Source organism: Triticum urartu, chromosome 2A (assembly GCF_056163025.1).
Source record: "Triticum urartu cultivar PI428250 chromosome 2A, HENAU_Tu73, whole genome shotgun sequence".
In the NCBI taxonomy this organism is placed as follows: Eukaryota; Viridiplantae; Streptophyta; class Magnoliopsida; order Poales; family Poaceae; genus Triticum; species Triticum urartu.
In genome coordinates this window covers 443,035,344-443,107,432 of record NC_141874.1, presented here as the reverse complement: position 1 = coordinate 443,107,432, position 72,089 = coordinate 443,035,344, and the positions used below count along the sequence as shown (strand labels likewise).

The 72,089-nt window shown below is 44.8% G+C and overlaps 2 protein-coding genes and 1 pseudogene across 3 annotated transcripts; 2 read left to right on the top strand and 1 right to left on the bottom strand.

Annotated features, from left to right (window-relative positions):
• The first annotated feature begins 16,381 nt into the window (after window positions 1–16,381).
• LOC125538137 (U3 containing 90S pre-ribosomal complex subunit) lies at window positions 16,382–20,472 on the top strand. The gene is made up of 6 exons (XM_048701438.2): window positions 16,382–16,788; window positions 16,919–17,114; window positions 17,312–17,384; window positions 18,395–18,444; window positions 19,843–19,956; window positions 20,053–20,472. Exons 1-6 carry the CDS (start codon window positions 16,488–16,490, stop codon window positions 20,177–20,179), a joined length of 861 nt encoding a protein of 286 aa, XP_048557395.1. The 5' UTR covers window positions 16,382–16,487; the 3' UTR covers window positions 20,180–20,472.
• A 1,269-nt stretch (window positions 20,473–21,741) lies between these two features.
• On the bottom strand, window positions 21,742–35,097 carry LOC125538136 (U11/U12 small nuclear ribonucleoprotein). 2 transcript variants are annotated; one of them, XM_048701435.2, is made up of 5 exons: window positions 33,967–35,097; window positions 33,593–33,707; window positions 32,686–32,793; window positions 24,868–25,538; window positions 21,742–24,783 (listed from the first exon to the last, which is right to left on the bottom strand). In XM_048701435.2, exons 1-4 carry the CDS (start codon window positions 34,989–34,991, stop codon window positions 24,912–24,914), a joined length of 1,875 nt encoding a protein of 624 aa, XP_048557392.2. In that variant the 5' UTR covers window positions 34,992–35,097; the 3' UTR covers window positions 21,742–24,783; window positions 24,868–24,911. The 2 variants fall into 2 exon arrangements, with proteins under 2 accessions (XP_048557392.2, XP_048557393.2); XM_048701436.2 differs by having other exon boundaries at window positions 21,759–22,756; window positions 33,967–35,096.
• A 12,317-nt stretch (window positions 35,098–47,414) lies between these two features.
• On the top strand, window positions 47,415–48,058 carry LOC147985403 (uncharacterized; annotated as a pseudogene).
• Window positions 48,059–72,089: the final 24,031 nt, after the last annotated feature.

Here is a 72,089-nt window from a genome sequence, read left to right as displayed (position 1 = left end):
ACCAGTTGCATCTCTATTGTTCAGAATTTCTGACAATGGTGCGTCGCTGACGACTGTAATGGAGTGATCAGAGAAATAATGTGCAACCTTCTTTGTGGTCATGTAAATCCCATAAACAAGCTTCTGATAATGTGGATATCTTTGCTTGGATGGAGTTAAAACTTCAGAAACATAGTATACTGGGCACTGAACTTTATAGGCTTTTCCTTCTTCTTCCCGCTCGACCGTGAGTACTGTACTGACAACTTGTCCAGTGGCTACAATGTAAAGCAGTAAAGGCTCTTTGCTGATTGAGGTAGCAAGCATCGGCTGGGTGGAAAGCAGGGCTTTGAGATCTGCAAATGCTGCATCAGATTCAGGAGTCCACTCGAACTTGTCAGATTTCTTCATCGGTCGGTAAAGAGGCAATGCCTTTTCACCGAGGCGAGAAATGAATCAACTCAAGGCAGCCAAACAACCGGTAAGCTTCTGGACATCATGCACGCGCACAGGGCACTTCATCCGGAGTATGGCACCAACTTTCTCTGGGTTCGAATCGATCCCTCGTTCAGAAACAAGGAAGCCGAATAACTTTCCGCCAGGAACTCCGACTGTGCACTTTGATGGGTTAAGCTTGATATCATATCTTCTCAGGTTGGCAAAGGTTTCAGCAAGGTCAATCAGCAGGTCGAAACCTTTACGCGACTTGACCACAATGTCATCCATGTATGCTTCCACATTCCGACTGATTTGAGTGAGCAGACACTTCTGAATCATCCTCATGAATGTAGCTCCAGCATTCTTGAGACCGAACGGCATGGTGACATAACAAAAACACCCGAATGGTGTGATGAAAGCTGTTTTTATCTCATCGATTCCATACAATCGGATCTGATGGTACCCAGAATAGGCGTCTAGAAAAGACAAACGCTCACACCCCGCAGTTGAGTCGACAATCTGGTCGATGCGGGGGAGAGGAAAATGATCTTTCGGGCAGGCCCGATTGATATGCTTGAAGTCAATGCACATGCAAAGTGAGTCGTCCTTCTTGGGGACCATAACAACATTGGCGAGCCACTCAGAGTGGTAAATCTCTCGGATGAACTCAGCTGCCAGGAGCCGAGCCACTTCCTCACCAATTGCTTTTGTTCTCTGTACGGCGGACCGTCGAAGATGTTCTTTGACTGGTTTTACTTTCGGGTCGACTCGCAAACGATGCTCAGCCAGTCCCCTGGGTACACCCGGCATGTTAGAAGGTTTCCATGCAAAGATGTCCCAGTTCTCACGGAGGAACTGGATGAGCACTTCTTCCTATTTGCTGTCGAGTGAAGTTGAGATATGAGTAGGAGCAGCATTAGGATCGGTCGGGTGAATATGAATCGGCTTGGTTTCACCGGATGACTGAAATGCAGAATCCGTGGCAGGCTTCTTGGAGCGTAGCAAATCACTCGAATCCGCGTTTCTCTCGTATTCTTGCATTTCGACTGCTGCCATTTGTGCATCGATGATTTTTGAGCCCTTCTGGAAGCACTCTTCTGCTTTCTGCCGATTGCTAGTGATAGTGATCACTCCTCTGGGATCAGGCATTTTCAATTTGAGGTACACGTAACATGGTCGAGCCATGAAACATGCATAAGCAGGCCTGCCCAGAATGGCATGATAAGCACTCTTGAAATCCACTACTTCAAATGTCAACTTTTCTTTGCGGTAATTCCTAGAATCATCGAAAACCACATCAAGGGCGATCTGGCCGAGTGATTCAGCCTTCTTGCCGGGTATAACACCATGAAAACTCATATTGCTTTCGCTGAGCTTGGACATCGGAATCCCCATTCCCTTCAAGGTTTCAGCATAAAGGATATTTAGGCCGCTACCACCATCCATCAGCACTTTAGTTAGTCGAGTGCCTTCGACAACTGGGCCGACCACCAACGCTTGCCTCCCAGGGGTGGCTATACGTGCTAGATGGTCAGATTGGTCGAATGTGATGGCAGTCTGGGACCACTTCAAATAACTTGGTGTTGTCAGAGCAACCATGTTCACTTCTCTGTTGATAACTTTCAATCGACTTTTGCTCTCAACATCAGAAAAAATCATCAGAGTGGAGTTGGCGTTGGGAAAACCATCATCATCCTCTTCCTTATCCTCATCCTTGTCCAACTCTTTTTCCTTCTCCTTGGGTTGTTTCTCTCAGAACTACTGGATCAGGAGTCGACACTTCCAGTGGTGTGCTTAGGATAAATCAGATTACCCTCTTCATCTTTCTTGGTGTGAATGTGACATGCCAAATCCAACACATCATTTCTGTCTTGATCTTTCACTTTCTTGGGATTCCAGGGCCCTTTGGGCTTCCCCTTGAACTTTCCTTGAGCCACAACTAAAGACTCACCAGGAGCAGCTGGCTCGGCCTTACGCTTCTGTTTCCGATTGGAAGTACCTCCATCGGTGTCCTGGGCGACTGTTTTGTGCTTGCCACTCCGGAGTCGGTCTTCTTCTTCGTCGTTAGCGTATTTGGTGGCAACCTCCATCATCCGAGTCAGGGACATATCTCCTATCCAACCGAATTTCAGATTCAACTCCCTATACTTAACGCCTTCCTTGAAGGCACAAACTGCTTGGTGATCTGACACGTTCTCCACTGTATGGTGTAACGTGATCCATCTCTGGATATAGTCTCTCAGGGTTTCATTCGGTTTTTGCACACAACTCTGCAATTCAGTCAACCCTGCTGGTCGCTTGCAAGTACTTTCAAAAGTCCTAACAAACACTCGGGCGAGTTCCTCCCAACTGAATATACTGCCAGGTGCCAACTGGTTCAGCCATGCCTTGGCCGAGACTTCCAACATCAGGGGGAGGTGCTTCATGGTGACTTCATCATTGCCACCACCAATTTGTACAGCTACTCGATAGTCCTCAAGCCAAGTGTCAGACTTAGACTCACCCGTAAACTTGCTGACTCCAGTCGCCAACCTGAAATTGGGAGGAATCACTATGGCCCTGATGGCTCTGTTGAAACACTCGGGACCTGAAACGTGCACTCTGCTGCCATTCGGATAATCTCTGTCATGGCCTTCTCTGTGTGCTCTATTCCTGTCAACCAGACCTTGAATGAGGATAGATCTCGCATCAAATCCTGGCTCCCTTGGGTCGACTGGTATTATTCGCTTGCCGTTGTGAGGGCGTCTCTCATCATGCCGTCGGGGCACATATGACCCACTCCTCAGAGGAGGCGTGGGCACTCGACGTCAGTCGTTGTGGCCGAGTCGGTGATCATATTGCTCATGGTTTCTGTACTGATCTTGCCTGTGCCCACGTCCCTCACGCCGCGGGGGCGATCTTGGGTTGTGGGCCGACGGCACTGTATCCGCCACCACAGACCTGCTATGAATCCTATTCCACGACTGGGAAACTGCTGTGTTTTGCTCCCCAGCTGCTCGGAGCAAGGCCCGGATCTGCATCAAACCTCTGCCTGCCTCCGACTGGGATGGTTGGATTGACTCTGCTATTCGGGCTGCACCTGTGAGATTTTGAATCGGGGTGCAGTATACCTAAGTTTGAGGCGGAAAAAGCTGCCGTCGACTGGATTCAGGGATCCGCTGCTGAGCACGCTTGTTGAGTGCATGCTGCAGGTTCTCCAGTCGAGTGCGCTCAGCCAAGTTGGCTAGGCATGCTTCCTCCAAGGCCTAGGCCTCGGGGGTTTCTCCAATGATAGGAGTGTGAAGTGCATCCATATTGCGGCGGCAAAGCTCTTCCCTCCGCTGCGAAGAAAGGGGCTCAGGGCGGCACTCCTTGTGGGCGCGCGACGGATCGCCGCCGCCATCACCACCGTCGTTACGGGGGAAGCCAGGAGGACTGGGTGGTCCATTGACCATCAAGAATTCTGCAGCGGGATCGCTGCTGTCGCACTCGGATGCAGTCTCGACGGAGCCAGTAGAACAGGACGTAGAGAGTTTCGTCGGGCTCGATTGCCGTGACTTGTGAGGTGGCCGACTAGCGGGCCACCGCGTGTCTCACCCATCACTGGAGCCGCGACCGACCGGAACGCTTGTGCCGGCGAGCGGCGGGGGATGAGGACACCGTAGGAAACGACCGATACTGGGTCGACGGTTGCCGGAGGAGGATACCGTGGACGCACGCGTGAAAGTGCGTCGCCCCGCGGACGGGGAGCGCATCGACGTTGAGTGGGGCTTCCTGGAGCCAGGCGGAGTCGTCAGTGATGAACACGAGCGCGTCGAGACGGATCTCGCGGCCCTCAACCAGTCCGCTGGCGGAAACCATGATGATGAGAATCGGAAAAATCGCAACTCCACCAAAAAGTCGCTAAGACACCTGCCCCAAGGTGGGTGCCAACTGTCGTGGATCTAAGACTGACAGTAGAATGGGGGGTAGGTATGAGGAGGCAAGATCTTAGCTATGGCGAAGTTGTACACACGAGTTTTACGAGTTCAGGCCCTTCGCGAAGGAAGTAACAGCCCTACGTCTCGGTGCCCGGAGGCGGTCGACTGGATTATGTATGTGTGTGTGTTTTACAGGGGGTGCGAACCCTTGTGCCAGTGGAGGGGTTGGCTTATATAGAGTGTGCCTAGACCCCAGCCAGCCCACGTTACAAGGGTTTTAAGGTACATCAAGAGGGGGCGTTACTGGTAACGCTAGCAATTAAGTGACATAAATGCCTATTAAGCCTATGAAGTAAACATCCGACCGTTGTCGTGAAGAGTGTCTTTAGATCTTCTGTCCGTCGTGTGGTCAAGTGACTTTAAGTCTTCTGAGTGGAATGCCTCGTAGTCGAGTGGATGATGCTATCCCTTGAATGCTTCTGGTTTTAGGATGGTGCCCTATGGGAGGGTGTCTAGGTCAGGCCTATGACCCTACCCTAGGTACATAGCTTCATCAGCCCCCCCCCAAGTGGAGTCCGAATAGGAAGGGGAGGGGCGCGTCCCCCCTTTCCCTCTTCCCCTCCTCTCCTTCCCCCTTTCCCCCTCCGTAGAAAGGAAAGAGGGGGGTCAAATCCTACTTGGACCAGGAGTCCAAGTAGGACTCCCCCCTTGGCGCACCCCCTCTAGGGTCGGCCTCCTCTTCCCCCTCCTTTATATACGTGGGAGGGGGCACCCCAAAGGCAAACCAAGTCTTCTCTTAGCCATGTGCGGTGCCCCCCTCCATAGTTACACACCTCGGTCATATTGTTGTAGTGCTTAGGCGAAGCCCTGTGCCGGTAACTTTATCATCACTGTCAACACACTGTCGTGCTGACGAAACTCTCCTTCGTCCTCAACTGGATCAAGAGCTCAAGGGACGTCATCGTGCTGAACGTGTGCTGAACACGGAGGTGCCGTATGTTTGGTGCTAGGATCGGTTGGATCGCGAAGACGTTCGACTACATCAACCGCGTTACTAAACGCTTCCGCTTTCGATCTACGAGGGTACGTGGACACACTCGCCCCCTCTCGTTGCTATGCATCTTCTAGATAGATCTTGCGTGATCGTAGGAAATTTTTTGAAATTGCATGCTACGTTCCCCAACAGTAAACTCTTTGGGTAATGATCATATGGCGATGTGAACTATGGGTGTTAATAACATGGCAATGTGAAACTAGATTATTGACTCTAGTGCAAGTGGGAGACTGAAGGAAATATGCACAGAGGTAATAATAAAGTTGTTATTTTATATTCCTTGTTCATGATAAAGGTTTATTATTCATGCTAGAATTGTATTGATCGGAAACTTAAATACATATGTGAATACATAAACAAACACCGTGTCCCTAGTGAGCCTCTACTAGACTATCTCGTTGATCAAAGATGGTTAAGGTTTCTTAACCATGGAGATGAGTTGTCATTTTATAGCGGGATCACATCATTAGGAGAATGATGTGATGGACAAGACCCATCCATTAGCTTAGCATAATGATCGTTCAGTTTTATTGCTATTGCTTTCTTCATGTCAAATACATATTCCTTCGATTATGAGATTATGCAACTCCCGGATACCGGAGGAATGCCTTATGTGCTATCAAACGTCACACCGTAACTGGGTGATCATAAAGATGCTCTACAGGTATCTCCGAAGGTGTTTGTTGGTGATGCGTCTCCAACGTATCTATAATTTTTGATTGTTCCATGCTATTATATTATCTGTTTTGGATGTTAATGGGCTTTATTTTACACTTTTATATTATTTTTGGGACTAACCTATTAACCTAGAGCCCAGTGCCAGTTTCTATTTTTTTCCTTGTTTTTGAGTTTTACAGAAAAGGAATACCAAACGAAGTCTAATTCACGTGCCAATTTTTTACGAAATTTTATGGACCAAAAGAAGACCCCGGAGTGAAAGAGTTGGGCCAGAGGAGTCCCGGGCCGTCCACGAGGGTGGGGGCGCGCCCACCTCCACCACCCCCCAGGCGCGTGGGTCTGCCTCGTGGACGACTCGGGCACCTCCTTGACGTGAGGCCGATGCCAAAAATTCCTATAAATACAGAAACCTCCAGAAAATAACCTAGATCGGGAGTTCCGCTGCCAGAAGCCTCCGTAGCCACCGAAAACCAATCTAGACTCGTTCCGGCACCCTGCCGGAGGGGGGAATCCCTCTCCGGTGGCCATCTTCATCATCCCGGCGCTCTCCATGATGAGGAGGGAGTAGTCCACCCTCGGGGCTGAGGGTATGTACCAGTAGCTATGTGTTTGATCTCTCTCTATCGTGTTCTTGATTCGGAACAATCTTGATGTATCACGAGCTTTGCTATTATAGTTGGATCTTATGATGTTTCTCCCCCTCTACTCTCTTGTGATGAATTGAGTTTTCCCTTTGAAGTTGTCTTATCGGATTGAGTCTTTAAGGATTTGAGAACACTTGATGTATGTCTTGCATGTGCTTATCTGTGGTGACAATGGGATATCACGTGATCCACTTGATGTATGTTTTGGTGATCAACTTGCGAGTTCCGTGACCTCATGAACTTATGCATAGGGGTTGGCACACGTTTTCGTCTTGACTCTCCGGTAGAAACTTTGGGGCACTCTTTGAAGTTTTTTGTGTTGGTTGAATAGATGAATCTGAGATTGTGTGATGCATATCGTATAATCATACCCATGGATAATTGAGGTGACATTGGAGTATCTAGGTGACATTAGGTTTTTGGTTGATTTGTATCTTAAGGTGTTATTCTAGTACGAACTCTAGGATAGATTGAACGGAAACAATAGCTTCGTGTTATTTTACTACGGACTCTTGAATAGATCGATCAGAAAGGATAACTTTGAGGTAGTTTCGTACCCTACCATAATCTCTTCGTTTGTTCTCCGCTATTAGTGACTTTGGAGTGACTCTTTGTTGCATGTTGAGGGATAGTTATATGATCCAATTATGTTATTATTGTTGAGAGAACTTGCACTAGTGAAAGTATGAACCCTAGGCCTTGTTTCCTAGCATTGCAATACTGTTTGTGCTCACTTTTATCATTAGTTGCCTTGCTGTTTTTATATTTTCAGATTACAAAAACCTATATCTACCATCCATATTGCACTTGTATCACCATCTCTTCGCCGAACTAGTGCACCTATACAATTTACCATTGTATTGGGTGTGTTGGGGACACAAGAGACTCTTTGTTATTTGGTTGCAGGGTTGCTTGAGAGAGACCATCTTCATCCTATGCCTCCCACGGATTTATAAGCCTTAGGTCATCCACTTGAGGGAAATTTGCTACTGTCCTACAAACCTCTGCATTTGGGGGCCCAACAACGTCTACCAGAAGAAGGTTGTGTAGTAGACATCAAGATCTTTTCTGGCACCATTGTCGGGGAGGTTAGCGCTTGAAGGTATATCTTTAGATCTTGTAATCGAATCTTTTAGTTTCTTATTTTCTCACAGTCTAGTTTATAAAAGAAAACTACAAAAAAATGGAACTGAGGGTACCTCATATGCTTCATCTTTTTAATATCTTTCATGAAAATAAGGATTCCGATAATTGTGCCAAAATGCTAGAAGAAGAATGTATTAAAATGTTTGGCACTAAATCTTTAGATGATGAGCATGATTGCAATATCGTTAGTATGAATTCTTTGAATATCCATGATGCTAATGATATGCAAAGCCACAAGCTTGGGGATGCTATGTTTGATGAAGATGATATTTTTTGTCCCCCAAGTTTTGATGAGCAAATTTATTTTGATGATAGCATACCTCCTATTTATGATGATTATATTGATGAAAGTGAGTTTGGAAGAGTTTCAACTTTAGGAAGTAATGATCCCACTATTTTGGAGGGTGTTGAATCTTATTGTGATAATTATGAAAGTGGGTTTGGAGAGGTCATGACTCTAGTTAATGTTAATCCCACTATTTTGGAAGAGTGTCAACTTTGCATGCTTGTAGATCATGAAAAGAATGCTTTATATCATGGTTATATTGTTGAATTCATTCATGATGCTACTGAAAATTATTATCAGGGAGTAATATATGCTTGTAGGAATTGTAACGATATCAAGTTTCCTCTCTACATGTTGAAAATCTTGAAGATTTGCTTGTTTTGCCTTCCTATGCCAGTTGATTATTGTTCCCATAAGTTGTTTGCTCACAAAATCCCTATGCATAGGAAGTGGGTTAGACTTAAATGTGCTAGTAATATTCTTCATGATGCCCTCTTTATGTTTCAATTCTTATCCTTTATGTGAGCATCATTGAAATCATCATGCCTACCTAGGGGCGTTAAACGATAGCGCTTGTTGGGAGGCAACCCAATTTAATTTTTGTTCCTTGCTTTTTGGTTCTGTTTAGTAATAAATAATTCATTTAACCTATGCTTAGATGTGGTTTTATGCTTTTAATTAGTGTTTGTGCCAAGTAGAACCTTTGGGAAGACTTGGGTGAAGTCTTTGCGATCTTGCTGTAAAAAACAGAAACTTTAGCGCTCACGAGATTAGCTGCCATTTTTTACTGGAGAGTGCGATTAAGTTGATTCTTTTTGAATATGATTAATATACAAATTACTCACGTCCACCAATTTATTTCATAATTTTATGAGTTCCATAAGTATACGTTTGATACAGATTACTACAGACTGTTCTGTTTTTGACAGATTCTGTTTTCTATGTGTTGTTTGCTTATTTTGATGAATCTATGAGTAGTATCGGAGGGTATGAACCATAGAGAAGTTGGAATACAGTAGATATTACACCAGTATAAATAAATAATGAGTTAACAACAGTACCTAAGTGGTTATTTATTTTCTTATACTAACGGAACTTACGAGTTTTCTGTTAAGTTTTGTGTTGTGAAGTTTTCAAGTTTTGGGTAAAGATTCGATGGACTATGAAATAAGGAGTGGCAAGAGCCTAAGCTTGGGGATGCCCAAGGAACCCCAAGGTAATATTTAACGACAACCAAGAGCCTAAGCTTGGGGATGCCCCGAAAGGCATCCCCTCTTTCGTCTTCGTTCATTGGTAACTTTACTTGGAGCTATATTTTTATTCATCACATGATATGTGTTTTGCTTGGAGAGTCATTTTATTTTCTTTTGTTTTGATTGCTGTTTGAAGATATGAAATTATTAAATGTTAGAGAGTCTTCACATAGTTGCATAATTATTCAACTACTCATTGATCTTCACTTATATCTTTCGGAGTAGTTTGTCATTTGCTCTAGTGCTTCACTTATATCTTTTTAGAGCACGGCGGTGGTTTTATTTTGAAGAAATATATGAACTCTCATGATTCACTTATATTATTTTGAGAGTCTTTAGAACAGCATGGTAGTTTGCTTTGGTTATGAAACTAGTCCTAATATGATGGGCATCCAAGAGGGATATAATTAAAACTTTCATATAAAGTGCATTGAATACTATGAGAAGTTTGATACTTGATGATTGTTTTGAGATATGAAGATGGTGATATTAGAGTCATGCTAGTTGAGTAGTTGTGAATTTGAGAGATACTTGTGTTAAAGTTTGTGATTCCCGTAGCATGCACGTATGGTGAACCGTTATGTGATGAAGTCGGAGCATGATTTATTTATTGATTGCCTTCCTTATGAGTGGCGGTCGGGGACGAGAAATGGTCTTTTCCTACCAATCTACCCCCCTAGGAGCATGCGCGTAGTACTTTGTTTCGATAACTAATAGATTTTTGCAATAAGTATGTGAGTTCTTTATGACTAATGTTGAGTCCATGGATTATACGCACTCTCACCCTCCCACCATTGCTAGCCTCTCTTGTGTCGCGCAACTTCCGCCGGTACCATAAACCCACCATTTACCTTCCTCAAAACAGCCACCATACCTACCTATTATGGCATTTCCATAGCCATTCCGAGATATATTGCCATGCAACTTTCCACCGTTCTGTTTGTTATGACACGCTCCATCACTGTCATATTGCTTTGCATGATCATGTAGTTGACATCGTATTTGTGGCAAAGCCATCGTTCATAATTCTTTCATACATGTCACTCATGAGTCATTGCACATCCCGGTACACCGTCGGAGGCATTCATATAGAGTCATATTTTGTTCTAAGTATCGAGTTGTAATTCTTGAGTTGTAAGTAAATAAAAGTGTGATGGTCATCATTATTAGAGCATTGTCCCATGTGAGGAAAGGATGATGGAGACTATGATTCCCCCACAAGTCGGGATGAGACTCCAGACAAAAAATAAAAAAAGAGAAAAAAGTGGCCATAAAAAAGAGAAGGCCCAAAAAACAAAAAAACAAAAAAATGAGAGAAAAAGAGAGAAGGGGCAATGCTACTATCCTTTTACCACACTTGTGCTTCAAAGTAGCACCATGATCTTCATGATAGAGAGTCTCTTATTTTGTCACTTTCATATACTAGTGGGAATTTTCCATTCTAGAACTTGGCTTGTATATTCCAATGATGGGCTTCCTCAAATGCCCTAGGTCTTCGTGAGCAAGCAAGTTGGATGCACACCCACTTAGTTTCTTTGATGATCTTCCATATATTTATAGCTCTAGTGCATCCATTGCATGGCAATCCCTACTCCTTGCATTGACATCAATCGGTGGGCATCTCCATAGCCCATTGATTAGCCGCGTCAATGTGAGACTTTCTCCCTTTTTGTCTTCTCACACAACCTCAATCATCATATTCTATTCCACCCATAGTGCTATGTCCATGGCTCGCACTCATATTGCGTAAAAGTTGAAAGAGTTTGAAAAGGCTATGTATGAAACAACTGCTTGGCTTGTCATCGAGGTTGTGCATGATGAGAGCATTTTGTGTGAAAAAAATGAAGCATGGCCAAACTATATGATTTTGTAGGGATACATTTTCTTTGGCTATGTTATTTTGATAAGACATAATTGCTTGATTAGCATGCTTGGAGTATTACTATTTTTATGTCAACAATAAACTTTTATCTTGAATCTTTCAGATCTAAACATTCATGCCACAATAGAGAAAAATACATTGAAGCACATGCTAGAAATCATTCCACATCAAAAAATTTGTTTTTATCATTTACCTACTCGAGGATGAGCAGGAATTAAGCTTGGGGATGCTTGATACGTCTCCAATGTATCTATAATTTTTGATTATTCTATGCTATTATATTATATGTTTTGGATGTTAATGGGCTTTATTTTACACTTTTATATTATTTTTGGGACTAACCTATTAACCTAGAGCCCAGTGCCAGTTTCTGTTTTTTCCTTGTTTTTTGAGTTTTACAGAAAAGGAATACCAAACGGAGTCCAATTGACGTGCCAATTTTTGACGATTTTTTATGGACCAAAAGAAGACCCCGGAGTGAAAGAGTTGGGCCGGAGGAGTCCCGAGCCGTCCACGAGGGTGGGGGGCGCGCCCACCCCCCAGGCGTGTGGGTCTGCCTCGTGGACGACTCGGGCACCTCCTTGACGTGAGGCCGACGCCAAAAATTCCTATAAATACAGAAACCTCCAGAAAATAACCTAGATCGGGAGTTCCGCCGCCAGAAGCCTCCGTAGCCACCGAAAACCAATCTAGACCCGTTCCGGCACCCTGTCGGAGGGGGGAATCCCTCTCCGGTGGCCATCTTCATCATCCCGGTGCTCTCCATGATGAGGAGGGAGTAGTCCACCCTCGGGGCTGAGGGTATGTACCAGTAGCTATGTGTTTGATCTCTCTCTCTCTTGTTCTTGATTCGGAACGATCTTGATGTATCCGTGAGCTTTGTTATTATAGTTGGATCTTATGATGTTTCTCCCCCTCTACTCTCTTGTGATGAATTGAGTTTTCCCTTTGAAGTTATCTTATCGGATTGAGTCTTTAAGGATTTGAGAACACTTGATGTATGTCTTGCATGTGCTTATCTGTGGTGACAATGGGATATCACGTGATCCACTTGATGTATGTTTTGGTGATCAACTTGCGAGTTCCGTGACCTCGTGAACTTATGCATAGGGGTTGGCACACGTTTTCGTCTTGACTCTCCGGTAGAAACTTTGAGGCACTCTTTGAAGTTCTTTGTGTTGGTTGAATAGATGAATCTGAGATTGTGTGATGCATATCGTATAATCATACCCACGGATACTTGAGGTGACATTGGAGTATCTAGGTGACATTAGGGTTTTGGTTGATTTGTGTCTTAAGATGTTATTCTAGTACGAACTCTAGGATAGATTGAACGGAAAGAATAGCTTCATGTTATTTTACTACGGACTCTTGAATAGATCGATTAGAAAGGATAACTTTGAGGTGGTTTCGTACCCTACCATAATCTCTTCGTTTGTTCTCCGCTATTACTGACTTTGGAGTGACTCTTTGTTGCATGTTGAGGGATAGTTATATGATCCAATTATGTTATTATTGTTGAGAGAACTTGCACTAGTGAAAATATGAACCCTAGGCCTTGTTTCCTAGCATTGCAATACCGTTTGTGCTCACTTTTATCATTAGTTACCTTGCTGTTTTTATATTTTTATATTTCAAAAACCTATATCTACCATCCATATTGCACTTGTATCACCATCTCTTCGCCGAATTAGTGCACCTATACAATTTACCATTGTATTGGGTGTGTTGGGGACACAGGAGACTCTTTGTTATTTGGTTGCAGGGTTGCTTGAGAGAGACCATCTTCATCCTACGCCTCCCACAGATTGATAAACCTTAGGTCATCCACTTGAGGGAAATTTGCTACTGTCCTACAAACCTCTGCACTTGGAGGCCCAACAATGTCTACAAGAAGAAGGTTGTGTAGTAGACATCAGTTGGGTTGGCATAGATCGAGATTAGGATTTGTCACTCCAAGTATCGGAGAGGTATCTCTGGGCCCTCTCAGTAATACACATCATAAGCTTGCAAGCAAATGACTAAGGAGTTGATCAGTAGGTGATGTATTACGGAACGAGTAAAGATACTTACCGGTAACGAGATTGAACTAGGTATGAAGATACCGACGGTCGAATCTCGGGCAAGTAACATACGAATGGACAAAGGGAATTACGTATGTTGTCATAACGGTTCGATCGATAAAGATCTTCGTAGAATATGTAGGAGTCAATATGGGCATCCAGGTTTCGCTATTGGTTATTGACCGGAGAGGTGTCTCGGTCATGTCTACACAGTTCTTGAACCCGTAGGGTCCGCACACTTAACATTCGATGACGATATTGTATTATATGAGTTATGTGATTTGGTGACCGAATTTTGTTCGGAGTCCTGAATGAGATCACAGACATGACGAGGAGTCTCGAAATGGTCGAGAGGTAAATATTGATATATAGGACGATAGTATTCGGACAACGAAAGTGTTCCGGAATGTATCGGGTATTTATCGGAGTACTGGGGGGTTACTGGACCCCCCTCCCCCCGGGGGGGGGAATATATGGGCCATATGGGCCATGAGAGGGGAGCACACCAGCAAACAAGGGGTGGCGCACCCACCCACCCCCCATGGCAGGTGGCCGAATAGGAGAAGGAGAAGAGGGGGTTCGGCTCCCCCTTCCTGCTCTTCTTCCCCCTTCCTTTCTTCTCCGACGGAAAAAGGAAAGGGGCGCCACTTGGGGAAACCCCAAGTAGGATTTGGATCCTACTTGGGGCACCCCCTAGCTGCCTCTCCTCCCCTCCCACCTATATATATGTGGGGAGGGGGCGCCTAGAACACACAACATCAATTGTTGGCCGTGTGCGGCGCCCCCTCCACAGTTTACACCCTTGGTCATATTCTCACGGTGCTTAGGCGAAGTCGTGCTGACGGAACTCATCTACTTCGTCGACGTCTTGCTGGATCAAGAAGACGAGGGACATCATCGAGTGGACGTGTGCAGAATTTGGAGGTGCCGTACGTTCGGTGCTTGATCGGTCGGAGTTAGAAGAAGTTCGACTACATCAACCGCGTTGTTAAACGCTTCCGATTTCGGCCTACGAGGGTACGTAGACACAGTCTCCCCATCGTTGCTATGCATCTCCATGGATAGATCATTGCGTGTGCGTAGATTTTTTTGTTTTTCCATGCAACGTTTCCTAACAGTTCGTGGGATCGTTCATCGATGGTTCGAGGGACTCCAAGTACGATCTACACCGTCATGTTCTTTTTCCGCTTCAACTCGGTGACGGTAACGATCGTGATCTCGACCCCTAATGCATCTTCATATTGATCTTGGGTGTGCGTAGGTGTGATTTTTGTTTTCTACTATGTTTCCCAACATCGATGACCTCCAAGTTATGTGAGTTAATAACAAGATGGTTGCAACCTGCCCTTTGAACAATTTATAGACCATATCTAAGTTCCAAAGCTTCAACCATCAGGACATCCGTGCACCAATAAATTCTCCAGTTCCCCCTGCAATGAATTTTTCTCTATCGTCCCTCGAAGCAACACCGGTCATGCCTCTAAGTACGTCATGATCAAAAGAGGCATCCACATCCACATTAAGTTTTACAAAACCCCTCGGAGGTTGGACCCAACCCTCTCTTTTCATAGTAGCCTTTGGTGATATAGCAATAACATAGTTTAACGTAATAGCATGAATCCCCATAGAGATATGGTTAGCATCTTGGGTTTTCTCTTTATGGACCAATTTTCGCCTCTCCCACCATAAGTACCAAGTTGTAATTGCAATCATCTCACGACATTCGGAATACCCAAGATAGTCAGCTCCCGTTCAGGCATAGAAAGTAAAAAAATCAAGAACCGCCTCACCAGCATAATCAACTTCGCAAGCTCTTTTAATGACCTGATCTAGTCTTAGCACTCTCCAAACCTCCTTTACTTTTTGACATTGAAATAACATATGCTTTGTATCTTCTGATCCAAAGGGACAAGCAGGACAATTGGGGGTAACTTTTATGTGTCTATTCGCCAAAGTAACTCTACACGGAAGAGTGCCATGCAGCGTGTACTAAATGATTTTTTACCTTCGAGGGGCAAGATAGCTTTCAAACCCCACTCCAAATAGGATTAATAGTTACATATCTCATATCATCATTTCTTCTTAGTTTTCTCCTGTGTTGGCGTACTCATTGCACAACATAGGCTGATCAAACAGAAAATGTTCCATTCTTTGAATAGTTCCAAACGACAAAGTCCAACATGTCATGTTGGGGCAATGAAATTGCAAGGACCCTATGTGCGTCAACTGCACAACATTTGTGTAACTAGATTTTCGTCCCAATTATTAGTAACAAGATCAAGATCAATTAAATCAGATACCATCAAATTACTCTCTCTAGGTGTGATTACTTAATTTGCACAATTCGGGATCAAGCATCTTCCCAAATATCAATATTGCGACCATTTCCAACACATCATATATAACCATGATTTAGACAATTAACCCCCGCCATAATACTTTGCCAAGTAAAGAGGAACCCTTCTTTAGCTTTGCATTCAATAAATTGCCATTTGAGTGGCAACAACTTTATTTAACTAAGAATCTGTTCGAGAATACAAATGATGTCCTGTAAAACTTGAAGCTATACATGACGACCAAATGGTGAAGTAGTTGTTGCCTTTGAGAGCTTAAAGACACATGGGTACCTCGACGGGCGAGCACGGCAGATGGCACACAGCGTGCCACAGGCGGCCAGGCACAACCCATTTAGTCCTCTGCCGGGCACGCAAAATTCGATCGGTTTGGCCACATCTATAGCTGCGGGGGAAGTTTCATGTGATACCGCCCCTTATATGTTACCGTGGTACCGGCTCCTGGGCCGTTGGATTGGATGAATTTCATGTCCGACGCATATGAGAAGTTGATGGACCTGCGTGCAATTTTAAAACTCTTGAATGGCTTTTGTGCAAATATTCAAGAGCTCCTAGAAGCCATTGGATCTAAGATCCAACGGTTCCTAGTAGACCGTATCATGGTATTACGTGAGCCTCGGGAGCACCCGATATTCACCCATAGCTGTGATCAAAAAAGGAATTTACTCCCTCATCAGTAACAAAAATATATGACGGAGTAGCTGTGACCTCCCGCCCGAGGCCTACCGCGTCCCATCGAACATCGAACTAAACCCTAACTGGGAACGGCACCGCCAAAGTCAGGTTCCAAGCCCAAACCCGTACCCCCAAAATGGCGCCGCCGTCGCAGGCGGCCACCGGCAAGCGGGAGAAGCAGCACAAACCCGCCAAGAGCCTCGCCGTGAAATCAACCAATCCCGTCTCCAAGAAGACGCACAAGCAGAAGAAGCCGCGCCCACCTGCTGAGCAGGACCAAACCAACGATGCCGCCGCCGCCGCAGGTGAACCCGCGGGCGGTGGCGTCCTCTTGTCGGCCGCGCTTCCGCCGGCGCGGCAGCTCGAGTTCCTCCTCCGCAGCTTCGAGCGCGCCGCCAAGATGCGCCTCTCCCCACTCGAGCTCGGCGCCTACTCCGGTATGTTCACATTCAGACGAACCACTGTGCCGGGTCCTGTCCAACTCGATTCAGCGTGTCTCTATGCTCTTCTTGCTGTAAGTGTTGGATGGATTATAAAAGATTTCCGGATCCGCTGCGCTCTGTGTAGAGGGGTGCATGGTGCAGCTCGCGGAGGGGGCGAGCCAGGACGTTGAGAGCTTCGGTGACCATGTGAAGGGGGCCTTCGGAGCGACGTGGAAGGGGGAGCTCTGTGAGGGGAAGCTCGTTGAGGGGTCGATCGATGCGGGCAGCCCGGCGCTCCTGGTTATCAGCTTGGGTGCACTGAGATCACTGGAGCTTCTGAGGTAGCTGTTGTTATGATACTTTATCTTGTGAAACTGCTGTTGTTATGAATTAAATCGCTGCGCTTGCACTGCCACTACATCGTTTTGAAAAACTATCGTGGACGAGAACTATCAGAAGTTTCTATCATGTATATCTTCAAATTATGGTTTGAAGCGGCTGTTGCCCTGTTTTCATATCATCAACATTTGGTTTCTAGGGGGTTAAAGATGTTTACTAGAGGATGCCGTTCAGTAAAGCTCTTTGCCAAACACATGAAAGTGGAGGAGCAGGTACGCTTTGTCTCACATTGAAAATTTTCTGTAGCATCATGCTATTGCAATTTTCTAGTCATGCTGTACACCCGTACCCAAAATATGGGTGCATCCATCTTCAGTGCTAGTTGCAAACGCTTAATCGCTAGGGTTGCTACCAAGATTTTTGAGTCGCCGAGTCAAGTAGAGTCATTATGACTCCGACTCAGCGATTAGTCGGGCCTAGTCGACAATTAGCTTCCCAAGTCGCTGCATTTTCCTGCCCTGCCTCGGCGACTCAAAACCATTGGTTGCTACCTTATTGCTTGTTGTATCCTGTTTGCCTGTAACGTTCACAAATAAAGCAGCTCTGTGCCTCTGTGATTCTGCTACAAATGCTCTACCTCGATTTGGTACCTTGATGTTGAAAGAAACCACAACATTATTTTATCATTATTTTTGTGATATCTGCAACCTAGCTGTCGTATTCGTGGCTCCCTCTGAACCATGGTCATTACTCTATCTGATGGGTGCTTTGCCATTGTTCTAATTCTTTTGGAGACACGACCTGTTTGGCAAAAAGTAGCTAACCCTATGGTAGCGCAAGACAGCAAAGTAGAAAGCAGAAACAACATGTCAGCAAAATGGCAGGAAATAGTCATCCTGCCCGAGCACAACCATAGTTTCACAGTATTCTAGGTAGCAGGGTGAGCAACATCCGTCTAGGGTGGTAGCCCAATTATGACGCCTTTTCTCACCTTTTCCCAGTCTTGTTTCTCCCTCTTGTTCAACCCCCTTCTCCTCTCTCCGTGTTGTGTGAGACCGTCAGCGGTGGCTCGGTTTGGAGGGGGTGAGAAAACTTGATGCTCTTAGTCACATAGGACGGGTCAAAGCATATGGGCACCTTTTTTTTATTTGATTGTTCTTTATTTGCAGAATAGCAAACAAGATTGTTGTTAATTACGGCACAGGCATTCTGATTTATTTTCCTGGCCTCATACTAGTTTTTATTCAGTTATCTCATTCTCTGTGCTAATTTTCACATGTAGGTCACGCTACTTAAAGATCGAGTTAATATAGCCTGTGGTACACCCAGCAGGTATGCGATCTTGAATGCTCAGGCTTTTGTCTGGCTTATGTCTTTATGTTTAATCAGCACACAATGAGAGCTTAGTATTTGGTGGATTCAAGACCAATTGGGTTCACAACTTTTAACTTGTGGGATTTAAGATTTATTTTAGCTTTTAATAGTTGGAAGTGCTGTGATTCATCTTGTTCACATATAAAACGATACGTCCTTGTCGATTTGCTAGATTCAAGGTTTTATATTTGTCTTCCTCAGAACAGAGCATTTATTGTTTATTGTTGCAGCATATATTGTTTACTCCCCCCCCCCCCCCCCCCTATTTTTGCGGAACTAATAGTTTCATGAAACACCATAATATTTTAAGGAACAGTGTCTAACTTGCAAATTTCGGTACGGCACGTTTGATTTATAGCTTGGCAAAACTAAGCTAAGGCAAGTGCAGCTTGCTACAAAAGTGTGGGTAAGAAAAACTGGACACAAGCGTGGCAAGATTTAGCAAAAGTTAAGTGTGACACATGACCGTAGAATATTAAAGTGCAGCAATGCTTATAATTCATATTAGACACATACCTAAAAAACTATGGTTCGCCTAAGGTTAGGTATAGCAAACTGTGGCTGGGAACTGCATGTGCCCTTGGTTACGTAATTTTGTGGATCTTGAGCATATGCTGGTATTATGACGCCTTATAATTCATATTAGCACTAGTTATTGTCTGCGTCCCAACAGAAACAATAAAAAGTTGGCTGACAAAGCTACTACCCATGTTCTTTTCTATTGTTGTTTTAGACATTAGAGTTTGTTGTCGAAGGGGAATTACTGCTTTACTACGATCTCATTGAAGAAACAAAGTCATGGAGAACTGATAGCGGCTTCTGCTTGGTCATTGATGCCATCTCATGTTGCATACTTTATTCGCCGTGGGCATTGGGCTTGGGCATTACAGTGTTGAGATTAAACTTCTTGATTATTAGTTGCTCCAACTTTGGTGTAAAATCTTGTCTGTTTCCATGCGAAGCATGGATATCTTCTATTTATCAAGTTTGATAAGTAGGTCATATCTAAGAACACTTGTTTTTCTTCTCATGTACTCCCTCCGTCCCATAATATAAGAGCGTTTTTTGACACTACACTAATGTCAAAAATGCTCTTATATTATGGGACGGAGGGAATATTATGTTACTAAGCATGTTATAGGATTACGGCTGTTAATGTTAGAAGTTGACTGAACTCTTACCGTAAATACTAAATAGTCTAGTGGAGGAAAAGATTGCGTGCTGTTGAACAGTAATACATGTACATTGTCATTCTTTTGTCAAGGTAGCAACATAAATTTTGTGTGCTGTATAGAGCAGTTTTGCATTTTTCTTTCATTTAATCTTTTCCCTTATGCTTATTCATTTCTTGATCAGAATCAAGAAACTAATTGACATGGAAGCTTTATCGCTGTCACGCTTGAAATTAGTGGTACTCGACATGCAGAGGGACCCGAAGTCGTTTAATTTGTTTACGCTACCGCAAGTCAGGTACCACATACGTCAACAACTTCGGACATTCAGAAATGCTATATGCAACCAGTGCCATTTCCATCTTATTGTATTTTCATATTACTTTTGATGCAGCAACGAGTTTTGGGACCTGTACAAGGGATATCTAGATGAGAAGGTTAGAGGAGGCGACACAAGAATATGCTTTTATGGTGCTGTTTCTGAGAAAGATGCCAAGAAAGTCCTAACGCCTGCTGAGTAAATGTCTATACCGTGAAGTAGTGTCCCAAGTACACTTACCAATCGTAGTTTGCAGCAAGATATTACTCCCTCCGATCCAAAATAAGTGTGGTTGTTTCAGTTCAAAGGGAGTAGGAATTTTGGTCGGGTGAGAAAATTAGGAGTTTTGGTTGCGATTTTCCAATGTACCTTGCCACTCCTTGTTGAATGAGCAAGTCTGCAAGACATACAATGTTTCCATGAGACTGAAGCTGCGGTGTTGGAATTCAAATCAACTAATGAAAACTCATGAACTCAAGCTAGGATATTTATGAACTCCTGTGTAGTGGTGTACATCTGCTATGCTAGTGTTAAACAACAAACTAATTTGGACTTGACGCCTTTTACTACTCGTATAATATAGTTTTGTTTTCCGAGGGAAGGTCATTGTGACTGGTTTTATTGATTTGAAAACATGGCTACAGCATTCACAATTACACTCATGATAAAGCCATCCAGTTACAAGGTATGCGAGAAGAATGTGTTGCTGCATTCGCCCGTCTTGGACAATGTGTGAATTCAACCTTCCTACCGTTGTAAAACGCTCTGCACTAGTCTGTTGCTGATTTCTGACGAGTTGGATTCCGCCTGAACAAAACTATAGCAGATCAAATTAGCCAAATCAAGCCCATTCTTCCTTCATAGTAACACCAGGGACAATGAAGACCTCATTCGTGTCTGGGATGATAGCACGTGCTGCCCCTAAGAAGGATGGGAATGGCGTGGTATGTGTTGGCCCGCGTGCTTTATTCGGGGACATGGAGCCGACCCGATAGACCGGGTGACTCGCCTCATGTCCCTCTGGGTAACATGTTTTGACACACTTCAATACTAAATTTGCACAAAATAGAGAGTGGTAAGAGCATAGTCAAGTGCCTCAAATGCCCGGACGGATGGCCCAGTCATTGACTGGTCACAAAAATCTAACTCAGACTGACTTCTTAAACGGGCCTCAAACATTCGGGTTGACCGGCATCCCTCGTATCCAGCCCAAATATGGGGCGTTTGGGCGCGTCCGTCACGTCGGACCTGACAGCCCTACCCCACCACAGTTTGCATCAATTCCATCAAACCTTCCTCCTCCCGCCGCCCTCCTACCTTTCCCGTGCCCGAGCTTTCGCTGTCCGCCACCCTTGCTCCCATCCTTACTACCGGTCCCGATCCGCCGCCCTAGATGTCGTCCAGCCCGTCCTCGACCGCCACGACGGAGACTGCGTCCACCTCGCCCGTCGGCGTCCCTTCCTCTGCTCCGTCGTGCAAGGCGAAGAACATTGCCCGTAAGATGCGGTGATGCCGGCAACGAGAGAGCGAAGTGGTGGCGGCGTAGGGAGGTGCGGACATGGACGAGCAGCCCGGATGTAGGCGGAGCATGCGGCAAGGATGCAAAAGGAGCAGGCAACCCAGATGCAGGCAAAACAAGATGCAAGCATGGCTTTGGAGCAGGCAGCATGGATGGCATCCGGCCAATGATCCGGCAAGCGAGTCATCTGTCACACTCGGACATGGATTTCATTTTGGCATGTCCAGTTTATTGAATTATAATTTGCTTTGCTTTGTTTCGAACTATTGAATTTGGACAATTTGTATCGCATGGTCCACGCGCATGGATTGCATGGTTTTGATGATCCGCATTTGAGGTATGTGGGTGTGCAGCGCAAGATACGAGGGGCCGGTGGGAGCTCTCTGCAGTACTTTGATTCAAATTATCATCATTCATTACTTAGATAATCTCCCTGATAGCATTAATAATGATGAGCTAGACTGAAACCCTTATATGCCTCCATTTGTTCCTTGCCATACCAATATAGTGCAAGGAGTCCTATTAGTGAACCACCAGTTTGAAGTGTTCACCGACAACATAGTCATGGTAAGATTTTAGAGAAACCGTAACTCTCTAACCCTCTCGTTGCAGATATATGAGAATACATGTTCACCATGCTCAGTGCACCATCTCTCACTTGAAAGGAGTACTTATTACTTCGAAAGGTAAATAAAAATAACGTAACGATTGTTTCAATTTTGCTGCACACCTCCTTATATTTTTTTGCAAAAATACAGTATCTAATTAACATGAGGAGGGAGGACAAATTTTTTTCGCCAAATCGTGTACCTCCAGAAGGGAAGATGGGGTGCAGTACGACCGGGTTCGTACCAGCTCCAGCAGCGAGAAGAAAACAGTTCCAGACGAGAAGATAGGGTTCAGTACTTACGAAATCTAGGAATACCATGTTTCTGAAAACGGGTGCACTGCCAATTTGGAACCTTTTTTTTTTGGTGTATCACAAACTAACAAAATGCAAAATTTACCCATACATGCTCTCCTCAGTGAGCAAAATACTGACGTAAACAAATTTCTCGAACAACCCATGTGTTGAACTTTGATTGGCGAAGGAAGGTTTTGTGCTCTAGGAAACACCTTACCAGCAGGATGGCTGTTGCACGCCAAAGGGGTAAAACTCTGTGATTGCGATGAGCTAAACAGAACCTAGATGAACTAACTACCTATCAAAATTATTGTTGTCTAAGTAGTTCATCAAACTTCAACATCCAGCTCAGACACCTACAATGAAGTGATGAAAAACTAAAGTATGTCAGTACGAGAACATAATGCCAACAGATCAAAGTTCTGTTTAGAAAGTAAAACTAATTACGTATCAAAGCAATTCGCCAACAGATTTCTGAGAATATAACTACAGAACTAATTTCTGGTGTGCATTTAAGAAGGTTTTGCATAAATGCCACCAGCGATTCTCACAGGCTTCTGAGAATTCTAAATGTACATCAGTTCTGTCAGTATTAACAGCCTTTTCCTGATTCCACATGAAGTAATGGATACGGAAGGTGTGCAATTGCATCTTGATCCGAAGTATGTAATGTATTTAATCCTCAAAATCACTCCCTCCGTCTCATAATATAAGATGTTATTACGACCGATAGTGGCCGCTATCGGTTAGCAGCCACTATCGGTTGTAATAACATCTTATATTATGGGACAGAGGGAGTAACATGCAAGGTAAATCAAGAAAATGGTTTACTTCTATGTGGCTTTCAGGTTTTATTCACATGTTGATGCAAAGTGCAATAAAATTCTTCTCCTCAGCTTTTCAGGGTCTCACTACAGAAATACCACAAACAAACGGGCAACAAAGATGCAACTTTCAGTTAATATATAAACATATGAACAGCATCCTGAACAAAGATTTAAATATATCCGATGAAGACTCGCCATTTTATGTAAGCAAGCAGTTGCTATAAAAACATACAAATAAAGTAATGTAATACATATATTAAGTTTGTTTGTTTATGGAAATGGTAGAGTCCTGCTATCTTTTCCAAGGAACGTTACATCTTTGATTGAATGATACCATTTTAGAACTATTCAGTGAAGAGGACTGGTGGTGGAAGCTGGTAAAAAAGATAAACATCAGGTTGGTTAAATTTTGTCAGTTCAAGGTAGTACGACCTTGATGGCTGTATCCATATCCAATACATAATACCCAGCACAAACACTCATATACGTGAGTATGGGGTGAATAAACAATTAAAACAAATATCATTGCCCGTGGGAAATTTGTGTACACATTGTAGACACATCCAGGTACAGCCCGGCCCAACATGAGGTGCGGGATGTAACCTAATTGAGGCCACTCAGACACTCAAGCGTGCTCCTCCATGTTGCAAAGCTAAAGAAGTACAAACAGCAAAGCCAAAACATGTGTTCTTCACATCTACCACTGGGAATGATTGTGCAAGTGCTGCTTCATCAAGCTTGAACACCGGAGGGCGCCTAATTATTTTTATGACATATTAAGTATCATCCATTACCGAAAATAATTTTTAAAATGTATCTCATGCATCTCTATCATGATGCATAGGCTGTACCTGGCTACATCTTGGCAGATGCAGAACCCTACTTCAGTACTACCTACATCACTTTCTTATGTGTAAGTACTTGATATGTATGGAAAATCCATTTTAACACTACCTAACAGTAGAGCAAAACCCGGTCCAGAAAAAATAGGACAACTACTGGGTGTGGCGCTTAAGATTGGCCTTCGCTTACAGAACTCATTGTAGAAAAACTAGGCCCACAAAAAATAACATGAACCAATAATTATGCATGAGTAGCATCTGCATGAGATGCAATGCAAGCAAATAGGTGAAGAAAATTTATTCGAGCCATGCCCTTTCCAGGCAAAGGTTGTCAACTGAAATTCCTGCCAGTTCAAAACTAAAAGGGTACCCTAACTAAAAGGATAGAATTCCATAGCGAAGTTATTACGAATGCATGCTTCGAAACTAACAGGAAGTCCTTTTAAAAGATCGGTTGTGAACGGGAAACATATGCACCCTACATGATGTTCCGATATTTTTGATTAGTTAAAATTAGATGGAAATTTGATTGGTGAGACAAATGTAATTTATAAGCAAGAAAATGCACTAACAATTAACAATTTCCCATATTCAGGAACTGTAACGGACTGTCACTACAATCGCAGCAGAAATAGTAAAGCATTTTCTGCATAAGGATACAGAAAAAGGATACAGCTGACGGTATTAACCCAGATGCCTGTATTACACAGTATACTGCAAGATCATGTCAAACAGCTGTGTAAAATTAAGTGCCAAACAATAAAAAGAACAAAAAATATTGCAAATGAGTAAGCATACCTGAGATCACCAGGAAAATGTACTCTATTCCTCAGTAATTCAGATCACGCATCATGGTATGCTTCACGAAGATCCTCATCAGAATATCTGCTTTTGGGATCATATCTATCACTGAACTGGTCTTCGTTCCCAGGTATTGATCCATGTCTGTTCTGAGTAGTTCTGGTTCTATCATTGCTTTTATCTCCTGGCATGCCGCCGTATTCTCTTTCTGAGGATTTTGGTGTTCGTGTGGACCATGCTGAACGATCACTTGATTCAGAATGGTAATCGATGTTCTTTTTATACTTATTACCATATTTCCTATGATCATTGGTGTTTCTTTTATGTGTGTAATCATGCCGGTCAGAATAGCCTCGATTCATTGCATTTCCTGATTCTCTGATCCCTCCTTTCTCATGCTCAGATACATTTTGGTGATGATGTGCACTATTTTCATATCTTATGTTCATATATGAATCCTTTGTGTCATGGCTCCTTGATGCAGTATGCGGTGAGTTCTCACGACTAGGTAATCGAGAACCCAAAATAGCCTTATCACAAGAGCTTCCTTGGTAAGCGCCTCCACTAGAATTGGTCTCAAGTATATTTTGTGCAATGTCACCAGGAGGTTCCCGCAGACCTGCTTGTTTTATTTCCGCCATGTGCTCATCAATTATGTCTCTTAATATCTTCAAGATATAGAAAAGAAATTGAAATGCGTCAAACATGAGACCCATATCTTGGTCCAGACAAGTTTCAGAAATTAACTTAGCAAGAGGGTATGCAGCATGCACAAAGGTTTCATCAACATGTAAGATTGATTAAGCTTAAAAAATGAAACTAACTTAAAACAAACAATTTAGACCTAATCAGATACAAATAGGACATTATACTGGGATGACATTCCCTGTCAGGCATATCCAAACAGTAAATAATGTTGCACACAACAAAATTTCAATGTTAAATCTACTCCATGTTAGTCCCGTGCATCGATAGATACAAAATTTCGCGATGCATAGCTTCGTAAAACACTTTATTTCTGAGCTGGATATTATCAATGCGTTGCCCCGCGCATCGACGAACAATTCACCTATACGCTTGGCTGGTCAGCCGAGCTGGAGCTTGGAGGCCACCCCCGATGGGGCAGATGAAAATCAATGTGGACTGTGGGCTTTCCGACACTAATGGGGTAGGAGCAGCGGCAGCAGTATGTAGAGATCATAACGGATTGTATCTGAGTTCTTCGGCATTGGTGGTTCCCGGAATTACTGATCCGGCTGTCTTGGGAGGCCATAGCCTGTCGCAAGGCACTTGCACTAGCAGAAGATCTATCTCTTCAGAGCTTCATGGTGGCGTGTGATTGCAAGCCAGTAGTTGATGACATACATGATGGAAAGGGAGGAGCTCATTTGACAGTGATTAGAGAAATATTGCTTCGTAGATCGAATTTTAGTAGCTGTAGTTTTATTTATGAAAAGTAGAGCATCGAATGTTTTTTTTTTGACAGAAAGACTGTAAGGGAACCCCCTACAGTATAATTGGTGCAACAAACCCAAATTGCAAGTACCATGCCTTGAACCTGGGTGGGTGGGAAGGCATCAACCCCTTCCCACCACTAGGTTATGCCTTAGTCTGCGTAGAGCATCGAATGTTGATGCACACAGCCTTGCCAAACACTCTTTGTTGCTTGATCAGGGTCGCCACTTGTGGCTTTTCTCCCCGCATGACCCAGCTTGTATCCCTCTTAATGTCCGAGTTAATCAATAAAGTGTTGGCACCCCTAAATTATTTTTGTTGTTGCTTGACGTTATAAAAAGAAAAGCAACAGGGGGAGAGGTGGTCTACTGTGATACAAGGTGGGATTGGTTTTTTCTGATTTATTTTTTAAGCAAACAAAGTATATATAAGCTAGTTAATTTATTTTTTGAAAAGTTATGTAAAAGTTCTATTTTTCTATTGTGTATCGTTCTTTCTTTTATTTAGACTTTGTCATGTTACATGAGAACAGATGAACAGGAGACAAGTCTAACCATGACAGCGAAGACCTCCAATGGCTCTGACCTCTGAGTATGTCTTTCATTCAGAAGAAAGGTCAAATAGAATTTACATTTTGGGGATGGTTTGGGAGAAGTATTTCTCTGATTAATAACATATATATGAGTAATTTTCCACCTCAAAAAATTAACATGCATACAATCTACTCAAAGATTTAATATTTTCCATGTGGGCTCAGCACTATGCCCTGCAAGTTTAAGTCTTAGGAAGTCTGATTTGAGTACAATGGTTTTTTTTTTTTGTTCCGTAGAAGGTTTCCCTACTGTGTTCAGGTCCGAGTCAGTTTAAAGAGTCTTTAGTTTCTAGGTGATGTAAACCGCAGGCTATATTATATCCCAGACTAGTATTGAGAAAAACAAGCAGTAAACATATAAACAGAAAAGGGAGGGTCCTCCTCCACAGCCTTATCTCCCCTTGACATCACGGTGTCACACACTCCCCTTCAGCCAACCAAGATACGCCTCAAGTGGAGGCGGACAGAGGGGTTCAGCTGCAGCAGAACCAGGACGAGGCTACGCGTGAAGAAGACCAGGACCCACCATCAGAAGAGGAGAACTAGTCGCTAGCGTGTGCGTATGACAATGGGGCCCCAAGCCAACTGGCTGGTCTATTTAATGTAACAGGGTTGCTGTACATTGTTCACGTATGAAGAAAAGTCTGAAACGCTCTCACCAACTCCTTCTCATACCTCTCGATCCCCTCCTGTTCCACCACTGCGCAACATCCCTCTGATCGGCCGTAAAATCCACCGTGAAGGGTGCCTGGTTGCTCCGGCGACTAGACGCAAAATCCCAAGCAGGGTAGGCTCGATTCGAGGCGCCTGCAACAACGCCGCAAGCCATGCCCTCTAAAAGGACAGACCCAGTGCATAGAAGCTCCCACACAAGGTGGGGTCTGGGGAGGGATTATAGGAACCTAGTCTTACCCCTGCAAAGTGCAATGCAGAGAGGCTGGTTCGAACCCAGGACCTCTTAGCACAAGCGAAGACGAAATTCATGTTGCAGGCCATGGAAGGGGCCCAAAAAACTCTAGAGCTGCTCCAAAAAATTTCGTCCCTCTCCACCTAAGTCCAGCAACTAGGCACTCAATTGGCGGGTTTCGGCAAGGGCCTCGACACAGTCAAGCACCGGCAGGCGACCTAGGAGGTGGTGACTTGCACTGCAGCGTCGACAGCGATCGGGACCGCTGTCCTCACCTACCATGGGCCGCCTCTCCTCAACCTACCCCAACGTCCGCCCACCGTGCCCGAGCGTCGCATCGAGCACCAGGAGCAGCCCCGGGGACACAACGACCGCCACCACTCCCCTTCCATAGTTGTCGCGCGACCACTTCCTCCACAAGCCACCGAAGCACGATTTCCCATGCTTTGTGGGCGACGCGCCACTTGTTCAACCTCTGTCGCACCTACTTCGACCTCTACCAAACGCCACTGAAGCAGTGGGTGGCCACCAACGTTTTGTGCATGGAAGGCCATGCTATGCTGTGGTGCCAAGCGAACAAGCGTCCCCACCAACTTGGTGACTTGCCACGTTCATCGCGGCGATGCACGCGGAGTTCGGCCAGGACGAGTTCGACGGCCTCCTCCACCGTCTGCACCACCTCAAGCAGACGGGCACCATCACTAACTACCGCACGGCCTTTGAATCGTTTATGTGCCGTCGTGGAGTTCATCATGCTGGATCCAACCTTGAATCAAAAATTCTTGTCTCTCAGTTCGTCAATGGTTTGTGTGGCGAGGCGCAAATGGGTGTTCATCAGCATGCACCAACAAGTGAGTCGAGAGCGGCGTCTGTGCCACGCATCACGCATCACGCATCCAAGAGGAGGAAGCGGAACACAATCATCCACGGGGTCGCCCTCTAGTGTTCGCGCGTGCTCCGCCTCCACCATCGATGCCAGCGGTCGCAGTTGGGCCGGTGCAGCCACGCATTTATGGCGCCAAACAAGGCCTGGTGACTTTGGCCGCGAGCGGCAACTTTGGGAGTTTCGGCGCACCAATGACATGTGTTTCAAGTGCGGCGACAAGTACAGTAAGTACAACCACGTCGGCCAGCTCCTAACCATCGAGGTTGGCGACCATGGGAAGCTCCTGTTCGACGACGCAATCCATGCCCTCGAGTCTTTGTACACGTTGTCGTGGGCACTCACAGGCACGATGCAGTATGGGCTCTGGTGGGTAACCAGGTCATGCTACTTCTCTCATCCACTTCGGCAACAACACCCACACGTTCGTCAACGTCACCTTCGCCGAGCGCGGGGGGTGTACCGTGCAAGACGCCATCCTGGTGACCTTTGACACGAACGGCGACACACTGCAGTCCACACGTTCACCACCGACATGCGTCTTCCTGAGCTGGGCGTCTACTATGCAGTTCTCGACGTGTAATAGCTAGCCCAATTCAGCCCGATGAACCGTCATCGAAGCCTCAAGACCATGGAGTTCCGCCATGACAACATCAAACTACAAGGTGTGCCAACTCCTAGCGCCCGCCCTCACAGAGATTCACGTCGAGCAGCTCTGCAAATGGCTGCAAGGCTGCAAGGAAACGAGGTGTGGGCGCTTGCGATCGTCGACTCGACTCACCTTGCCGACCAAGACGCACCACTACCACCACCTTTGCAAGCTCTTGTGGACGACTACGGTGATGTCTTCCAATAGCCCAAGACGCTGCCGCCACATCGCGTGTTCGATCACGCAATCCTGCTTGAGTCGGGGCTTCGCCACCCAACACTCCCATACCGCTATTCACCACTCACGAAGGACGAGATCAAGCGTTGGCCCTTCGCTGCTCCGGTGCTCCTCGTCAAGAAGGACGATACCTGGCGGTTCTGCGTCGACTACCGCCGCCTCAACACATTACCGTGAAGAACAAGTTTTTGATGCCGATCGTCAACGAGCTCCTTAACGAATTGGCCAGTGAGCGCTATTTCTCCAAGGTCGACCTTCGTGCCGAGTATCATCAGATACGCACGTGCCCAAGCGACGAGGCCGAGCCGGCATTCAAGACTGACCATGGTCACTTCCAATTTCGGGTGATGTCGTTCGACCTCACGAATGCGCCAGCAACCTTCCAGTGCCTCATGAACTCTGTCTTCGCTCTCGTGACGCACAAATTTGCCATCGTCTTCCTGGATGATATCCTGACGTACAACGCCTCTTTCAACTAGCACTTGGTTGATCGACACTGCCCCAACATCAGCTCTACGCCAAGTGCTCCAAATGCTCGTTCACTTGGCTCTCCATCCACTACCTCGGCCACGTCATCTCGACTGCTGGTGTCGCCACTGAACTGGATAAATCAGCCATCCATCGCTAGCCCCAACCATCCTTTCCGACGGAGCCGCGGGCCTTTCTCGACTTTACCGATTATGATCGCAAATTCGTGCACAATTACAGTGTGATCACCAAGTCCCTGGAATTGCTCCTCGGCAAAAATGATTTCAGTGGTCAAAAGCCACAACGACAACTTTCCAGCAACTGAAGCAGGCAATGACTACTACCCCGGTGTTGGACCTGCCAGATTTTTCGCTGCCATTCACCGTGGAGACAAACGCCTGGGACACTCGAATCAATGTTGTCTTGATGCAACAAGGCCATCGGCCACGCGCTCGATGTGAACAGCCGCAAGCTCTCAGTCAACGAGAAAGAATTTTTGGCGGTGATGATGGCAGTGGATCATTGTCGCCGTACCTTCAACGCGTCCAATTCACCATGTTGACCAACAACAAGTCTATGCACACTCGGCGAGCAATAGCTGGGGTTCGATCTTGAGCGCAAAGCCATAGCCAAACTAGGCGGCCTGCAGTTCAGCTTCAAGTACCGGCACGGGGCGGAGAAGCGGAGAACACGGCGGTAGATTCTCTATTGCATGTGGGCCATCTACTCATCATAACAACAACCTCATCTTGCCAACCCTCGTGGATCCAGGAGGTACACAACTCTTATGCAAGTGACATGAAAGCCTCTGAGCGCTGGCAGTTCGCAACCAAGATGACTAGGGCCATGAAGTGGATCGCGGCGTGATAAGTACCGCAACAGGCTGTCAATTGGTGACAATGTTGCGCTGCAGACAAAGCTCATCACCAAGCTGCACGCCTCCACCATTGGTGGCCATTCTGGCATTCGCGCCACTCACCTGCACCTCAAGAATCTGTTCTTCTGGCTGGCATGAAGGTCCATGTCGAGGAATTTGTCGAACAATGCGTCGTTTGCCAACAGACGAAGCACGAGCATGCTCACCCGACGGGCACACTACAACTGCCGCCGATTCCGGCACGCATATGGGGCGAAGTTACCTTGGACTTCATTGAAGGATTGTCGCGCTCGGCGGCACCGGCATCATCCTGGTGGTCGTCCACCCGTTGTCCAAGTACACGCCCACTTCATCCTGCTGCATCATCCCTTCACTGCTCCACAAGTCACGTACGCCTCCTTGGACAACTTCATCAAGCTCCACGACGTCCCAGACTCCATTGTCTCGAACAAGATCTTCACCAGTTCCTTCTGGCAAGAGTTGTTCGCGCCTGTGGGCACAAAGCTGCTCTACACCACGGCTTATCATCCACAGGGCAACCAGAGCGAGCACGTCAACCACTGCGTCGAATACTACCTGAGTTGCGCCGTCAACGACACCCTCGCCGCTTGAGTTTTGGTACAACTCCGGCCACCATAGTACGACCGGTTGTACGCCATTCACTCTGACAAGACGATGAGCTTACAAGGTCTCACGAGGAAGCACCGACATTCACCGACATGCTCAAGACCCATCTCCACGCTCAACACTGCATGAAGCATCAGGCGAACCGCAACCGCACGGAGAGCGAGTTCGCCGTCGGGGACCAAGTTCTATTGAAGCTGCAGCCCTACGTTCTATTGTCTGTCATCAGCAGGCCATTCCTGAATCTCGCCTATAAGTTTTTCGATCCATACAAGATCCTCCATCACGTCGGTTCTCTCGCCTACAAGCTCGACTTACAACCGGACAGCAAGATCCATCTGGTTTTCCATGTTTCGCAGCTCCAACCCTTTAAGGTGGATCACACTTCGGTATTCAGCAAACTACCTGCACCTCCCGACCTCACAACCGGTGACCTGCAGCCACAAGCAATTCTCGAGCGTCGTCTCGTCAAGAAAGGTAACGCGGCTATTCCACGGGTGCTCGTTCATTGGGCCACTCTGTCGTAGCGAGCTCGACCTGGGAAGACTATCACGTGCTCCAGCAACGTTCCCCGGGAATGACCTCGACAGCGGAGATCCATCCCAAGGAAGGGCAAATGTCATGCACTCCCCTTCAGCCAACCAAGATACGCCTGAAGTGGAGGCGGACAGAGGGGTTCAGCTGCAGCAGAACCAGGATGAGGCTAGGCGTGGTGAAAAAGAAGAGTGGGACCCGCCAGCAGAAGAGGAGAACTAGTGGTCGCTAGCGTGTGCTTGACAGCGGGGCCCCAAGCCAACTGGATGGTCTATTTACTGTGACAGGGTTGCTGTACAAGTGTTCACGTATGAAGAAAAGTCTGAAACACTCTCACCTCTCTCTCTCTCTCTGCACTCACCTACTCCTTCTCCTACCTCTTGATCACCCTCTTCTCACCTACCAATCCATTCCCTCATGTTCGATCCATAGCAGGGTCGTACACACACCACCCAAATGCAACCTTCCCGTCCCCGACCTCCCACCAGCCACCACTATCAACTATCCCCTCAAGAACTTATGCCATGAAAACTTTTAGGATGACTTAAGAGAAATGAAATTACTTGCAAATTTGAAATTTAAAATGTACCTCTGTTGGATTTCGCTTCATTTTCTTCCCACGGTAAGACATTCTTCTTCTCTTGTAATCCCGTTCTTCAGCTAGCAGCTCCTCCCTTGTCTTGGACCAACCAGATTCCTTTTCAAGTGACGAAGAGAAGTAAATAATTAAACTCTAGTAAATTCGATAATAGTGATAATTTATGAAATTTGATCATTTATCACCACTCATTCATAATTTTTATGTAAAATATCTTTATATCCCTGTGTAAATAAAATTTAAGGCCCATTGAGAACGCAGGAATTCAAAAACGTAGGATGACTGCAGCAATTGAGATGCCATGTAACATCAATTCCTACACTAACCCAAAGCATAGGAATACTTTAAAACTGTCATTTGGATACCACAAAGGAAAAATGCAGAAAATCTGGACACGAGGAGAAGAAAACATGAGGCAAGACCTCGTGTTTGTTTTTCTCCAAACTTAATATAAATTGCCCAATTTCATAGGGATTTCATAGGAATCTTTGTGAGCCATTCCTTTATTCCAAACAGCACCATAGGAAGTTTTCCTATAGGAATTAAATCTCCAAAATTCATACCATTTTCCTTTGTTCCAATCATATTATGTTTTTCGATGACTCGGCAAAACCTTGATTTAATAAATATTAGTAAGCAAAGAGAATAAGCATGGAAAAATAGTACTCCCTCCGATCCATGGGAATACATAGAGATCAAGGTTCAGAAAAGAAAAAGAAAAATCCTAGCACTGCTACGGCATGAACCAGCATAAATTGAAAATTCCGCATACATTATGTTCACAAAAATTTTGTCAATAGTAGGTTAGTGTAAATCAAGAGAACACTGGAACATGTAGAAATATCAGCATGGTATCTGGATTCTAGAGAAGTACTTCTGACGAAGTGCATGACTTTACCTGGTTATCCATTTGACGTGGTAGAATTCCATCATAATCCAGAACAGCTCTGTAGTTTGGTCGCTTTGAACGCTCATCACAGCCTTGCTTCAGTATTTGTGAATATTCAAGTAACCTGTCGAGAATCAAATGTATTGGTCATGGTTGAAATTTCTTACCAAACCAAACTAAACTAATTAACTAATCACAATCTGAGGGAATGCATTCCAATGATGATTACTCATCATCATCACAAATTACAATCTATGTGCAACACACTCCTTGAGCAAGATCTGCATGAGCAGTGTCAGAGTTTGTTTTTGACTGAACTGGAGAAATATTCGCTTGATCTGCGATGTTGGATTAAGTAAGTAACAGTAAGCAAGAAAGCATACAGCTGATATTTGGATGGGCGTGGTGCTTGCAGAGCCCTAATCTTCTTATCCAGGGACAACCTCTCATGTAAGGCTGCAATGGCAGCAACAACCTGGGAGACAAAAATAGGGCATGTCCCAGTATCTCTCAACTCACATCCTTTTTCACTAGCGCCTCCAGCAACACCATCTCCAACACCGACAGCCAAACAAGACCCCAACCTAAGAATTGCCTCCTTCACCGCCGTAATCGCGAAGAACCAGCCATTGCCCTTCCCATACAAAACCTCGAGCTGCCTCGCCAACCATGAGACACCATCAACCAGCCTGGGGCACTCGAACCGCACAGCCCTCGGATCAAGACGAAACTCCTCGCTCTCCCCCTTGGGCAGGCGTTCCAGCGAGCACCCTGCCTCCGCCGCCGCCGCCTTCAGACACAGCCTGACCAGCACAAACACATGGTCTCGACTGGCCGCGTCAATCACGATACCATATCTCGGTGAGCTCGCGAGCAACCAGCGCCGCAGCTCGACTTCCCACTGCAGGGCACCTAGCCGCAGTGCCTCCACCACGCGGGCCACAGCGTAGGAGTACGCCCCGGGGGGATGGTGGCTGCCCCAGGAGTCCACCTCCCGACGCAGGAGGCAGAGCTCAGACGGGAGGATGCGGGGAGGAGAGGAGAGGGTTGGGGCGGCAGTGGAGGAGGCGAAGTCTGCACACTCGGCGGCGAGGAAGGCGGGGAGGGAGGACGAGGCGGGCGGTTGGTTGGTGGTGCGGACGACGGCTGGGCAGTCGTGGTAGGGGGCGGGCGCAGCCGGGAGGGGGAGGGGGATTTCGGAGGTCGGTGAAGAGGGGAAAGATGGGAGCGGGGTGGTGGGCGCAGGTGCGGGGAGTGTGGAGGAGGTGGCGATGGTCGCCCTGGTGGTGGTGGAGCAGGGGAGGAGTGGGGAAGGGAGGGAGGATAGAGCGGAAGAGGCGGCGGAGAGGAGGGACCGCAGGTGGGCGAGAACGGACGGCACCGCGGGTGGTGGAGGCGGCGTCTCCATGGGAGGCGAATGAGGAACCTGGTTCGGTCGGCGGAGGAAGAGATCCACTATATTCTCGCCGGCCTGTAAAATTCCGGCGGTTTTACAGCTTCCTAAATCAAGTGCAGATATGCGCGTTTGTTTTCTCCAGCACACAGGACATGAGGGACGCTAAATCCTATTTGGCGCCTTATGCGCCCGCTACAGTACAGCTCGCAATCGGGCGCATACCCCCACCTCTCCGCTGGGCCGGCCCATCTAGATTTTTTCCTCTGTTTTTCAAATCGCGAAAAAAATCTGGTACTGCTTTGATTCGAAACCGAGACCACCTGCTTAACAATAAGCTGCATAACCACCCAGCCACCCCCAACTGGACGTGCTACTTTCATGTTTCTACGCCTTTTACTTTGTTCTTTTTTTCTTCTGTTTTCCTTTTTCTGGTTTTCTCTTTCTTTTTTCTTTTTTGTTTTTCTTCTCCCTGGGTTTGATGAACTTTTTTTGAAATTCGTGAACATTTTCTTAACATCGATCAACTTTTTTCAAATGCGTTGAACTTTTTTCAAATTTGATGAATCTTTTTCAAATTTGATGAACTTTTTTCCGAATTGGATGAACTATTTTTCAAAATCGATGAACTTTTTTCAAATTAGATGAACTTTTTCAAAAATCGATAAACTTTTTCAAAATTGATGAACTTTTTTTAAAACTGATGAACTTTTTTCAAAATTAGGTGAACTTTTTCAAAATTCGATGAACTTTTTCTAAATTTCGTGAACTTTTTCCAAATTTTGTTGAACTTTTTTTCCTAAATTCATGAACCTTTTATCAAAATTGGTGAACTTTTTTGTAATTCGTGAACTTTTTTAAAGTTTGATGAACTTTTTTAAAAAAAAATTGAAAAAAGAATCTTGAAAGTCGATGGTCAATGGCTCACCGGTCTACCATGAAACGATCTAGCGCTTTTTCATTTTTTTTTCTTTCGAGTAAACGAAACGATCGAGCGGGATAGCTGGGGAAGCAGGCGTCGTACGAGCTCGTCGGCTCGTTCATGGGCCGACCCACTTAGCCAGGCGCGTGGGCGCTGGTTTCGTCTTGCGGCGCATAAGGCGCTGGCGAGGAGCACTCATGAGGGCCGGCTAGTCTCGCGCGGGATGTAAACGGGCCGCCTGCTTTTACTCGGGCCGCCTGCTTTTACTGTTCGGCCTCCATGACACGAATCTTAAAGCACTCCTGGGCCTGGTTCCATGAGAACCCTCGAATCGGCAGTTTTTCCAAGATCAGACCCGAGCGGTGCACGTGGGCGGCCACGCTCGAGAAGCCACGTTGCTTCGTGAAGCGCCGGGAGTTATTAGCCTCACCGCTCCCTCTCCCACTCTCCCCCACTCTCCCAACTCTTACCGGCGGCGGCGGATCGAAGAAGAGCAAGAAGACCACCGGACTCCATCACCGTCGAGCGGATCATCACCTGGCCCGCGGCAATGGCGGTAAGCACTTCTCTGTTCGTCATGCACTATTTTTTCGCATTTGATCCGGCGATAGATTCGATCCACGGCAGAGAGGGGAATGGGAAATAGAGGTAGATAAGCATGGCAGTTCATGCTAGTTCATGCAAGATCGGAATAGAGGTAGATGCAGATGGAGTAGAAGGGGGATTGGGGATTGGGGTTACAAAACAGACACCGGCTAACCGTGGAGGCCGTCACCGACGTGCAGAGCGGCGGGCTGAGTGGCTGGCGATTCATCTTCTTGTCCATCGCCGTGCGGGGCGACGGTTCGTCGTCGCTGTCGGAGGAGTTGAGGTCGATCTGCCAGGTATGACAGCCTGGCTCTGATACGTCTCCAACGTATCTATAATTTTTGATTGCTCCATGCTATATTATCTACTGTTTTGGACTATATTGGGCTTTATTTTCCACTTTTATATTATTTTTGGGACTAACCTATTAACCGGAGGCTCAGCCCAGAATTGCTGTTTTTTGCCTATTTCAGTGTTTCGAAGAAACGGAATATCAAACGGAGTCCAAACGGAATGAAACCTTCGGGAACGTGATTTTCTCACCGAACGTGATCCAGGAGACTTGGACCCTACGCCAAGGCATCAGAGAGGCGGTCACGAGGGTGCCCCCCCCTGGGGCGCGCCCCCCTGCCTCGTGGGCCCCTCGAAGCTCCACCGACGTACTCCTTCCTCCTATATATACCTGCGTACCCCCAAACGATCAGAACATGAGCCAAAAACCTAATTCCACCGCCACAACTTTCTGTATCCACGAGATCCCATCTTGGGGCCTGTTCCGGAGCTCCGCCGGAGAGGGCCGTCATCACGGAGGGCTTCTACATCATCATAGCCTCTCCGATGAAGTGTGAGTAGTTTACCTCAGACCTTTGGGTCCATAGTTAGTAGCTAGATGGCTTCTTCTCTCTTTTTGGATCTCAATACAAAGTTCTCCCCCTCTCTTGTGGAGATCTATTCGATGTAATCTTCTTTTTGCGGTGTGTTTGTTGAGACCGATGAATTGTGGGTTTATGATCAAGTCTATCTATGAATAATATTTGAATCTTCTCTAAATTCTTTTATGTATGATTGGTTATCTTTGCAAGTCTCTTCGAATTATCCGTTTGGTTTGGCCAACTAGATTGATAGTTCTTGCCATGGGAGAAGTGCTTAGCTTTGGGTTCGATCTTGCGGTGTCCTTTCCCAGTGACAGAAGGGGCAGCAAGGCACATATTGCATCGTTGCCATCGAGGATAACAAGATGGGGTTTATTTCATATTGCATGAATTTATCTCTCTACATCATGTCATCTTGCTTAAGGCGTTACTCTGTTTCTAACTTAATACTCTAGATGCATGCTGGATAGTGGTCGATGAGTGGAGTAATAGTAGTAGATGCAGAATCATTTCGGTCTACTTGTCACGGATGTGATGCCTATATACATGATCATGCCTAGATATTCTCATAACTATGCTCAATTCTGTCAATTGCTCAATAGTAATTTGTTCACCCACCGTAGAATACTTATGCTCTTGAGAGAAGCCACTAGTGAAACCTATGGCCCCCGGGTCTATTCTCATCATATCAATCTCCATCACTTTAATCTTGCTTTGCTTTTTTACTTTGCTTTTACTTTTCACTTTGCATCTCTATACCAAAAATACCAAAAATATTATATCTATCAGATCTCACTCTCGTAAGTGACCGTGAAGGGATTGACAACCCCTAATCACGTTGGTTGCGAGTAGCTATCGCTTTGTGCAGGTACGAGGGACTTGAGCATGGCCTCCTACTGGATTGATACCTTGGTTCTCAAAAACTAAGGGAAATACTTATGCTACTCTGCTGCATCATCCCTTCCTCTCCGGGGAAAACCAACGCAAGCTCAAGACGTAGCAAGAAGGATTTCTGGCGCCGTTGCCGGGGAGTCTACGCAAAAAGTCAACATACCAAGTACCCATCACAATCCCTATCTCTCGCATTATATTATTTGCCATTTGCCTCTCGTTTTCCTCTCCCCCACTTAACCCTTGTCGTTTTATTCGCCCTCTCTCTCTCTCTCTCTATCCTCCCTCTGTATTTGCCTCTTTTGCCCACTTGCCTTTTTGTTTGCTCGTGTGTTAGATTGCTTGTTTGTCGCGATGGCTCAAGATACTACCAAATTGTGTGACTTCACCAATACCAATAATAATGATTTCCTTAGCACTCCGATTGCTCCTCTTGCCAATACTGCTTTGTTGAATGTTGTTATGAAAGATCAATTCGTCGGCCTTCCTAGTGAAGATGCCGCTACTCATCTGAATAGCTTCGTTGATTTATGTGATATGCAAAAGAAAAAAGATGTCGATAATGATGTCGTTAAATTGAAGCTATTTCCTTTTTCTCTTAGAGATCGTGCTAAAGCTTGGTTTTCGTCTTTGCCTAAGAATAGTATTGATTCTTGGAACAAGTGCAAAGATGCTTTTATCTCTAAGTATTTCCCTCCCGCTAAGATCATCTCTCTTAGAAACGATATTATGAATTTTAAGCAACTTGATCATGAACATATTGCACAAGCTTGGGAGAGAATGAAATTAATGATATGTAATTTCCCTACTCATGGTTTGAATTTGTGGATGATTATATGAAATTTTTATGCCGGATTGAATTTTGCTTCTAGAAATCTTTTAGATTCGGCCGCGGGAGGCACTTTCATGGAAATCACTTTAGGAGATGCTACTAAACTCCTAGATAATATTATGGTTAATTATTCTCAATGGCATACTGAAAGATCTTCTAATAAAAAAGTGCATGCGATAGAAGAAATCAATGTGTTGAGTGGAAAGATGGATGAACTTATGAAATTATTTGCTACTAAGAGTGTTGGGGAACGTAGTAATTTCAAAAAATTTCCTACGGACACGCAAGATCATGGTGATGCATAGCAACGAGAGGGGAGAGTGTGATCTACGTACCCTTGTAGATCGACAACGGAAGCGTTAGCACAACGTGGTTGATGTAGTCCTACGTCTTCACGGCCCGACCGATCAAGCACCGAAACTACGGCACCTCCGAGTTCTAGCACACGTTCAGCTCGATGACGATCCCCGGACTCCGATCCAGCAAAGTGTCGGGGAAGAGTTCCTCAGCACGACGGCGTGGTGACGATCTTGATGTACTACTGTCGCAGGGCTTCGCCTAAGCACCGCTACAATATTATCGAGGACTATGGTGGAAGGGGGCACCGCACACGGCTAAGAATATGATCACGTGGATCAACTTGTGTCTCTAGGGGTGCTCCCTGCCTCCGTATATAAAGGTTCAAAGAGGGGGGTGCGGCTGGCCAGGAGAGGGCGCGCCAGGAGGAGTCCTACTCCCTCTGGGAGTAGGATTCCCCCCCCTTCCTAGTTGGAATAGGATTCGGGAGGGGGGAAAGAGGAGAGAGAGAAGGAAGGGGGGCGTCGGCCCCCTCTCCTTGTCCTATTCGGACTAGGGGGGGAGGGGCGCGCGGCCCAGCCCTGGCCACCTCTCCTCTCTTCCACTAAAGCCCACTAAGGCCCATATACCTCCCGGGGGGGTTCCGGTAACCTCCCGGTACTCCGGTAAAATCCCGATTTCACCCGGAACACTTCCGATATCCAAATATAGGCTTTCAATATATCAATCTTTATGTCTCGACCATTTCGAGGCTCCTCATCATGTCCGTGATCACATCCGGGACTCCGAACAAACTTCGGTACATAAAAAATGCATAAACTCATAATATAACTGTCACCGAAACCTTAAGCGTGCGGACCCTACGGGTTCGAGAACAATGTAGACATGACCGAGACACGTCTCCGGTCAATAACCAATAGCGGAACCTGGATGCTCATATTGGCTCCTACATATTCTACGAAGATCTTTTATCGGTCAGACCGCATAACAACATACGTTGTTCCCTTTGTCATCGGTATGTTACTTGCCCGAGATTCGATCGTCGGTATCTCAATACCTAGTTCAATCTCGTTACCGGCAAGTCTCTTTACTCGTTCCGTAATACATCATCTCACAACTAACTCATTAGTTGCAATGCTTGCAAGGCTTATGTGATGTGCATTACCGAGAGGGCCCAGAGATACCTCTCCGACAATCGGAGTGACAAATCCTAATCTCGAAATACGCCAACCCAACATGTACCTTTGGAGACACCTGTAGAGCACCTTTATAATCACCCATTTACGTTGTGACGTTTGGTAGCACACAAAGTGTTCCTCCGGCAAACGGGAGTTGCATAATCTCATAGTCATAGGAACATGTATAAGTCATGAAGAAAGCAATAGCAACATACTAAACGATCGGGTGCTAAGCTAATGGAATGGGTCATGTCAATCAGATCATTCACCTAATGATGTGATCCCGTTAATCAAATAACAACTCTTTGTCCATGGTTAGGAAACATAACCATCTTTGATTAACGAGCTAGTCTAGTAGAGGCATACTAGTGACACTCTGTTTGTCTATGTATTCACACATGTATTATGTTTCCGGTTAATACAATTCTAGCATGAATAATAAACATTTATCATGATATAAGGAAATAAATAATAACTTTATTATTGCCTCTAGGGCATATTTCCTTCAAAGAGTGTTTCTTATGATCCTAATGATATGACTTTGTCTACTTTGATTGAGAATAACAATGAATCTATGGATGTGAATTTTGTTGGTAGGAATAATTTTGGTAACAGCTCTTATAGAGGGAATTTTAATCCTAGGCCATAACCTAGTAATCCTTCTAATAATTATGGAAATTCCTACAATAACTCTTATGGAAATTATAATAAAATGCCCTCTAAATTTGAGAATAGTGTTAAAGAGTTTATGAATTCACAAAAGAATTTTAATGCTTTGCTTGAAGAGAAATTGCTTAAAGTTGATGATTTGGATAGGAACGTTGATAGAATTTCTCTTGAGGTTGATTCTTTAAAGCTTAGATCTATTCCTCCTAAGCATGATATCAATGAGTCTCTCAAAGCCATGAGAATTTCCATTGATGAGTGCAAGGAAAGAACCGCTAGGATGCGTGCTTCCAAAGATGCCTTTATTAAAGCATGTTCTTCCAATTCCTATGAAAATCAAGATGAAGATCTAAAAGTTATTGATGTGTCTCCTATTAAATCTTTGTTTTGCAATATGAATCTTGATGAAACTGAATATGATCTTCCTTTACCTAGAAGGCGTTCTAAAAATTCGGAGTATTTAGATCTTTATGATGAAATTGATGAAAGTGGGATTGAAAGAAAAAAAATCTAGATGTTGCTAAACCCACTATATTGGATTTCAAGGAATTTAATTATGAAAGTTGCTCTTTAATTGATTGTATTTCCTTGTTGCAATCCGTGCTAAATTCTCCACATGCTTATAGTCAAAATAAAGCCTTCACCGAACATATTGTTGATGCCTTGATGCAATTTTATGAAGAAAAACTTGAGTTGAAAGTTTCTATCCCTAGAAAACTCTATGATGAGTGGGAACCAACTATTAAAATTAAAATTAAAGATCATGAGTTTTATGCTTTGTGTGATTTGGGTGCTAGTGTCTCCACTATCCCCAAAACTTTGTGTGATTTGCTAGATTTCCGCGATTTTGATGATTGCTCTCTAAACTTGCATCTTGCAGATTCTACTATTAAGAACCAATGGGAAGGATTAATGATGTTCTTATTGTTGCAAATAGGAATTATGTGCCCGTAGATTTCATTGTTCTTGATATAGATTGCAATCCTTCTTGCCCTATTATTCTTGGTAGACCTTTCCTTAGAACGGTTGGTGCAATTATTGATATGAAGGAAGGGAATATTAGATTTCAATTTCCATTAAAAAGGGCATGGAACACTTTCCAAGAAAGAAAATAGAATTGCCATATGAAACTATCATGAGAGCCACTTATGGATTGCCTACCAAAGATGGCAATACCTAGATCTATCCTTGCTTTTATGCCTAGCTAGGGGCGTTAAACGATAGCGCATGTTGGGAGGCAACCCAATTTTATTTTTATTCCTTACTTTTTGCTCCTGATTAGTAATAAATAAATTATTTAGCCTCTGTTTTTGTTGTGTTTTTTGTGTTTAATTAGTGTTTGTGCCAAGTAGGACCGTTGGGAAGACTTGGGGAAAGTCTTGTTGAACTTGCTGTAAAAAACAGAAACTTTAGCGCTCACGAGAACTGCTGTCATTTTTATTTGAAGAGTGCTATTTAGTTAATTCTTTTTGAAGATGATTAATAGATAAATTCCTCACGTCCATAAATTTATTTTAGAATTTTTGGGGTTCCAGATCTTGCGCTAGCTACAGATTACTACAGACTGTTCTGTTTTTGACAGATTCTGTTTTTCGTGTGTTGTTTGCTTATTTTGATGAATCTATAGTTAGTAAAATAGTTTATAATCCATAGAGAAGTTGGAATACAGTAGGTTTAACACCAATATAAATAAATAATGAGTTCATTACAGTACCTTGAAGTGGTCTTTTGTTTTCTTTCGCTAACGGAGCTCACGAGTTTTCTACTTTAAGTTTTGTGTTGTGAAGTTTTCAAGTTTTGGGTAAATTCTTGTGATAGATTATGGAACAAGGAGTGGCAAGAGACTAAGCTTGGGGATGCCCATGGCACCCCCAAGATAATCCAAGGACACCAAAAAGTCAAAGCTTGGGGATGTCCCGGAAGGCATCCCCTCTTTCGTCCACTTCCATCAGTAATTTACTTGGAGCTATATTTTTATTCACCAACATGATATGTGTTTTGCTTGGAGCGTCTTGTATTATTTGTGTCTTTGTGTCTTAGTATGCCACAATCATCCTTGCTGTACACACCTTTTGAGAGAGCCATACATGAATTAAAATTTGATAGAATACTCTATGTGCTTCACTTATATCTTTTGAGCTAAGTAGTTTTGCTCTATGTGCTTCACTTATATCTTTTGAGCTATGTAGTTTTGCTCTATGTGCTTCACTTATATCTTTTGAGCGTTATAATTTTGCTCTATGTGCTTCACTTAGATCTTTTAGAGCACGGTGGTGGATTTGTTTTAAAGAAACTATTGATCTCTCATGCTTCACTTAAATTATTTTGAGAGTCTCTTAATAGCATGGTAATTTGCTTAATAATAATATGCTTGGTATTTAAGATTTGTGAAACTTTCTTTTGAGTGTGTTGAATACTAAGAAAAGATTGAAGCATGATAATTGTTTTGAGATATGGAGGTGATAATATTAAAGTCATGCTAGTTGAGTAGTTGTGAATTTAAAAAATACTTGTGTTAAAGTTTGTGATTCCCGTAGCATGCACGTATGGTGAACCGTTATGTGATAAAGTCGGAGCATGATTTATTTATTGATTGTCTTCCTTATGAGTGGCGGTCGGGGACGAGCGATAGTCTTTTCCTACCAATCTATCCCCCTAGGAGCATGCGCGTAATACTTTGCTTTGATAACTTCTAGATTTTTGCAATAAATATATGAGTTCTTTATGACTAATGTTGAGTCCATGGATTATACGCCCTCTCACCCTTCCACCTTTGCTGGCCTCTCTAATACCGCACACTTTTCGCCAGTATCATACACCTACCATATATCTTCCTCAAAACAGCCACCATACCTACCTATTATGGCATTTCTATAGCCATTCCCGGATATATTGCCATGCAACTTTCCACCGTTTCGTTCATGACACACTCCATCATTGTCATATTGCATATCCCGGTACACCGCCGGAGGCATTCATATAGAGTCATATTTTGTCCTAAGTATCGAGTTGTAATTGTTGAGTTGTAAGAAAAATAAAAGTGTGATGATCATCAGTATTAGAGCATTGTCCCAGTGAGGAAAGAATGATGGAGACTATGATTCCCCCATAAGTCGTGATGAGACTCCGGACGAAAAAAAAGAGGCCAAAGAAGCCCAAATAAAAAAAGAGGCCATAAAAAAAGAGAAAATGCCCAAATAAAAATAAAAAAATAAAAAAATATGAGAGAAAAAGAGAGAAGGGACAATGTTACTATCCTCTTACCACACTTATGCTTCAAAGTAGCACCATGATCTTCATAGTAGAGAGTCTCTCATGTTATCACTTTCATATACTAGTGGGAATCTTTCATTATAGAACTTGCCTTGTATATTCCAATGATGGGCTTCCTCAAATTGCCCTAGGTCTTCATGAGTAAGCAAGTTGGATGCACACCCACTTAGTTTCTTTTTGAGCTTTCATATACTTATAGCTCTAGTGCATCCGTTGCATGGCAATCCCTACTCACTCAAGTTGATATCTATTAATGGGCATCTCCATAGCCCGTTGATACGCCTAGTTGATGTGAGACTATCTTCTCCTTTTTTTCTTCTCCACAACCACCATTCTATTCCACCTATAGTGCTATATCCATGGCTCACGCTCATGTATTGTGTGAAGATTGAAAAAGTTTTGAAAAAGTTAGAGTATGAAACAATTGCTTGGCTTGTCATCGGGGTTGTGCATGATTTAAATACTTTGTGTGGTGAAGATAGAGCATAGCCAGACTATATGATTTTGTAGGGATAACTTTCTTTGGCCATGTTATTTTGAGAAGACATAATTGCTTTGTTAGTATGCTTGAAGTATTATTATTTTTATGTCAATATAAACTTTTGTCTTGAATCTTTCGAATCTGAATATTCATATCACAATTAAGAAGATTTGCATTGAAATTATGCCAAGTAGCACTCCACATCAAAAATTCTCTTTTTATCATTTACCTACTCGAGGACGAGCAGGAATTAAGCTTGGGGATGCTTGATACGTCTCCAACGTATCTATAATTTTTTATTGCTCCATGCTATATTATCTACTGTTTTGGACTATATTGGGCTTTATTTTCCACTTTTATATTATTTTTGGGACTAACCTATTAACCGGAGGCCCAGCCTAGAATTGCTGTTTTTTGCCTATTTCAGTGTTTCGAAGAAATGGAATATCAAATGGAGTCCAAACGGAATGAAACCTTCGGGAACGTGATTTTCTCACCGAACGTGATCCAGGAGACTTGGACCCTACGCCAAGGCATCAGAGAGGCGGTCACGAGGGTGGGGGGTGCCCCCCCTAGGGCGCGCCCCCCTGCCTCGTGGGCCCCTCGAAGCTCCGCCGACGTACTCCTTCCTCCTACATATACCTACGTACCCCCAAACGATCAGAACAGGAGCCAAAAACCTAATTCCACCGCCGCAACTTTCTGTATCCACGAGATCCCATCTTGGGGCCTGTTCCGGAGCTCCGCCGGAGAGGGCCGTCATCACGGAGGGCTTCTACATCATCATAGCCTCTCCGATGAAGTGTGAGTAGTTTACCTCAGACCTTTGGGTCCATAGTTAGTAGCTAGATGGCTTCTTCTCTCTTTTTGGATCTCAATACAAAGTTCTCCCCCTCTCTTGTGGAGATCTATTCGATGTAATCTTCTTTTTGCGGTGTGTTTGTTGAGATCGATGAATTGTGGGTTTATGATCAAGTCTATCTATGAATAATATTTGAATCTTCTCTGAATTCTTTTATGTATGATTGGTTATCTTTGCAAGTCTCTTCGAATTATCCGTTTGGTTTGGCCAACTAGATTGATAGTTCTTGCCATGGGAGAAGTGCTTAGCTTTGGGTTCGATCTTGTGGTGTCCTTTCCCAGTGACAGAAGGGGCAGCAAGGCACGTATTGCACCGTTGCCATCGAGGATAACAGGATGGGGTTTATTTCATATTGCATGAATTTATCTCTCTACATCATGTCATCTTGCTTAAGGCGTTACTCTATTTTTAACTTAATACTCTAGATGCATGCTGGATAGCGGTCGATGAGTGGAGTAATAGTAGTAGATGCAGAATCGTTTCGGTCTACTTGTCACGGACGTGATGCCTATATACATGATCATGCCTAGATATTCTCATAACTATGCTCAATTCTGTCAATTGCTCAACAGTAATTTGTTCACCCACCGTAGAATACTTATGCTCTTGAGAGAAGCCACTAGTGAAACCTATGGCCCCCGGGTCTATTCTCATCATATCAATCTCCATCACTTTAGTCTTGCTTTGCTTTTTTACTTTGCTTTTACTTTTCACTTTGCATCTCTATACCAAAAATACCAAAAATATTATATCTATCAGATCTCACTCTCGTAAGTGACCGTGAAGGGATTGACAACCCCTAATCGCGTTGGTTGCGAGTAGCTATCGCTTTGTGCAGGTACGAGGGACTTGAGCGTGGCCTCCACTGGATTGATACCTTGGTTCTCAAAAACTGAGGGAAATACTTACGCTACTATGCTGCATCATCCCTTCCTCTTTGGGGAAAACCAACGCAAGCTCAAGACGTAGCAGGCTCTGGCGCCCTCGCTGGCATCTATACCTGTTCTTCCTCCTCCTTAGGCTCCCCACCGATGACTGTCGGCGGCACGATTGTCATCTCCCAGTACACTGCGGCATGGCGGTCATTAGGAACCCAGTAGTTCTTGTACTTGGACCACTTCTTCCTCTGTTTAGCGTATTCGGAGACGGCCTGATTCATGGCCTAGCGAATGATGTCAACTACCATCACGCCCTTTGTTGGGTCAGTAATCAACGTCTTCAGATCTTGTGTAGTGGCCCTTATGAGCACTGCATCAGATTCCTTCTGCATGTCAGGCATGGAGGCAAAGTTCGAGCACACCTCCATGGTGTTCTCGAACTTGGTGCGGTCACTAGCCAACCACCCGAGGAAGAAGGCCCCCCAGCCAATACCCTAAGGGAAGGGGTTGGCGTTGGAGCTGGAGCTAGAGCTCATGGCGATGGGGAGGAGGAAGGTTGATACTGAGAGAAGAGAGGGGTGGGTAAGTAGTGGTGGGCAGGGTGAGTAAATATAGGTGCGATGGAGAGGAGGGAGAGTGACAGTCATGCCGTTTTAACTACATGCTCTTCAATAAGCCATGAACTCTGTATTGTGCCTGACTCCATGAATTGTGTGCAGATCGAGGAGAGCAATGAGATGGGCACGGAGGTGCTCCCGCATGTTGACAATAAGGGAAAGCAGTCGGTTCATCCAATGCCCGAGGTTGTGCTGCCGCCCACCGCCGAGGAAGAACCGAAGACGCCTGAGGTGACGACGAGCGCATGGAGGAGCCCCCAAGCAGCAAGCGCCGCAACTACGACCACTATCATGAGGAGGATGGCCCAACTCACTTCTGCAAGGTCATCCTTGCACCAAAGTTTGAGTGCATCCCCATGCCCCTGGACTTCACACCAAGCACTTCCTCGTAGTGCCGACGGAGTTCAAGCTCAGGAACAACACCGGCTGCTCCTAGAAGGTGACGGCGAAGCTGATGAACGGTAGGGTGACCCTGGATCAGGGTTGGTCCACCTACACCGCCGTTCATCATATCAAGATCGGCTACATGGTGACATTCAGGCTCCTCACTCCCGACACCCTCAAGGTCATCATCTTCGACGACGATGGCATTGAGGTGGTCAACAAGTGCGAGAAGCACGACGAAGCCTTCACCACCAAGGACTAGGGCCGGGGCAGCTCCTTCCTAAGTACTATCGAGTCTGCTTTATGGTTTATGCATTGAACTATTTGAACTATCGTTATGATGTGTGGTACTATGTTATCTGAACTATGCTGTTAAGTAGTTGATGCTCTGTTTATGCTCTGCTCTGCTTATGATGTGTGGTACATGGTTGTGCCGAAGTGTGCTGGTAACCTCACCAACTAGCCAAAGAGGTTACCACACACTAGACGTTGCATCCAACCAAACACCATGTCTTTGGGTTTGTCCACTAACATACAGGCAACGAAACACCAGGCAGTGTGTTTCTGCCCATGCAGGCAAGAGGGCATGCAAGCAACCAAACAACTTGCAGGTGGTGCATTTGAGGCTGCATTTGCATAGCCAGGCTGAGTTGAGAAGGCTATGCAATGCAGCTACTGTAGACTACGGCAACCAAACATGCCCACAGTCTCTGCGTCGTCGTTGGATCCGCATATCAGGGACACCAGACGCTGCGCTGTGCCATTTGTAGGATCGAAAGTATGTCTAGAGGGGGTGATTAGACTACTTGACCAAATAAAAATATATCCTTTTCCCAATTTTAAGTCTTGGCAGATTTTAGCAACTTAGCACAAGTCAAGCAATCAACCTACACGTGCAATTCTAAGAGTATAGCAGTGGAATGTAAATCATTGCATATGAAGGTAAAGGGGAGGAGTTTGGAGGGAGCAAACACAATGTAGACACAGAGTTTTTTGGCGTGGTTCCGATAGGTGGTGTTATCATACATCCACATTGATGGAGACTTCAACCCACAAAGGGTAACGGTTGCACGAGCCCACGGAGGGGTCCACCCACGAAGGGTCCACGAAGAAGCAACCTTGTCTATCCCACCATGGCCATCGCCCATGAAGGACTTGCCTCACTTGGGTAGATCTTCACAAAGTAGGCGATCTCCTTGCCCTTACAAACTCCTTGGTTCAACTCCACAATCTTGACGGAGGCTCCCAAGTGACACCTAGCCAATCTAGGAGACACCACTCTCCAAAGGGTAATAGATGGTGTGTTGATGATGAACTCCTTGCTCTTGTGCTTCAAATGATAGTCTCCCCAACACTCAACTCTCTCACACATATTTGGATTTGGTGGAAAGATGATTTGAGTGGAAAGCAACTTGGGGAAGGCTAGAGATCAAGATTCTTGTGGTTGGAATGGAATACCTTGGTCTCAACACATGAGTAGACGGTTCTCTCTCAGAAAATGTACGGTAGAAGTGTAGGCACGTTCTTGAAAGTGCGTTATATCGACTAGAGGGGGGGTGAATAGGCGATTTTTATGAATTCTTCATTGAGGAATTTCAGAGTGAGGAAATTCCTTAGCGAAGAACTACTTGCAGCGGAATAAGTACTCAGAAGTAAACATAACAGAACACAAGCATGGTCATCATGATGAAATGAAGACAAGCACAGAGTACGGAAAGCGTAAACACAGGATAACACAGGATGAAGACAAATAGACTGAAGAAATTGAACTGAGGAAATTGAGAAAGTATTTAGTCAAAGTCTTCAAACAGATATGAACAAGCACTCAACACATAAATGAGGAAATGGAACCAGGTAGCTTGGGGAAGACAATGATTTGGTAGACCAGTTTCAACTGATGTGACAGTTGTACGTCTGGTTAGGGCGGCTAGGTATTTAAACCTGAGGACACACAGTCCCGGACACCCAATTCTGAACACGCAGTTCAGAACACTCAGTCCTCACTGTATTTCCCTTGAGCTAAGGTCACACAGACCTCACCCAATCACTCGTGGTAAGTCTTCAGGTGACTTCCGAACCTTCACAAACTTGGTTACTTGGCGATCCACAATTCCTCTTGGATGCTCTAGACCATGACGCCTAACCGTCTAGAAGAAGCACAGTCTTTAAAGGTAACAAGCGTCGGATCCACACAGGATCAATCTCTTCAGTGATGCTCAATCACTTTGGGTTTGTAGGCGTTTGGGTTTGGGTTTTCCTCACTTGATGATTTTCGCTCAAAGTCCTCGGAGGATGGGATGCTCTCAAATGACAAGTGTCAGTTTCTCTCGGAGCAGCCAACCAGCTAGTGGTTGTAGGGGCGGCTATTTATAGCCTAGGGAGCAGCCCGACATGATAAGACATAAATGCCCTTCAATGATATGACCGTTAGGTGGGTAGATATTTTGGGACAGCTGGCGCATAGCACAGCAACGGTCGGAAATTTGAGTATCAAATTCCTCAGGGCTATCATGTTCCTCACTATGTAGGCAGTCCGCACTGGCGAATTCCTAACTCCTCGGTCAGAACAAATTCCTCAGAGACCAAAAGAACTTCGTCTCTGTCACTGAAGAATATGACTGAACTGTATGAGATTTCCAATGGCTTCACTCGAAGGGATTGGTAGGTGTAGGATTTTGAGTCGAGCATCACATGGAACTTTTTCCTTAGTATTTCCTCAACCCCTTTAATAGTATGGTGTTTCCTATGACTCAAGAAAGAGAAAATGAAACTACAAAAACAAAAGTCTTCACGCTTCATGTTCCTCGAATGAATGCCAAGTCTTCAAAGGTCACACCAATTTATTCACTTTCAAAGTCTTCAGAAAGTCTTCAGAAATTCAAAGTCTTTAGTCAAAGAACTTCATTTTTAGGGGTCGACTTTTTCTGTAAATATCAAACTCCTCATAGACTTATAGACCTGTGTACACTCATAAACACATTAGTCCCTTAACCTATAAGTCTTCAATACACCAAAATCACTAAGGGCACTAGATGCACTTATAGTTCTGATAGCTCTCTCCACGAATGGAGGAAGGATGGAGGGGTATATATAGCCTCCACACAAAATCTAACCATTACACACAATTCACCAAACTCGGTGGGACCGAATACACAAACTCAGTCAGACCGATTCGGTTCAAAATGTGAATGTTAGGCTTTTCGGTGGGACCGATACGATCAACTCAGTGGGACCGATTTCATTAGGGTTAGGGCATAAAGTAATCTCAGTGAGACCGGTCACATGAACTCGGTGGAACCGATTTCTGTAATAGGCAGACAAAGAGTTGGTCAGGCAAACTCGGTGGGACCGGTCACTCATTTCGGTGAGACCAAAACATTACGAAAAGGAAACAGAGAGTTTGCATTGCGAACTCGGTGGGACCGAGTTTGACTTTTGGTTTAGGACATACATGGATATGAGAAAGTGGTTGAGGGCTTTTGGAGCATATCACTAAGCATTTTGAGCAAGCAAGCCATTAAGCAACACCTCATGCCCTTTTAATAGTATTGGATTTTCCTATGGACTCAATGTGATCTTGGATCACTAAAATGAAAATGTAGAGTCTTGAGCTTTTGCCAATATGTGTCCTTAGCATTTTGAGGGGTCCACATTCCTAGTCCATGCCATGCCAATCCTTGAACTTTCTGAAATGATCATCTTGAAAGAGCATTAGTTTAATGAGCTATATGTTGTTAGGAATTACCAAAACCACCCAGTGATAGTTGCACTTTCACCGTTGGATCCGCATCATGCGGACACCAGGCGCCGCATTGTCTACCATGCGTCGCGTGGTCTGTTTCGCGTTGAGCGTGCCAGGTGTCGCCTGGTCAGGCTGTCTGGGGTGAGGCCCGTTGGGTGCAGCCATCGTCGCGGGTCCCACCATTTCTTCCTCCTCGTCTACCCCTCGCCACTATCGTCTCCCATTTCAAAACCGCCCAACGATTTCATCGCTCCACCAACCGCCCAATGAGTTCATCCCATCCCAAATCCCGCAAATCAGGCGAGATGGCAACCTTGGTGGTGATTCCGTGACCAATTTTTCGTCGGAGTTGGAGCGATTGACCGTGTGCGGCGACAAGAGGGTTGTATGGCGACCAGGGGCGTGCGGCGACCAGGGGCGTGCTACCATCGCGGGGTACTAGGGGCGGTATGCTAGGAGTAGGTCGCACCGGAAGGAGCAACAGTAGCGGAGACGCGACAAAGGAGAACGATCGCCGTGCTGTTGGTGCAGAAGGGCAGAGTCGTTGCGAGCTATCCCTGGTAAGCTCATTGGTCTCGATTTTGCGCTTCTCCCCGTTTGGCCAAACCGACGAGTACATGGTGGAATGGATGAAGCACTCGTTAATTTTGAGATGGATGACGACATGGGGCATTCAGTGTGCAATGGTTTTTAGGCTACTAGTGAGCTAGGGTTTGAAGGCAAGGCTTGATGTTGTGGATTTGAGGTGTGGGGGTGTGTTGGGGTTAGGATGCTCAGGAAGGATGTAGATTAGATGAGGTGGGTGTTGTAGATTTGAGTTTTCAGATTCATGATTTGTCTTTGCTCTAGTTTTGTGATCAACTTGCCTAACATGGGCTTAGTTGTTGCCTACACATAATGTGAGTGCTTGATTTTGTTTGAGTTTAGGACAGTATTGTGTGAACAATGCAAATCTACACATAATGTGTGTGTGTGATGTAGGAAGTCATTCACTAGAGGGGGGGGGATAGTTTCAGTTCTTAATGAACAATCGACTTTTATGAAGTCATTGAGCAATATGTTTAGGTTCTTGATGTGTTTCAGATTTTTGTACCTGTAGTTGCCTGATTTTGTTTAGATTTTTTGCTCTTTTGTATGTTGCTCTGCCACTTAAGTCCTTTTAATGTTGCAACATAGTGAAATTCTGTTAATGGACAATCCTATTTTTTCCAACACTTTGACACTTAGTTGCCTGATATGGTACTGTTTTTTGCCTAGTTTTGTTAATGTTTCTTGCTTGTTCTGTTGTTGTGTGAGTTTGCTACAGGACTTGGCAGTATATAAAGTCAGAACTGAAAATTGATTTCGTGATGATGTCATTTCTCTTTGTATGTAGCAAAAAACAAATGGTTGGGACAAGCAAAAAGGGCATTCATGATGACCCTCCTGCATCTAGTCATGGTGACCATCTGTCCCATGCCACCGAAGAGTAACAAACACAGGTGTGCAAAGTGCATCTGTGGATCAACCTCGAAATTCAAAGTGTCAGAAGATCAGAGGAACTGAGGTATTTGCAAAGTTGCCTCACCTGTCAAAACAGTTACCCAACAATGTTGTCTAAGTTGCCTATCCAATAGTATAAAGATTCTTACTAATTTTTCTTTTGACAATTTGTTTTGCCATAGGGTCATAGAAACAGGGTATCCCCTACAGGGTTGTTCAAATTGAAACAAAGACTTGGTTTATGCTCAAATAGGAGTAATCATTGCAAAAGAGTTTGGCGGTCTGCTGGACCTTGCAGCGAATAGCATGCCTGGAAATCTTAGCCAATGGATAATGAAGCATTATGATCCTGGTATTTTACAGATAGTTATTCCAGAAAGGGGGGAGATTCGAGTAGATGCCGCAAGCGTTCGTAGGATATGGGGTTTGCCAAATAGGGGGAGAAAGGTGTGCTTTGATAATTGGCCAGACATCACAAAGGCAATGTACAACATTTACAATATCACCTCCAAGAATTCACCAACTCTCACATCATGGTGCAAGATGATTAAAGACATGAATGGATCTCATGATGATGACTTCCTCGGCGCTTGGCTAGCTCTTGTTTTTTCCTCCTTCCTTGCCCCATGAACAAGTTTGAGCATTTCCCCAAAAAGCTTCCCGACGGTCATGGATGCCAATGGAATAACAAAAACCAGGATATGCCAGTTTGTTGTTGATCAACTAAAGCTAGCATTCACATCGGGTCATGGCATTGGCAACAAGAAGGTTGTTTCTTGCTGCGTTTTCCACCCCATCGTAAGTGCATCTAATGATGAACCAACTTTTTTCACACTTCTTATGTTTATTGCAATCATCAGGTAACTTAAACTTGTGTTTTATTTTTTCTCATGCACTTGTTGTATCTAGACTCATTGGATGTTGATGAGCCAATCCCTAGCTTGATACCAAGGGTGTCAATTTGGAATTCAGATTTAATTGCTAAAGTTATCAAGAAGGACAGGAAGGCCCCGGGGGAATACGGCAACCTGCAGGTAACCTCATTTCCTTTTTCTTTTTTTCATGTGCAAATATGCCCTTTTTGTTTGGATAGACAAGTGGTTAGGGAACTCTATTGTGCTAGAGGAGGCAATCGAATTTCAAAGTCCAGGCAAGTTGATATAATTTTTTAGGCAATTGTTTTACATATATTTTATGTAGTTTTTAGTCTTTGGGATCCTGTTAACTGTCCCAAAATGTTCATGCACATACCTAGATAATATGAGAGGAATGATTTGAGGCAGTAATGGTAGCTATTGTAGGATATTAAAAAAAGAGTAGGCAGGTCATGCATTAAACCCCTAGCAAGCTATATGCTGAACAGTAGCAAGTTTTTTCTGCAATTCTAGCAAGTTATGTATTGAAAACTAGCAAGCTACATACTGAACCCTAACTCTCCATTATAGTAATACTAGGCAACAAGCAAGCACACAGTGGATGCAAAGCATACATGTTTTTGTAAAATATCAAGTTCATTTTTCTATGGCTTTGCATATCATTAGCATCATGGATATTCATAGAAAGCACACTAATAACATTGCAATCATGCTTATCATTCAAAGATTTTATGCCAAACATTTTATTGAACTCTTGTTCTAACACTTTGGCACAATTTTCCAATCCATCATTTTCAAGAAAGATATTATAAAGATAACGCATATGAGGCAACCTCAATTCCATTTTTTGTAGTTTTCTTTTATCAAACAAACTAGTGATAAAACAATAAACTAAAAGATTCAATTGCAAGATCTAAAGATATACCTTCAAGCACTCACCTCCCCATCAACGGTGGCAGAAAAGAGCTTGATGTCTATTGTGCAACTTTTATTCTTGTAGACGTTGTTGAGCCTCCAACTGTAGAGGATTATAGGACAACATCAAATTTTTCTCAAGTGGATGACCTAAGGTTTATCAATCTGTGGGAGGCATAGGATGAAGAAGGTCTCTCTCAAACAACCCTGCAATCAAATACAAGAAATATCTTATGTCCCCAAGACACCCAACACAATGGTAAATTTTATAGGTGCACTAGTTCGGCGAAGATGGTGATACAAGTGTAGTATGGATAGTAGATATAGGTTTTTGTAATCTGAAAATATAAAAATAGTAAGGTAGCAAGTGATAAAACGGAGCACAAACGGTATTGCAATGCTTGGGAACAAGACCTATGGTTCATACTTTAACTAGTGCAATCTCTCAACAACTCTAACATAATTGAATCAAATAACAATCCCTCAGTGAGCGACAAACACTGGTACGCATCGGTCCTATACAAACGGTTTTTAACCCCTTTCCGCGACGCCATTTGGAATCGTCGCCAAGTGAGTGTGGGCGATAGGGGGGTCCTTCCCACATGACCCAGAAATCATCGGGGATATGCCCTCCTGGCACACACACTCGGCAAAAGGAGGTCGTGTGCGACCGGCGAGCGCTCAAATACGGAAATACATACAGTAGAGCTAAAAAAATACAAGTATACGACGAAATTGTTTCCAGTCGCAAGTACATCCCACACAGTTAGTCCACGCTAAATGTTTCCGTTCGTATGTACATCCCACATAGTCGCTCCAAGGAAAACGTGTTCGTTCACAGGTACATCACACACAATTTTTCCCGTTAAATCGTTTGCATTATTGAATGCATCACACACGGTCCGTAGAAGAAACTGTGTGGCAAAGGTTGTCCATCACACACAATTTTTATGTGGTAAACGTTTGCACAAGGTGGCCTAATGCAAACAGTTTTCAAGAGAAAGTCATGTGTGATTGTTCATTGATCCAACACAGTTTATTCCTAGAAACTGTGTGCGTTGCCTGAGGTCATCGCCCACGGTATTTTTTTAACAACCGTTTGCAATAGCAAAACCCAATTAGTAGGCTAATTATCCGATTATTCATAATCCATTTATTAATCTAATTGACATTTCATATTAAGCACACAATATATTTCATTTTCATAATTGAAATACATCAGAGTACAACATCATATAGCTTCAGCACTCAGCTACCCCAATACACAACTACACCAGGACCAAGTTTCACATGCAACATCTATAACCTTTCGAAATTAGCATCATAGACGGTACATAGACAGATGTATCTCATCTAGAAAACTGCTGAAGCAGAAGGCGAATATTGAGCCTTCATTGATGTTGAAGGTGTTTGTAACTTTAGGCCAGTGCCTATGGATGATTCACCGTTCATCCTTCGTCCTCTTCAGGAACACTTCAATATTGAACCATGGGTGTTGTATGAATACCTTCCTCGCCTCCTGGCCATATAGGTGCTTTGAGAGGTAATCATCAGTGAACTACTTTGGAAAGGCCTGAAAACAAGGATGTGCATAAAATATCTTCTCTATATTGGAAATGGGGCAAAGGAATAAAAAAGGCAAGGTATAATAGTTAGTACCATCCTTTAGTGAATTGATGTCTTCTTCATTGTGCAGACAAAAATCTTGTTGTTTTTTGTCGCTAATTTCTTTATTCTAACAATCTTTCTGAGTTTCTTGACTTGACTGATATTCATGGACAACTCATTTCCCCATATGCAAAAAGAGTCGAACAATGGGTTAAAACCTCTGACAGTAGGACCTACATGTGCAAGACCAAATTGGTAAAAACCTAAATATTAGAATGGTTCCTGCAATTTCCCAATAATGTGCTATTGGACAATGTACCATGCACATGCTAACCTCGATTGTAAACATCAGTGCTTCCCATTGTTTCCCTGCAACACATATAAGGTAGTTAGTCATCAGGTTAAGTAAGAGTTCGCATGCTATCAGTAAAATATGTTGATGAAAAATAAGCACATTGCAGATTCATCATATTAATTCAAGCCACATGGAAAACCCATTTATCCAAACCAAGCATGATTAAGAACTAGGAAACATAGCACTTGCATATGTTTCTCATGTATCAAGTGCAGCCAAATTCGATTTATTTCTCATATGGTATACAATAAAAGAATGCACCCACAACAATTGAACATTGCATTGTAGAATTGAACGAAACAGCCAACCGCGTCACGTCGTCGGCGCGTGAGGCGTCGATGGTGGCCTCGACGGTGAGGTGCTCCTCTAAGATCTGGGGGTCAACACAAATGGCAGCCATCGCGACCTCATCCGCGCGTGCGGCCGCTTGCTTCTCTGCCGCCAAATGGTCCTTGGGATCCTAGCTATACCGCGCACCATGGCTTAGGGCGGCGCTTATTTGGTGGAGGGGTTGGTGATTTGGGTGGAAGGTGTCGCGCCAGCGGTCGGGTCATGTGGGATGTGGAAGGAGAAGGAGGATGGGGGTCAGGTGTGGATTACCTGCCTGGATATGCAAGGCCGAGCAGCGTGGAGGAGGGTCACCGGCGAGGAGGCGGCTCTGCAAACAAGGAGTGAAGGTTTCAACTTGGAAAGGAAGGCTAAAATAGGGAAAATGTGGCTTTTGGTAAGGGGAAGGGCGTGGTGAGGTAGATATTTCCACGGAAGCTGAAAATTTGGAATCGCTTCAGCGAAAAAACTGGCGCGCAAAGTGTCATCAGACATGGTCCCTTATTCAGAACTGTGTACGATATGTGGACATCACAAACGATTCAGATAGCTTAACCCGTGTGTGTTGAGTTTGAACGTCAAAAATTTTGGTTCAAATTTCTCTGGTTACAGTGGTCATCCATGTCATTACATAATTTGGGTACACAAAGAAGACTAACTTCTTAATCGAGCAAGTTCAACAATTAAACAGAGCTAGCTGACCAAAACATTACTCTAACAAACTAAAGACTGACGCTCTTAATTAAACAAAACAAAGAGTACTACTACAGCTGGTGCTCGTCGATCTCCGCCGCCGCCTCCATGTCCAGCTCACGCCCGACGGTCTCCTGGGGAAGGGGCTCCATGGCATCAATTGCACCATACTCGGCAAGCATCTCACCATCCGCGTCCGCCATACCTTTGGAATAGGCCGCCATGAGCTGGGCGTGGGCGGCCGCGAACTGGCTCTGGCGGGCTTCGTCGTGGCAAGGTATGTCGCGCAGGAACGGACAGCTGCTTGAACTCTCTCGACGATTGCCAACTCTTCGACCGTGGGTTGCTGACCGTTGTCGGAGAAGCTTCGTTCGATTTGTGCGGTGACCGCCACGAGCTGGGCGTGGATTGCCTCGACACGTTAGTGGGAGGCCTCCATCAGGGCTAAGGCCGCCGCTGTGGAACGGACAGCTGCTGTGCCGCTCTCGCTAGTTGCTATCCCCGAGGCAGATGCTGCTGCCGCCACCTGAGAAGCAACAGCATTTCGGCTGCCTTGGCCGCCCGGACGCAGACTGTGGTCGCCCTCATGAAGCTTGTTATAGCATGCGCCTGGTGGTTGCGGCCGCGCTTTTGCCGGAGTGGGCCGCCGAAGTTGCCCTCACGACGTGGGTCCACGTCCCCATCTTTCATCGACGACGAATGAACAATGAAATGATATTTGGGGAGTGAGCTAGTGTGCTTGACACGCCGGCTGTGGACTGTAGCCGACACAACTTCTCGCGTAAGCCATAGGCGTACTATACACCGACGGTGCTCCAAGATATTTTGTGCTGCATCTCACACAGTTGGTGATAATAAACTGTGTGCGATCTACTTGATTTATCGTCTTGATTTGAATTACATAATGGGGTCACAGTGTAGGATCGAAAGTATGTCTAGAGGGGGGTGATTAGACTACTTGACCAAATAAAAATCTAGCCTTTTCCCAATTTTAAGTCTTGGCAGATTTTAGTAACTTAGCAATAGTCAAGTAAACAACCTACACATGCAAGTCTAAGAGTATAGCAGCTGAATGTAAAACATTGCACATGAAGGTAAAGGGAGGAGTTTGGAGGGAGCAAACACAATGTAGACACGAAGATTTTTGGCGTGGTTCCGATAGATGGTGCTATCGTACAACCACGTTGATGTAGACTTCAACCCATGAAGGGTAACGGTTGCGCGAGTCCACGGAGGGCTCCACCCATGAAGGGTCCACAAAGAAGCAACCTTGTCTATCCCACCATGGCCATAACCCACAAAGGACTTGCCTCACTAGGGTAGATCTTCACGAAGTAGGAGATCTCCTTGCTCATACAAACTTCTTGGTTCAACTCCACAATCTTGACGGAGGCTCCCAAGTGACACCTAACCAATCTAGGAGACACCACTCTCCAAAAGGTAATAAATGGTGTGTTGATGAGGAACTCCATGCTCTTACGCTTCAAATGATAGTCTCCCCAACACTCAACTCTCTCACACAGATTTGGATTTGGTGGAAAGATGATTCGAGTGGAAAGCAACTTGGAGAAGGCTAGAGATCAAGATTCATATGGTTGGAATGGAATATCTTGACCTCAACACATGAGTAGGTGGTTCTCTCTCAGAAAATGTATGATGGAAGTGTAGGCATGTTCTGATGGCTCTCTCGACGAATGAAGAGTGGGTGGAGGGGTATATATAGCCTCCACACAAAATCTAACCGTTAAACACAAATCACCAAACTCGGTGGGACCGAATAATGAAACTCGGTTGGACCGATTTAATTCAAAATGTGAACGTTAGGATTTTTGGTGGGACCGACATGTCGACTCGATGAGACCGATTTCATTAAGGTTAGGGCATAACGTAATCTCGGTGAGACCGATTACATAAACTCAGTGAGACTGACTTTGGTAATAAGCTAACCAGAGAGTTGGTCAGGCAAACTCGGTGGGACCGATTCGCTCATCTCGGTGAGACCGAAACATGACGAAGGGGAAATAGAGAGTTTGCATTGCGAACTCGGTGGGACCGATCGCTCATTTCGGTTGGACCCAAATGTTACAAAGGGAAACAAAGAGTTTACAATCCCATCTCAGTGACACCGAGATTCCTATTGGTGAGACCGAAAAGACTAGGGTTTTGTGACAGTGGCTATGTCAACTGAACTCGGTGGCGCCAGATAGAAAGTTTCGGTGGGGCCGAGTTTGACTGTTGGTTTGGGACATATGTGGATATGAGAAAGTGGTTGAGGGTTTTGGAGCATATCACTAAGCATTTTGAGCAAGTACCCATTAAGCAACACCTCATCCCCTTTTAATAGTATTGGCTTTTTCTATGAACTCAATGTGATCTTGGATCACTAAAAGGTAAAATGTAGAGTCTTGAGCTTTAGAGCTTGAGCCAATCTTTTGTCCTTAGCATTTTTAGGGGTCCACATTTCTAATCCATGCCATGCCAATCATTGAGCTTTCCTGAAATATTTATCTTGAAATAGTATTAACTCAATGAGCTATATGTTGTTAGGAATTACCAAAACCACATAGGGATAGTTGCACTTTCAATCTCCCCATTTTTGGTAATTGATGAAAACATATAGATTAAAGCTTCGACAAATGATTATAAGATTGAAATACATCGTCGCTTTGAGAAGTATGTGATAAGCAAGAGCTCCCCCTAAATTTGTGCATTATTTAAAATTTGTTTTTGAATGCAAATGCACAATGGATTAGGATCATGGGTCACTCTTCCATGTCACATAAATCTTGGTGGAGCGCTCAAAATGATAAACATTAAAAACATGCACTCATCACCAAGCAAAGTGAATGATCATATATGGAATATAAGAGATAATATCATGCAAGCAAGCATTAAGGTTGCATATGATCAATCACATGATCAAACAAGTATCTCACACAGACAAAGACATAGTGTATCAACCAAGCGCATAAAAAGGTTCAACCAAGAACAAGAGAGATAAAAGGCAAAACACACACACACTCTCTCTCAAAGCCTATGATCTATACATATTTCTCCCCCTTTGACAACAAGTTACCAAAAAGTTTGAAAATGCATAGTGCTATGCGTCTCTCAGGCTCGGTCTTCGGGAGGTGGTGTAGAGAGAACTCCAAGGACGAAGGCATCTGTTGATGTAGTTGGAGCTGGTGGAGTGGCTGCTGGTGTTGGGGAACGTTGCAGAAAACAAAAAAATTCCTATGTTTTCATCAAGATCCATCTATGAGTTCATCTAGCAACAAGTGATCGGATGCATCTACATACCTTTGTAGATCGCGAGCGGAAGCGTTCAAAGAACGGGGATGAGGGAGTCGTACTCGTCGTGATCCAAATCAACAGAGATCCTAGCGCCGAACGAACGGCACCTCCGCGTTCAACACACGTACGGTCAGCGCGACGTCTCCTCCTTCTTGATCCAGCAAGGGGAAGGAGAGGTTGATGAAGATCCAGCAGCACGACGGCGTGGTGGTGGATGCAGCAGTCACCGCAGCAGGGCTTCGCCGAGCTTCTGCGAGAGGGAGAGGTGTAGCAGGGGAGAGGGAGGCACCAAGACTTCAGGGGTGCGGCTGCCCTCCCTCCCCCCTTTATATAGGCCCCCTAGGGGGGTGCGCCGGCCCTAGGAGATGGGATCTCCTAGGGGGGTGGTGGCCAAGGGGGTGGAGTGCCCCCCAAGGCAAGTGGAGGCGCCCCCTCCCCTAGGGTTCCCAACCCTAGGCGCATGGGGGGCCCAAGGGGGGGCGCACCAGCCCACTATGGGCTGGTTCCCTCCCCACTTCAGCCCATGGGGCCCTCCGGGATGGGTGGCCCCACCCGGTGGACCCCGGGACCCTTCCGGTGGTCCCGGTACAATACTGTTGACCCCCGAAACTCTCCCGATGGCCGAAACTGCACTTCCTATATATAATTCTTCACCTCCGGACCATTCCGGAACTCCCCGTGATGTCCGGGATCTCATCCGGGACTCCGAACAACTTTCAGGTTACTACATACTCATATCTCTACAACCCTAGCGTCACCGAACCTTAAGTGTGTAGACCCTACGGGTTCGGGAGACATGTAGACATGACCGAGACGACTCTCCGGTCAATAACCAACAGCGTGATCTGGATACCCATGTTGGCTCCCACATGCTCCTCGATGATCTCATCGGATGAACCACGATGTCGAGGATTCAAGCAACCCCGTATACAATTCCCTTTGTCAATCGGTACGTTACTTGCCCGAGATTCGATCATCGGTATCCCAATACCTTGTTCAATCTCGTTATCGGCAAGTCACTTTACTCGTACCGTAATGCATGATCCGGTGACCAGACACTTGGTCACTTTGAGCTCATTATGATGATGCATTACCGAGTGGGCCCAGAGATACCTCTCCGTCATATGGAGTGACAAATCCCAGTCTTGATCCGTGTCAACCCAACAGACACTTTCGGAGATACCCGTAGTATACCTTTATAGTCACCCAGTTACGTTGTGACGTTTGGTACACCCAAAGCACTCCTACGGTATCCGGGAGTTACACGATCTCATGGTCTAAGGAAAAGATACTTGACATTGGAAAAACTCTAGCAAACAAACTATACGATCTTGTGCTATGTTTAGGATTGGGTCTTGTCCATCACATCATTCTCCTAATGATGTGATCTCATTATCAATGACACCCAATGTCCATAGTCAGGAAACCATGACTATCTGTTGATCAACGAGCTAGTCAACTAGAGGCTTACTAGGGACATGTTGGTGTCTATGCATTCACACATGTATTACGATTTCCGGATAACACAATTATAGCATGAATAAAAGACAATTATCATGAACAAGGAAATATAATAATAATCCTTTTATTATTGCCTCTAGGGCATATTTCCAACAGTCTCCCACTTGCACTAGAGTCAATAATCTAGTTACATTGTGATGAATCGAACACCCATAGAGTACCGGTGTTGATCATGTTTTGCCCTAGGGAGAGGTTTAGTCAACGGATCTGTGACATTCAGATCCGTATGTACTTTACAAATATCTATGTCTCCATCTTGAACATTTTCACGAATGGAGTTGAAGCGACGCTTGATGTGCCTGGTCTTCTTGTGAAACCTGGGCTCCTTGGCAAGTGCAATAGCTCCAGTGTTGTCATAGAAGAGTTTGATCGGCCCCGACGCATTGGGTATGACTCCTAGGTCGGTGATGAACTCCTTCACCCAAATTGCTTCATGCGCTGCCTACGAGGCTGCCATGTACTCCGCTTCACATGTAGATCCCGCCACGATGCTCTGCTTGTAGCTGCACCAGCTTACTGCTCCACCATTCAACATATACACGTATCCGATTTGTGACTTAGAGTCATCTAGATCTGTGTCGAAGCTAGCGTCGACGTAACCCTTTACGACGAGCTCTTCGTCACCTCCATAAACGAGAAACATGTCCTTAGTCCTTTTCAGGTACTTCAAGATATTCTTGACCGCTGTCCAGTGTTCCTTGCCGGGATTACTTTGGTACCTTCCTACCAAACTTACGGCAAGGTTTACATCAGGCCTGGTACACATCATGGCATACATAATAGACCCTATGGCTGAGGCATAGGGGATGACACTCATCTCTTCTATATCTTCTGCCGTGGTCGGACATTGAGCTGAGCTCAATTTCACACCTTGCAACACAGGCAAGAACCCCTTCTTAGACTGATCCATATTGAACTTCTTCAATATCTTATCAAGGTATGTGCTTTGTGAAAGACCTATGAGGTGTCTTGTTCTATCTCTATAGATCTTGATGCCTAATATATAAGCAGCTTCTCCAAGGTCCTTCATTGAAAAACTCTTATTCAAGTAGGCCTTAATGCTATCCAAAAGTTCTATATCATTTCCCATCAAAAGTATGTCATCTACATATAATATGAGAAATGCTACAGAGCTCCCACTCACTTTCTTGTAAACATAGGCTTCTCCATAAGTCTGCATAAACCCAAACGCTTTGATCATCTCATCAAAGCGAATGTTCCAACTCCGAGATGCTTGCACCAGCCCATAAATTGAGCGTTGGAGCTTGCACACCTTGTCAGCATTCTTAGGATCGACAAAACCTTCCGGCTGCATCATATACAATTCTTCCTTAAGGAAACCATTAAGGAATGCCGTTTTGACGTCCATTTGCCATATCTCATAATCATAGAATGCGGCAATTGCTAACATGATTCGGACGGACTTCAGCTTCGCTACGGGTGAGAAAGTCTCATCGTAGTCAACCCCTTGAACTTGTCGATAACCCTTAGCGACAAGCCGAGCTTTATAGATGGTCACATTACCATCCGCGTCTGTCTTCTTCTTAAAGATCCATTTATTTTCTATGGCTCGCCGCTCAACGGGCAAGTCAGTCAAAGTCCATACTTTGTTTTCATACATGGATCCTATCTCGGATTTCATGGCTTCCAGCCATTTGTCGGAATCCGGGCCCGCCATCGCTTCTTCATAGTTCGAAGGTTCACCGTTGTCTAACAACATGATTTCCAAGACAGGGTTGCCGTACCACTCTGGTGCAGAACATGTCCTTGTGGACCTACGAAGTTCAGTAGCAACTTGATCTGAAGTTTCATGATCATCATCATTAACTTCCTCTCTAGTCGGTGCAGGCACCTCAGGAACATTTTCTTGAGTTGCGCCACTTTCCGGTTCAAGAGGTAATACTTCATCAAGTTCTCTTTCCTCCCACTTACTTCTTTCGACAGAAACTCTTTCTCTAGAAAGGATCCATTCTTGGCAACAAAGATCTTGCCTTCGGATCTGAGGTAGAAGGTATACCCAATAGTTTCTTTAGGGTATCCTATGAAGACGCATTTTTCCGACTTGGGTTCGAGCTTTTCAGGTTGAAGTTTCTTGACATAAGCATCGCATCCCCAAATGTTTAGAAACGACAGCTTAGGTTTCTTCCCAAACCATAATTCATACGGTGTCGTCTCAGCGGATTTGGACGGAGCCCTATTTAAAGTGAATGCGGCAGTCTCTAAAGCATAGCCCCAAAATGATAGCGGTAAATCGGTAAGAGACATCATAGATCGCACCATATCTAATAGAGTGCGATTACGACGTTCGGACACACCATTACGCTGAGGTGTTCCAGGCGGCGTGAGTTGTGAAACTATTCCACATTTTCTTAAGTGTGTGCCAAATTCGTGACTCAAGTATTCTCCCCCACGATCTGATCGCAAGAACTTGATTTTCCTGTCACGTTGATTCTCAACCTCACTCTGAAATTCCTTGAACTTTTCAAAGGTCTCAGACTTGTGTTTCATTAAGTAGACATACCCATATCTACTCAATTCATCAGTGAGGGTGAGAACATAATGATAGCCACCACGAGCCTCAACACTCATTGGACCGCACACATCAGTATGTATGATTTCCAATAAGTTGGTTGCTCGCTCCATTGTTCCTAAGAATGGAGTCTTGGTCATTTTACCCATGAGGCATGGTTCGCACGTGTCAAATGATTCGTAATCAAGAGGCTCTAAAAGTCCATCTGCATGGAGCTTCTTCATGCATTTGACACCTATGTGACCAAGGCGGCAGTGCCACAAGTATGTGGGACTATCATTATCAACCTTACATCTTTTGGTATTCACACTATGAATATGTGTAGCATTACGCTCGAGATTCATTAAGAATAAACCATTCACCATCGGAGCATGACCATAAAACATATCTCTCATATAAATAGAACAACCATTATTCTCGGATTTAAATGAGTAGCCATCTCGTATTAAACGAGATCCTGATACAATGTTCATGCTCAAAGATGGCACTAAATAACAATTATTGAGGTTTAAAACTAACCCCGTAGGTAAATGTAGAGGCAGTGTGCCGACGGTGATCACATCGACCTTGGAACCATTCCCGACGCGCATCGTCACCTCGTCCTTCGCCAGTCTCCGCTTATTCCGCAGCTCCTGCTTTGAGTTACAAATGTGAGCAACTGCACTGGTATCAAATACCTAGGAGCTACTACGAGTACTGGTAAGGTACACATCAATTACATGTATATCACATATACCTTTCGTGATGCCGGCCTTCTTGTCCGCTAAGTATTTGGGGCAGTTCCGCTTCCAGTGACCACTTCCCTTGCAATAAAAGCACTCAGTCTCGGGCTTGGGTCCATTCTTTGCCTTCTTCCCGGCAGCTTGCTTACCGGGCGCGGCAACTCCCTTGCCGTCCTTATTGAAGTTCTTCTTACCCTTGCCTTTCTTGAACTTAGTGGTTTTATTCACCATCAACACTTGATGTTCCTTTTTGACTTCTACCTGTGCTGATTTCAGCATTGCAAATACTTCAAGAATGGTCTTTTCCATCCCCTGCATATTGAAGTTAATCACAAAGCTCTTCTAGCTCGGTGGTAGCGACTGAAGGATTCTGTCAATGACCGCGTCATCCGGGAGATTAACTCCCAGCTGAGTCAAGTGGTTATGTAACCCAGACATAGTGAGTATGTGCTCACTGACAGAACTGTTTTCCTCCATCTTACAGCTGAAGAACTTGTCGGAGACTTCATATCTCTCGACCCGGGCATGAGCTTGAAAAACCATTTTCAGCTCTTCAAACATCTCATATGCTCTGTGTCTCTCAAAACGCTTTTGGAGCCCCGGTTATAAGCTGTAAAGCATGCCACACTGAACGAGGGAGTAATCATCAGTACGTGTCTGCCAAGCATTCATAACGTGTTGTTCTGCAGGGAGAGCAGGTGCTTCACCTAGCGGTGCTTGTAGGACATAATCTTTCTTGGCAGCTATGAGGATGATCCTCAGGTTCCGGACCCAGTCCGTATAGTTGCTGCCATCGTCTTTCAGCTTGGTTTTCTCTAGGAACGCGTTGAAGTTGAGGATAACGTTGGCCATTTGATCTACAAGACATGTTGTAAAGATTTTAGACTAAGTTCATGATAATTAAGTTCATCTAATCAAATTATTCAATGAACTCCCACTCATATAGACATCCCTCCAGTCATCTAAGTATAACATGATCCGAGTTAACTAGGCCGTGTCCGATCATCACGTGAGACGGACTAGTCAACATCGGTGAACATCTTCATGTTGATCGTATCTTCTATACGACTCATGCTCGACCTTTCGGTCTTCTGTGTTCCGAGGCCATGTCTGTACATGCTAGGCTCGTCAAGTCAACCTAAGTGTTTGCATGTGTAAATCTGTCTTACACCCGTTGTATGTGAACGTTGGAATCTATCACACCCGATCATCACGTGGTGCTTCGAAACAACGAACTGTCGCAACGGTGCACAGTTAGGGGGGACACTTTCTTGAAATTATTATGAGGGATCATCTTATTTACTACCGTCATTCTAAGTAAACAAGATGCAAAAACATGATAAACATCTCATGCAATCAAATAATAGTGACATGATATGGCCAATATCATATAGCTCCTGTGATCTCCATCTTGGGGCTCCATGATCATCTTGTCACCGGCATGACACCATGATCTCCATCATCATGATCTCCATCATCGTGTCTCCATGAAGTTGCTCGCCAACTATTACTTCTACTACTATGGCTAACACGTTTAGCAATAAAGTAAAGTAATTTACATGGTGTTTCTCAATGACACGCAGGTCATACAAAAAATAAAGACAACTCCTATGGCTCCTGCCGGTTGTCATACTCATCGACATGCAAGTCGTGATTCCTATTACAATAACATGATCTCATACATCACATATATCATTCATCACAACTTTGGCCATATCACATCACAAAACACTTGCTGCAAAAACAAGTTAGACGTCCTCTAATTGTTGTTGCAAGTTTTACGTGGCTGCAAGAGGGTTCTAGCAAGAACGTTTTCTCTTACCTACGTTAAAGCCACAACGTGATTTGTCAACTTCTATTTACCCTTCATAAGGAGCCTTTTCGTCGAATCCGCTCCAACTAAAGTGGGAGGAACAGACACCCGCCAGCCACCTTATTCAACTAGAGCATGTCAGTCGGTGGAACCGGTCTCACGTAAGCGTACGTGTAAGGTTGGTCCAGGCCGCTTCATCCCACAATACCGCTGAAGCAAAATAAGACTAGCAGCGGCAAGAAAGTTGACAACATCTACGCACACAACAAATTGTGTTCTACTCGTGCAAAGAGAACTACGCATAGACCTAGCTCATGATGCCACTATTGGGGAACGTTGCAGAGAACAAAAAAATTTCCTACGTTTTCACCAAGATCCATCTATGAGTTCATCTAGAAACGAGTGATCGGATGCATCTACATACCTTTGTAGATCGCGAGCGGAAGCGTTCAAAGAACGGGGGTGAGGGAGTCGTACTCGTCGTGATCCAAATCACCGGAGATCCTAGCGCCGAACGGACGGCACCTCCGCGTTCAACACACGTACGGTCAGCGCGACGTCTCCTCCTTCTTGATCCAGCAAGGGGGAAGGAGAGGTTGATGAAGATCCAGCATCACGACGGCGTGGTGGTGGATGCAGCAGTCACCGCAGCAGGGCTTCGCCGAGCTTCTGCGAGAGGGAGAGGTGTAGCAGGGGAGAGGGAGGCGCCAAGACTTCAGGGGTGCGGCTGCCCTCCCTCCCCCCTTTATATAGGCCCCCTAGGGGGGTGCGCCGGCCCTAGGAGATGGGATCTCCTAGGGGGCGGCGGCCAAGGGGGTGGAGTGCCCCCCAAGGCAAGTGGAGGCGCCCCCTCCCCTAGGGTTCCCAACCCTAGGCGCATGGGGGGCCCAAGGGGGGGGGGCGCACCAGCCCACTATGGGCTGGTTCCCTCCCCACTTCAGTCCATGGGGCCCTCCGGGATGGGTGGCCCCACCCGGTGGACCCCGGGACCCTTCCGGTGGTCCCGGTACAATACTGTTGACCCCCGAAACTCTCCCGATGGCCGAAATTGCACTTCCTATATATAATTCTTCACCTCTGGACCATTTCGGAACTCCTCGTGACGTTCGGGATCTCATCCGGGACTCCGAACAACTTTCGGGTTACTGCATACTCATATCTCTACAACCCTAGCGTCACCGAACCTTAAGTGTGTAGACCCTACGGGTTCAGGAGACATGTAGACATGACCGAGACGACTCTCCGGTCAATAACCAACAGCGGGATCTGGATACCCATGTTGGCTCCCACATGCTCCTCGATGATCTCATCGGATGAACCACGATGTCGAGGATTCAAGCAACCCCGTATACAATTCCCTTTGTCAATCGGTACGTTACTTGCCCGAGATTCGATCGTCGGTATCCCAATACCTCGTTCAATCTCGTTACCGGCAAGTCAGTTTAATCATACCGTAATGCATGATCCCGTGACCAGACACTTGGTCACTTTGAGCTCATTATGATGATGCATTACCGAGTGGGCCCAGAGATACCTCTCCGTCATATGGAGTGACAAATCCCAGTCTTGATCCGTGTCAACCCAACAGACACTTTCAGAGATACCCGTAGTATACCTTTATAGTCACCCAGTTATGTTGTGACGTTTGGTACACCCAAAGCACTCCTACGGTATCCGGGAGTTACACGATCTCATGATCTAAGGAAAAGATACTTGACATTGGAAAAACTCTAGCAAACGAACTATACGATCTTGTGCTATGTTTAGGATTGGGTCTTGTCCATCACATCATTCTCCTAATGATGTGATCTCGTTATCAATGACATCCAATGTCCATAGTCAGGAAACCATGACTATCTGTTGATCAACGAGCTAGTCAACTAGAGGCTTACTAGGGACATGTTGGTGTCTATGCATTCACACATGTATTACGATTTCCGGATAACACAATTATAGCATGAATAAAATACAATTATCATGAACAAGGAAATATAATAATAATCCTTTTATTATTGCCTCTAGGGCATATTTCCAACAGCTGGAGGTGGCACTGAAGCTGTGGCTGCTGGTGCAGATAATGTAGCTCTAGAAACGGGTATAGGCACTGCAACAGACCTCTGACTCCTTGGTACCCGTTGAAAAGCATCACTAGTCTCCTTCCTTTTCCTCTCTTCTGCTTCCTCCTGGAGCTGCTCAACTGTAGTCTGTATCTCAATTACCTTGAGGTCAAGATCATAAAATTTTGTCTCAACAATCCTCTCCAGGGTCTCCTGATTCCGAGTCAGGGTGGCCAAGCCCTTCTCAATCCTCAGTGTAGCTTGAATCAGATAACCCAATTGATCTTGTTTTGACTTGAGGAACACCTAAGATGCTTCTTCTGCAATTGGCATCCTTGTAGCTTTCTCTGCCTTAGCTTTGGCTGTCCTCTCTTGTGCTTGAGCTGATGATGGTTCATTCTCATTCATGACAACTTCATTATCTTCAAATTCAGGATATAGGGGTAGATGCTCCTTGTCCAACAAGTATGTTCTTGTGCCCATCTTAGAATTGATGAGCTCCTGAATATGTGGATGATACGTCTCCAACGTATCTATAATTTTTTATTGTTCCATGCTATTATATATATGTATATATATATATATATTATGTTTTGTATGTTTAATGGGCTTATTTATAAACTTTTATATTATTTTTGGGACTAACCTATTAACCGGAGGCCCAGCCCAAATTGCTGTTTTTGCCCATTTCAGTGTTTCGCAGAAAAAAGAATATCAAACGGAATGAAACCTTTGGGAGCATGATTTTTGGAACAAACGTGATCCAGAGGACTTGGAGTGGACGTCAAGCAATCAACGAGGAGGCCACGAGGCAGCAGGGCGCGCCCTCCACCCTTGTGGGCCCCTCGTGGCTCCACCAACCTACTTCTTCCTCCTATATATACCTATGTACCCTGAAAACATCAGAGAGCACCATGAAAACCTAATTCCACCGCCGCAACCTTCTGTACCCGTGAGATCCCATCTTGGGGCCTTTTCCGGCGCTCCGCCGAAGGGGGCATTGATCACGGAGGGCTTCTACATCAACACCATAGCCTCTTCGATGATGTATGAGTAGTTTACCTCAGACCTTCAGGTCCATAGTTATTAGCTAGATGGCTTCTTCTCTCTCTCTCTTTGGATCTCAATACAAAGTTCTCCTCGATTCTCTTGGAGATCTATTCGATGTAATCTTCTTTTGCAGTGTGTTTGTCGAGATCCGATGAATTGTGGGTTTATGATCAAGATTATCTATGAACAATATTTGAATCTTCTCTGAATTCTTTTATGTATGATTGGTTATCTTTGCAAGTCTCTTTGAATTATTAGTTTGGCTTGGCCTACTAGATTGATCTTTCTTGCAATGGGAGAAGTGCTTAGCTTTGGGTTCAATCTTGCGGTGCTCGATCCTAGTGACAGTAGGGGAAACGACACGTATTGTATTATTGCCATCGAGGATAAAAAGATGGGGTTTATATCATATTGCATGAGTTTATCCCTGTACATCATGTCATCTTGCTTAAAGCGTTATTCTGTTCGTATGAACTTAATACTCTAGATGCATGCTGGATAGCGGTCGATGTGTGGAGTAATAGTAGTAGATGCAGGCAGTAGTCGGTCTACTTGTCACGGACATGATGCCTATATATATGATCATACCTAGATATTCTCATAACTATGCTCAATTCTATCAATTGCTCGACAGTAATTTGTTCACCCACCGTAATACTTATGCTATCTTGAGAGAAGCCACTAGTGAAACCTATGGCCCCCAGGTCTATTTTCCATCATACAAGTTTCCAATATATTTTATTTTGCAATCTTTACTTTCAATTTATATCATAAAAATACCAAAAATATTTATCTTATTATTATTATCTCTATCAGATCTCACTCTTGCAAGTGGCCATGAAGGGATTGACAACCCCTTTATCGCGTTGGTTGCGAGGTTCTTATTTATTTGTGTAGGATGTGACTCGTGCGTGGTCTTCTACTATTGATACCTTGGTTCTCAAAAACCGAGGGAAATACTTAAGCTGCTTTGCTGCATCACCCTTTCCTCTTCAAGGGAAAACCAACGCATGCTCAAGAGGTAGCAAGAAGGATTTCTGGCACCGTTGCCGGGGAGATCTATGCCAAGTCAAGACATACCAAGTACCCATCACAACTCTTACCCTTCGCATTACATTATTTGCCATTTGCCTCTCGTTTTCCTCTCCCCCACTTCACCCTTGCCATTTTGTTCGCCCTCTCTTTTCGTTCACTTTTTCTTCGCTTGTTTGCTTGTGTGTTGGATTGCTTGCTTGTCACGATGGCTCAAGATAATACTAAATTTTGTGACTTTGCCAATACCAACAATAATGATTTTATTAGCACTCCGATTGCTCCTCTTACAGATGCTGAATCTTGTGAAATTAATACTGCTTTGCTGAATCTTATCATGAAAGATCCGTTTTCTA

Bases quoted from the DNA above. Each gene is read 5' to 3' on its own strand.
- LOC125538137 (XM_048701438.2), top strand. From the start codon at position 16,488: ATGGCGCCGCCGTCGCAGGCGGCCACCGGCAAGCGGGAGAAGCAGCAC. The intron at 16,789-16,918 runs GTATGTTCACAT...CGCTCTGTGTAG, and splicing joins CGAGCTCGGCGCCTACTCCG to AGGGGTGCATGGTGCAGCTC. The intron at 19,957-20,052 runs GTACCACATACG...CTTTTGATGCAG, and splicing joins TTTACGCTACCGCAAGTCAG to CAACGAGTTTTGGGACCTGT.
- LOC125538136 (XM_048701435.2), bottom strand. From the start codon at position 34,991: ATGGAGACGCCGCCTCCACCACCCGCGGTGCCGTCCGTTCTCGCCCAC. The intron at 33,708-33,966 runs GTATGCTTTCTT...GATTCTCGACAG, and splicing joins CGCCCATCCAAATATCAGCT to GTTACTTGAATATTCACAAA. The intron at 32,794-33,592 runs GTAAAGTCATGC...TCACTTGAAAAG, and splicing joins CACGTCAAATGGATAACCAG to GAATCTGGTTGGTCCAAGAC.